The sequence below is a fragment of the Schistocerca piceifrons genome, chromosome 3, assembly GCF_021461385.2.
Source record: "Schistocerca piceifrons isolate TAMUIC-IGC-003096 chromosome 3, iqSchPice1.1, whole genome shotgun sequence".
Lineage (NCBI taxonomy): Eukaryota > Metazoa > Arthropoda > Insecta > Orthoptera > Acrididae > Schistocerca > Schistocerca piceifrons.
The window spans coordinates 262,997,113-263,069,201 of NC_060140.1; the positions used below are offsets into that span (position 1 = coordinate 262,997,113).

Sequence of the window (72,089 nt, forward strand, 5' to 3'; positions counted from 1 at the left end):
CACTTACTTTATTATTTCCAAGTTTTGTACTGGTTTCCACAGTAGTTCTTCCTTTGATTACATCACTCGTAGCTGATATTTCTTCCAGGTTCAGACCATGCTCTGTTTGTTGAGTTTTACAGCCAAGATGTTGCAGCTGTTTCTCCAATAAGGCTACAGTCCTTTTAAGTTCACTGATTTCACTGTTTTTTGCAGTTAAAACGAGACGAAAATCATCGCAATGTTTACATGTCGATGTCACTGAATTTCCATTTGCTACGGATTTTTCACTAGATTTTGATCTTGTAATGATTTCGTTTGCGTTTTTTGCTTTAACTTCGCAGCAGTAACATTTTCCAGGTCGAACAACGATACTTTTTTTGCACAGAATACATAAAGACTCATTCTTTTTTACGTTTTTCGCGGAACTCGATTTTCGTGAACCTTTTTTCACCGCCATCTTTGGTAATCCTGTGATATAGACAACCACATTGCTAGTATATTGAGTTATGTTCTCGGGCAATATAGCATAATAATGATCAGCCAGAGACTCCACATTTACTTCTGTCTGGTCCTTTATTCCGTTATTACAAACCTCTACTGGGTCATGTGAAACAGATTTGTTTTTCTCAGACCAAGGCAGCAAACAAGTGTTATCTTGAATATGACAGTTAGCACTTGCTTTATGTTTAACTTCATTTTAAAGAAGGAGATTTCTGTACACTGCTCTAAACTGGAGGTAAGATGGATTGCTATTCAAACCTAATCTAGGTCTAACTAAAGAAAAATACATATCTGGGCGATCATGCCAAAACTTGTACATGATCAAATATTTCATCTTTTTTGTTTTTATTGTATTAATGTATAATACTTTAACAGTTTCACAATGTGTTAAAATCCCTAGTATTGTTGTCTTTCTCTTACCTGTGCACAAAAGCTTTCCATTTGAATCCCTGAGGGATATTAAATGACATGCTACCCTCTCAAGAAAAGGTCCCCGTGTACATTTATTGGCATCACATACAGGTTATTAGTATCCCTTAGCCAATGTGTTTTTGGAGTTACAGAGATCAAACATTTGTTCAAAAATAAGACAAAAGCCTGCAGTTCCTTCAGCCCCTGAAATTCTTGTAATTTCAAGTCACATCATAAGTACTGTTGGGTAAGACTAACTGAAGCAATTAAAACTTGAACAGCTAACTTTACTTTCATCTTCTGCTGACCAAAATTAAGATGTAATAATTTGAGTTTGCTTGCAAGATGAAGTCCCTCTTTTTCTTGTATAGAATGAAGCTTTCCAATGTATTCCCAAGATACTTTTTTTCCACCGCCACCAACTAAATTCTTAAAGGTACCAAACATATTTCTAATTAACTTTATCATATGGCATAGATCAAATATAATATATACATTATTATGAAACAGGATGAGGGAAATAGGACTTAATGCTGCCAATTGCAATAGTTGCACCTAAATCCTTGGCCATTGCCATATTTATTGAAAGGCCATCACAAGTGACAGCTAATACAGCCACATTTACATGTTGTAATACTGTAATGGCCATTTGAACAAAGGTCTCCTTCTCATAGGCAGAAACATCATCAGTAAAGAAGTACCCTGTAGGGGTCTCCCAATGGTCATTGACTCCTACTGCCACAAGAACCAAAGCCTCTTTACATTCAACTCCCTCTATTCCTGATATGGTAGGATCACTCCCACAACTGACACAGCCCCCACGTTCATTCCCATCCCACCCAAAAGACTTCTTCATTGGCATTTTATCAAACATAAATGCACAAAATATATCATAGGATGATGTCACAACCCTTGGTTTTATAATTTCGAAACTTTCTGCTGTAAATCCTGGCAGACCTCCAATAGAATTGTACCATCTATGTAATGTTCTTTCATGAGGCAATGATAAATTAAATCTACTGCGAACATACCTGTAGACAGCTGGAGAATGAAAGTTTAAAGTTATAGCAAAATATTTTAACTTTTCAGAACACTGTTGTTTTCTGTTTTTGCTACAATCTAATATTTCCAAGAACATGTCACAATGAGTGGCGTTAATTAGAGAAATTAATTTATCATTAACTGAGTTTTTTGCTTTCAATTCTTGTAAAATATTTGCCAACTGACTTATCTTTTGTGTCTGTCTTTTGCACTTGTCATTCATTGTCTTCAACTTATTCTTGTAATGTACAAGATTGCCCATCTTGCTTTCCACAATTCGATCGCACTTTTCCTTCAATATCGTTGGAGTTGGTGGAAATGAATAATTGTGTCCTTCAGTGTAAACAGGAACAGGAATTTCATTTTCACACACTTTCTTGGCTTTCATGTTTCCTTTCCTTAGTAACATGGGAAAGATACAAGCACACAATTGTATATAATTGTTACATTATTTTCACAATGGAATATGTATTTCCACATATTTTATGCGACTTCTAGGATACTGTACCTTATTCAAATGAGGTGGAAAGCCAGATACTGTGGGTACAGCATCGTCCTTTAGTTGCCTTCTATTCAGGTAATTTTCAAGGTAGCAACTCTCTTCAGAACGCTCACACCACTGTAAATGATTTACTGTGGGTCTAAACTTCTCTCTGCAGGTTGCAACCATCCATTTGTGGTTGAGTGAATAATCGGAAAGAGGGAGCCTAAACAAACACAAGCATTTAGATCAGATCAGCTGTGTAATGCAGAATTATTAGTTTTCAGTAAAGTTTTCACAAAAGCAATATTGGAAAGGAAGAAATAACCAGGAATGTAGCATTCTTTCCATCCTTGTTTTTCTTCCATTCTCGATACTGCAATTGAAAGCAGCTCAAGAAGGAAACATATTTTCATACTGTTGCCCCACGAATGCCGGCTCCCTTCCTGTTCAAAGTGGGAACGCTACACTAGAACTCCTGAGCGGTCTAGTTATTTTTAGTAAGTCTATGGGCACACCAGTGCCTGCACACAGCACTAGTCTGCCCTTGCACTGATGTCACGGGGTCACACAGTGCGGAGCAGTTTGGCTGTGTCACATGGGCTGTGCCTCTAATCGTGACTCTGCTGAGACTGTTGCATAGCTATGCTTTTGTACAACACTGCTCGGCCCATGCAGTAACGTCGCGGGTTCACTTGGCCCGAGATGATTATAGTCCTTTGTGGCCACAGTTTGCAGGGTGAGCCTCTGTGCATGGCTCTGGCAGATAACCGACCAAAGAGAGCCCCCAATCCCTTAGACAGCCACTCTCATACACTAGAACGCTCTTAAGAAGATCCTTTATGGGATGTGAAATGTCGATGTGAATATGAAGTTTAACAAGAGAAAGGGTGCTAGCTGTTGGTGCCTTTAAGCACTTGTGCATGATCTATTGCTGAGAGATGTGTAGTATAGAAATTGGAAGCTGAAACAAGATATCTATCCATAAATGGTGACATGCAGTTTGTGCAGTGAATGAATTCCACCTGTAATGAAATCTACTTGTGGACGTCTAGGCATTGGAATTGTGAGTGGCACAGAACATTAAACTTGATTGGCTAGGGAAGAATATAAGCCAGCCAATTGTGTACATGGCCATGCACAGGGACATAGTTTTGGATGACACAGACAGATCACCTCGTTGGCAAGATGGGACAGAGGACACTTGCTGGTGAAATGCGATAGAAAACACGTGTTACCGAGAGGGCACTTCCTGCTGCACGCATGCTGCTGGGAGATATCACTCACCTGCCTGCTGCCTGCGCACTGCTTCGAGATGCTGCCAGCTGTCTGCAGTTTGTTTTTTGCCATGCCAGTAGCAGTTTCATCACCACTCGGTAGAATGTACTAAAGCGCTCATCCAAGTCCACCAGCCAGTTCCGTTTGTCTCACAGCAACGTCGATTTAAACAGCCTCGCAACGACCCTTATAATTTTGTAATTGATAGTGGGCAAATTATTATTCCTTTTTCTTATGAATAAAAGTAAATTGTGAAACATATTTGAATAATCATGATCCAAAGGCATTTTGCTTCAATGAGTAATTGTTTATGACTGATCTCCTTAAGTTCTTCCTGTTGGTGCTTTTAATGTTTTTACTGAACATGCAAAGGCCTCACTCAAATGCAATTTACAGTCGTGAGATTACTTTGACTTAATATGTTACTGATGCACACAGGGATAGTTTAATAATATATAATGTAAAACTTTCGGCTACTGTAATATACTTTAAATACCCACTATTAGTCCTGTTTCGTATGGGATCCACATGCTTAGGCAATATACTACGTTGGGTCACATGGGTGTTTTTAAGCAATCTCCTTTGTAGGATGATTACATTTTCCTACTACATTGCAAATGAATCAAAGTGTGTTTCCTACTTTGGTTAGGCCAATGTGATCATTCCAGTTCATATCGCCACAAACTGTTAGATCCAGGAGTTCGTATGAGTTGACTGATTCTTTGTGTGAAGTGCACAGTTTTACATATATTTGTGTGTTTGAAGCTAATTGCCAAACTTAGCGCAAATTTGGAATGTTATCAAGATTTGTCTGGATATTTGTGCATCTCATTTCAGACAGTGCTTCAGTATAGATAACTGTCTCAGCTGCAGAAAGTCTCAAGTTGCTAAACACATTGTCACTGGCTCATAATATACAACTTGGCCGCAGAAGGCAAAGGTCCTGAGCTCGAATCTCGGGCCGGCGCACAGTTTTAATCTCTAAGGAAGTTTCATATCAGCGCACACTCGGCTGTAGAGTGAAAATTTCATTCTAGAAACATCCCCCAGGCTGTGGCTAACCCATGTCTCCGCAATATCCTTTCTTCCAAGAGTGCTACTTCTGCAAGGTTCGCAGGAGAGCTTCTGTGAAGTTTGGAAGGTAGGAGACGAGGTTCTGGCGGAATTAAAGCTGTGAGGACGGGGCGTGAGTCGTGCTTGGGTAGCTCAGTTGGTAGAGCACTTGCCCGTGAAAGGCAAAGGTCCTGAGTTCAAGTCTCGACCCGGCACACAGTTTTAATCTGCCAGGAAGTTTCATATCAGTGCACACTGAAAATTTCATTCTGTATAGATCCATGCTCCTCCTGTATGCTTTCCAGTATCATCTACCTATCTTCCATTTGGCTGAAACCTTGCTATTTTTTTTATCTCTTAGAATCCAGCAGACAATATCATTTAGTTGATCTACTATACATTCTCCTGGTTACTAGTTCTGGCCATCTCAGTTTGATTTTCATGTCTTTTATTCTAGGCTATACCCAAATCCATTTCCATCACGATCTCTCCATCACTCCCATTAAGTGCAGTGATGTTATAGTTGGATGTTGGACTCATATTAAAGAGGATGGCAATTCAGAACCTCATCCAGCCATCGAAATGTAGATTTTTCGTAGCTTTCCTGATCCGCTTAAGATCAATGCCAAGATGGTTCCTTTGAAAAAGACAGTTTTATTACAATGAACAAGGTGGTGCAGTGGTTAGCACACTGTACTCATATCTGGGACAACAACAGTTCAAATCTGCATCTGAGCTTCCCCATTTAGATTTTCCTTGTTTTTCTCTAAGTTGCTCAACGCAAATACTAGGATGGTTCCTTTGGAAGAGCACAGGAGATTCCTTTCACATCCTTCAAACAATCCAAGCAAGTGCTTATTCCCTAATAACCACAATGTCAATGGCACATTAAACCCTAATCTCCTTCTACATCTACATCAATATCTATACTCTGCAAACCATCGTCAGGTGCGTGGCAGAGAGTACATCCCATTGTACCAGTATTAGGATTTCTCTCCATTCCATTAACATATGGAGCATGGGAAGAATGATAGTTTGAATGTCACTGTGCGAGCAATAATTATTCTAACCTTGTCCTCACGATTCCTATGTGAGCAACATGTAGGGGACTGTAGTACATTCAGTTGAATCCTGCCTAGTGGTCGAATGTGGGGTGTCTAGGAAGCCTGCCTTCTCAGATCGCTAGACAACAATTCAAGCAAATCGTATTAAGGAGTTTTATTACGAAAAGTAAATGATAATACCTAACTTTGAGAAATACATAGGTGTGTCACAAGCAAACGGCGACATGCAAATAAGACATTTCTTCATTATATACAGTTCCAAGTTTGAGTTACATAGAATGTACAAGCAGTGTAATGAGCTTTGATACTTCTATTCAGGTCGCTGGTCTTGAAACTTCTCGTAGAACCGTGCCGCGGGCAGTCGGGCGCGCCACTTATGTTCTCTTCGCATAGAGGCCACTGCTGTCACAATGTCGTCCTGAAGAGAGGTCAGTCAGCGTGCAATTGGCTGATGCCTTCTACACAGCCCTCTCTGCTCTCTCGTTACCGACTGACGTGCCGACGCTTGACTATACGCCATAACATATTACTATAGATATCATTTAAAGCCAGTTCTTGAAACTTCTTTAACAGGCTTTCTTAGAACAGTTTACACCTATCTTCAAGAGTCTTTGAGTTCAGTTCCTCCAGTATCAGTGTCTTCCTTCATTTTACAATTTCATTTCCCATTCTACATGACTTCAGGTCAGTCAGTGCTTTGTCTCTAAGAATATCATCATCGACGAAAAGTTAAACCTTAACTGCGAAATTGTACCTTCTGAGCACTTTTCTGACATTTTTTCGGTAAGGAAGTGAAAATGAACTGAAAATGAAGGGATCTAAGTAACAATTATGTCACAGGAACTGAGACAGAATGCTGATGTTTCGAAATACGACCACCAGGGAGTAGTTGAACATACTTATAAGAGTAACACCATTACATGAGAAAGATACTGTATGGTACAGCGAACCAAAGAAGGGTCAGCTTGCAAATATCATCTGCAGACACACCATTCTTACGAGATTTTAGAATTATATACTATGCCGATTTTGGCATACAAGTTGGAGTGTGTGTAATTAATAAGGTAGCTAGAAACATGCAAGTTATGAAGTTCTTGCGATCAGCCTTGTACAAGACTGAAAGAGATAAAATTAGGGATGAAGGCATTAGAGGAGAGATACAAGTGGATGTGTCAATGACTGAGAAACTAGGTAAGGTCTACTGCATGATTCAAGTGGTTTAAACATTTGGAGAGGATGAAGGATAACTGCCTGCCAAAACAACAATTCGATAGAAATGTACAGGGGAAAATATCAATAGAACGAGCCAGGAAAAGGTGAATGGATCAAACTGAGGAAGATCTGAAGACTACGGGAGAAAACTTGAAAAAATATTAAGACAAGAAGTATATAAAGACAGAGCAAAATGGAGCCAAATTGTCCATAAACACCCTGCCTGGCTCACAGGACAGATATGAAGATGATGATAGTATTCGTTAATGTTGGCATTTAAAATACCCCTAATTTTTACTTTTAGGACTGTCACATCATTATCAGGGACTATTTACCAAATGTAATTCACAAATCCTGCATACTTTGTCTTTCAAACTATAATCCTTGTATGAATCTTTTTTGTTTCCACATTTATTTTATTTTTTCATTCATTGTTTCCCATATTGTGAGCTATATCATTCATTTATACAAAAATTACACAACAGTATAAGCCCATTATTTGTATAATTGCAGAAATTGCGTCTGCTGAGCCCTTTTTGACAGTTTGTCAGTCACGCAATTAAAAAAACTTAAATCGAATGGACAGCGGCAGCAGCTATTCAACGAAAACTGAGATAGAATGTCGGTGTTTCGAAATGATGACCGAGCGAGGTGGCGCAGTGGTTAGCACACTGGACTCGCATTCGGGAGGACGACAGTTCAATACCGTCTCCGGCCATCCTGATTTAGGTTTTCCGTGATTTCCCTAAATCGTTTCAGACAAATGCCAGGATGGTTCCTTTGAAAGGGCACGGCCGATTTCCTTCCCACTCCTTCCCTAACCCGAGCTTGCGCTCCGTCTCTAAGGACCTCGTTGTCGACGAGACGTTAAACACTACCCACCACCACCACCATCGAAATGATGGAACTAATCGAATGGGACAATTTACTGGAGGAGGAAAATTAGTACAGTGCGAATTGAGCGACGGTGGCATGGGAACTAGTGGTATCACTGCAGTGACGCCACTGAGAACTTGGTGTTCACAAGTGCAACAGCGGTGCCACTGCAGTACGTGGAGTCAAGTGGCGCCACTGACAGCTTCGTATCTGATCGCTGCTCGCAAAGTATTCCTTAAACTGATCTTTCCGTGCAGCGAGATGTGTAACATATCTTTCAAACACCTGTTTGTTTGTTGACATTTTGCTGTTTTGGTGCGATGGAAAGAGGCCGCAGCGACAGTGATAGTAAACGAATACAATTTGGGAACAGATATTTGACAGATGAAGACCAAGTTTTTCAGCACAACGCCTGGTAAAGATTGTAACTTATTTAAGTTCTTCGGAACTATGTGTTTACATTTGGCTAATGTTGTGTTGGGCAGAAATTTTGTGAAGGAGCTTATAAACCCAAAATTTCGGCGTTTGTGCCACACGAGGCACAGGAAAAAGCCACAGCATGGTTCGAGATACTTGAAAGACCATTCAAAAGTGTTTCAGTTCAACGCCTGGTACGTAAGCATTAACGGCGATTCTATCGTAGCGTTGATGCTGAAGGCCGAAGTTTTCAGGAAAGTTGCCGTGAGGATATTGTTTTGTCATTATGCAGCCAATTTTCGATCAGAATTCCTTGTGAAGTGTATGAAAGTTATGATAAAAGAACTTGTAGAAGGGATTTGAAAAATCCAAGCTTAGTATGATGTCGGTAGATAAGAATTGTGTTTCCATTCCTGACCAAAGCTATCGATTTCGTGAAACGAGAATCATTAAATATATTATCATAACAACTACCTGTTTTGCGGATTACACTAGTTAAATGTATGTTGCAGCTTTCCAGTTGCGCAAACAGATTGAATTGAGCTGTGAATTTTATCTTATTCCTGTAAATAAGGTTTCCACTGAAAAACAGACGATTTTAATGTTACTTTAGCTATGGTATTAAGTGAATTTCCTCCCTGTGTAAATCACTTTTAGACAATAAGTTAAATCCAGAGTATGGGCTGTTAGGGGCTTGCTGCATAAATATAATGTGTATGGGTAACGTGACTTGAATTATGAAAACACTACTTCCAAATATGTTTATCATCAATGATACGGTTTAGTAATTAATACTTGTCTACCATTGTCTGTGCCACTAACGAATTTGTATGTACCAGAGGTAATTACTTAACAATATTTAGGTTTCTACCAAGTAAGAATCATCATATTGTGACTATCTGTGTTGGGTTTGGGTCTGATAAGTACATATGATCCCTCCCTCTAGTTTTTATTTCTGCACAAGTTCATTAGTGTTCATTTTTTTAACATTCTTGGTTATGGTGACACTGGTCTGTGGCACTGTCAAAGATCTAGGTTAGGTTGAAAGGTGACTGTTTGGTTGAGAATTGACAAAGCCAATGAATGTGAAAGCCAAGTAAAGTTTGTGATAAGAGGTTGACTGGTAGTGCAGTGTAATGTTTATCATGCACCACATTGAAAAATGCAGGTGGGCGATATGCGATGTTTGGGTCTAGTGTAGCAGGGGATACAACCCGTCGGCTTTGGACAATGACGTCACAAGTCGCCAGATAGCGGTTTACCATTTTCGCTTTTGCTGTTATGTTTCAGTTTCGTTTTTTTACTGATTGCTTAATAAAGTGGATCTGTTTATTCTATCTCGTGAGATTTTTTTTTAAAAAGCCAAAAAACACTTATCAGCCACTGAAGGGAGCTACAACACTAAGAAGAATCGCTTCTCGATTGGCGACTTGTGACGTCAATGTCCAAAGCCGACGGGTTGTATCCCCTGCTACACTAGTCCCCGATGTTTACCTAATTGCCGGCCACTGTGGCCGAGCGGTTCTAGGCGCTTCAGTCCAGAACCATGCTGCTGCTACGGTCGCAGGTTTGAATTCTGCCTCAGGCATGAATGTGTGTGATGTCCTTAGGTTAGTTAGGTTTAAGTAGTTCCAAGTCTAGGGGACTGATGACCACAGATGTTAAGTCCCATAACGCTTAGAGCCATTTACCTAATTGCCAGTGTGAGTGTGAGTTTTATGACTGGTGAGGTGAGAAAATACGCATTTCTGTAAAACGTCTTGAATACATTTTGTAGGTCTACATTTGATGTATATTAGAACTACCCAGTCACGTTAGGCACAGTCTTAATAACTTCTTGTTTATATGACTGCTCAAGCAACCAAAAGCATTCTCAGCATTTATACTTAACACAAAATCCCATTAAGGTAAAACTATGAGCACTACTGACATTTCAGCCAGATGAGCTTGTTAGGTTATGATTCTCTATCAGCTTTTTAGGTGTAGTAAATGTATACGTCCCATTCAGCATAGAAAGCAGAGAATATGTGTAGTGTAATTAAAGAGTAAGAGAGACCATACTAAAATCTGTCACCATTTTTCGTAGTACTAGTACCATTTGTTACCAATGATATATCATTGAAATTGACAACTGGTCGCACTGTGTCAGGATTACATTAATCTCCAATAATATTACAACAATATAATGGACGCCCTCCCAGGGGACACCACCTTATAGTAGGCACCTTCAGTGCCGGACGGGAGGGTTTGCATACTTCGTTGAAGTCGAGGGTCACCCAAACGGGATTGGTCTCGACTGAGGAGCCAGATTAAGTGTGTCCCACAATATAGGGCACGGAGGGCTGTAGAAGCATAGTGAAGCCAGCTTCCCTGGAGGAGCAAACCTACCGGTAATACAAATCCTGGTCCTCCAAGTTGGGTGTTGGGCATGGGGCTAATAACCCCATACTGTAAAAAAATAAATAAAAAGAAGAAGAATATTACAGAAATTTGACAGAAGCCTTGGAAACTGAATGGAAAACATGTATCACGACCCTGACAAAGGAAACGTATAAATGATATGACAGTAGCATCATGGAATGTGAGGACAATGCTTCAACCTGGAAAAAATGAAAGAAATAGCCAATGAAATTTTAAAATTTAAATATGATGTCATAGGGCTACAGGAAATAAGATGGCATGGGAATGGGCAGGTAGATGAACCTGAGTACTTGTTGGTATATAGTGGACCAGAAGAAAGAACAGGCCAACTTGGAAGAGGGTTTATGATAACAAGGGAAGTCAGGAAAAACCTTCTAGAATTTGAACCCATAAATGAAAGGATGTGCAAACTAAGAGGGAAATTTAGGAATATATCAATAGTGAATGCACATGCACCAACAGAGGATATAATTAAAGAACAGTTCTACGAAGAATTGGAAAAAGGAGGCATATGACTTGATGCTAGTAATAGGAGATTTTAATGCAAAAATAGGGGGGGTGGGGGGATGAACATCCATATGGAGTTTCTGAGAAATATTGACTACATGAAGAAAACAACGAGATGAGAGACTTACTATGTCAATTTGCAGCAAGGAATAATATGATTATTAAAAGTAACTTCTTCCTACACACAACGATCCATCTGGGTACTTGGAAGCATGCAGTCAATGGAGTAGTCAGTCAGATTGACCGTATTTTAGTGATTGCACGCCACTCCACGTCAGTTATGGATGTATGGAGCTGCAGAGGGCCAAACTGTGACTCAGACCACTTTGTGATAAAATCACTCTTGAGAGAGAAACTGTCACTAAAAAATGGCAACAGTATAGAAAAGATGATGAAATGGAATACAGACAAACTGAAAATCCCTGAGAAGTAAAAAAAATACCAAGCAACACTAAGCAGAAAGTCGAGTAATGAAAAGAATGCAGTAGGAGTAGACAAAAGGAGTAACAGGATTGAAAAAGCCCTTGAAGATGCTGCAGAGGAAATAATAGGCATAAGAGGGAATAGAAGAACCTAGGAATGGCTTGATAAAGATTGCAAGTCAGCAATAGATGAAAAGAATAGGGCAAGAACAAAAGTACTACAGATAGAAACCAGAAATAATGTGGACCAATATGGAGAATTTAGGAGAAGAGCTAACAGACTGTGCAAGAGAGAGAAAAGAGAGTGGACTAAGAAGAAATTTCAAGAACAAGAAGACTTAAAGGAACAGAGTGAAATAAGAAAGTTCTGTCATGCTGTAGGCAAAATGAAGAATAGATTCCAGCCAAAAACAATGGCCTGGTCCAGTAAAGATGGGAAAATGATAAGGGAGGAAGAACAGGTAGTCGAAAGATGGGCAGAGCAAAGATACACTAAGCACCAGCCTAGAAGATGAAGATATAGCCACACAGGAGGAAAGAATGGAGCTGGAAGCAGACAGTGGTACCAATGAGGCAAGAAAGCCAACACTACAAGAGGTCTCCTAGGCTGTGCACAAGTCAAAAAACAATCGAGCCCCTGGGGAAGACAGCATAATCGCTGAATTAATAAAAACTGGTGGTAAGGAACTGAAAACATTAATATCAGATGTATGGGAAACAGAAACTATGCCAGATAAGTGGAAAACTGGAATAATAATCCCCGCGTATAGGAAAGGGGACAGAACAGCATGTGAAAACTATAGAGGTATAACACTCATAAGCACAGCTTGTAAGATCTTCACAAGTATATTAAATGAAAGGATACAGAAGTGTGCAGAAGGCATATGAGGGGAATATCAGAGTGGCTTTCGACCAGACAGAGGAACACCTGATCAAATATTTGAGATAAGACAAATGATGGAAAAGTTCTATGAATATGATTAGCCCTGCATTTCCTATTCATTGACCTCAAACAGACAGCATAGATCGACAAGAACTATACAGAGTACTGGAAGAAGTTGGTATATGTGCTAAACTAATAAGACTAATCAGAATGACAATGACAGAGACAAGAGCAGAAGTAAAGGTCCTTAGCAGAACGAGTGAAAGCTTTGACTTTAATAAAGGCATGAGGCAAAGTGATAGTCTCTCCACTGTCCTATTCAATATAGCCCTGCATAGTGTAGTAAATAAAATCAACAAAAGAGGCACCATATTTATGAAAACTAGCCAGATATGTACGTACACTGATGACATTGCTATAGTAGGGAGAAATATCAATACACTCCAAGGAACCATATTAGGCAATGGAAACCGAAGTCTTAAAAATTGGCCTCATAGTAAATGAAAACAAAGCAAAATATATGGTAATGTCACAATCTGAGGCCAGAAGAACCCCTAAAAACCTAAACATCAATGGGAAATGCTTCAAAGGAGTGTCCTCTTTTAACTACTTGGGAGCCCTAATAATAAATGATAACAGTGTTGGAAAGGCTATAAGGGAAAGAATACAAGCAGGAAACAGAGCTTACTTTGCAAATATGCAACTTTTCAGAAATAGCCTTGTTACAAGAAAAACAAAACTGCTTATAGATAATTCCCCAGTCTGCTCAGTTATCACATACGAGTCAGAGGTACGGAGTTGACAGAACATGATAAAAATGCACTAAGAACCATTGAGCAGAAAACACTATGCAAAATCTATGGGCAATGAGGGAGGATGAAGGCTGGATAATATGCTACAATGCTGAATTATAAGGGTTAATACAAGGTAGGGACATAGCAAAATTTGTAAAATCACAGTGAATACGATGGCTAGGACACTTGGAGAGAATGGCAGAGGATAGAATTCCAAAGAAATTGATGAAAGATGTGGTCCATTCAGCTAGGCAAAAAGGGAGACCTAGAAGATGATGGATTGATGACGTAATAATGGATCTCACGAGCATGGAAGTCCGGTGGTGGAAAAGAGCAGCAAATAACCGTGAAGTACGGAGGAAGATCGTTGAAGAAGCTAAGGCTCACCAAGGGCTGTAGCGCTACTGAAGAAGAAGAATAATAATAAAATGGACGCTGTAATAACATTAGAAGCAAAATATTAGTGTTGATAGTAGAACCATAGCACTGACTTTCAAATTACGTAGTCACTCTTCTATTCACTCACAGAGTATAATGATGTTTCTTTAGGTCACTCAACATGTTTGCTTTGAACAGCTCCGCTATTAGGGGCTGAACACTGTTTGGTTGTGCACTTTTTGATGGCCATTATTGGGATGTGACTGTATCTTGTATTGCATTTGAATGATACACTATGATTCAGTTTCATTTGAATGAGGCAAGTGAATGCATATTGGCTGTGGACTGTTTCCTAGTTTAGCAACTGAATCATTCTATGTCAAGTGGTCTGCAGGTTCCATGATCATAAATATATTTGGATGAAATTTTGTGTGAACATCAGATTGTGTTCCCACTAAGCATGTCTAAAGTTTCACAATCACCAGTTTGATGGTGATTTAGTCATTTGTTTGACCCCATACTGCAGCTGTCAACAGTGCACCCCAGATTCTTCAGCAACTTTGTTCATTTTCATTTATTTGTTTATTTTGTGTTCTGTAGATCCAGGTAGTGAGTAAATCACAAAGCTATGGAATGTGTCAAATTCTACATAGCTTAGATGTAACTTACATAAATAAAATAAAAGATACAATGTAAATAAAATATGCAATTTAGAACATATACCCATTTAACAGAAAATTGTGTTACACTAAGTATTACAATTACACTACTGGCCATTAAAATTGCTACACCAAGAAGAAATGCAGATAATAAACGGGTATTCATTGGACAAATATATTATACTAGAACTAACATGTGATTACATTTTCACGCAATTTGGATACATAGATCCTGAGAAATCAGTACCCTGAACAACCACCTCTGGCCGTAATAACGGCCTTGATACGCCTGGGTATTGAGTCAAACAGAGCTTGGATGGCGTGTACAGGTACAGCTGCCAATGCAGCTTCAACACGATACCACAGTTCATCAAGAGTAGTGACTGGCGTATTGTGACGAGCCAGTTGCTCGGCCACCATTGACCAGACGTTTTCAATTGGTGAGAGATCTGGAGAATGTGCTGGCCAGGGCAGCAGTCGAACATTTTCTGTATCCAGAAAGGCCCGTACAGGACCTGCAACATGCGGTCGTGCATTATCCTGCTGAAATGGAGGGTTTCTCAGGGATCGAATCAAGGGTAGAGCCACGGGTTGTAACACATCTGAAATGTAACGTCCACTGTTCAAAGTGCCGTTAGTGTGAACAAGAGGTGACCGGGACGTGTAACCAATGGCACCCCATACCATCACGCCGGGTGATACGCCAGTATGGCGATGACGAATACACGCTTCCAATGTGCGTTCACCGCGATGTCACCAAACACGGATGCGACCATCATGGTGCTGTAAACAGAACCCGGATTCATCCGAAAAAATGACGTTTTGCCATTCGTGCACCCAGGGTCGTCGTTGAGTACACCATCGCAGATGCTCCTGTCTGTGATGCAGCGTCAAGGGTAACCGCAACCATGGTCTCCGAGCTGATAGTCCATGCTGCTGCAAACGTCATCGAACTGTTCGTGCAGATGATTGTTGTCTTGCAAACGTCCCCATCTGTTGACTCAGTGATGGAGACGTGGCTGCACGATCCGTTACAGCCATGCGGATAAGATGCCTGTCATCTTGACTGCTAATGATATGAGGCCGTTGGGATCCAGCACAATGTTCCGTATTACACTCCGGAACCTACCAATTCCATATTCTGCTAAAAGTCATAGGATCTCGACCAATGCGAGCAGCAGTGTCGCGATACAATAAACCGCAATTGTGATAGGCTACAATCCGACCTTTATCATAGTCGGAAACATGATGGTATGCATTTCTCCTCCTTACACGAGGCATCACAACAACATTTCACCAAGCAACGTTGGTCAACTGCTGTTTGTGTATGAGAAATCGGTTGGAAACTTTCCTCATGTTAGCACGTTGTAGGTGTCGCCACCGGCACCATCCTTGTGTGAATGCTCTGAAAAGCTATCATTTGCATATCATAGCATCTTCTTCCTATGGGTTAAGTTTCGAGTCTGTAGCACGTCATCTTCGTGGTGTAGCAATTTTAATGGCAGTAGTGTAGTAAATAAATACACAAAAACAAAAAAACAAATTTTTGAATGCCTATTGTAGTATTCAAAATAAGTATTTGTAAAACAATTGTAAGTTTAGTGGTGTTATTCATTTTCTCTAAAAAAATTATTGACCATATAAAAAGATTTTTCCGTCACATACTCTTTCAGAATTTGTTTGAATTTAGGCAGTTTTTTTCTGAAGGGTTCTGATATGTGGTGGGAATGCATTAAATGGCTTAATTCTGGAGTAATAAAATCCTTTTTGAAGCAGATTTAGACTTTTCAATTCAGTGTGCAAACTTTTTGGTACTTGTAGTCATGGTGTTTACTGTTGTCTTTATACAGAGAAAAGGTATTACAGACATAGGTCAACAAGTACCTCTCATTATGCTGATAGCTCTTCTTTTGCAGAAAATTTTTTTTTGCAACAGGTTGGTCCTCCGCCCCCCCCCCCCCCCCCCCTCCAGAATGTAATGGGATATGACATTAATTAATGAAAGTAGCCAAAGTAGGAAGCTTTAATGGTATCTACTTCAGCTACAGAAGTAATCATAGTGCAAATATTGCTGAGATAAGTCTTTTAAAAATATGAAGGATGTGGGTTGACCAATTACATTTGCTATCTACATATGCACCCAGGAATTTTGTGTCCTCAACTTTTTAAATTGGTTGGTTGATACATTTTATGTTAATTTCTTTAAGATTTCTTTGTGGTTTATGAAACTTCATAGAATGGGTTGCATCTGCATTGACTGAGAGACCATTTCAAGAAAACCAATTTAAAATTTTTGTGAAAGCTTTGTTTGTGGTTTGTTCAGGAATGTTGCTGGATAGTAGTATCATCTGCAAAAATGATAAATTTACTTGTTGTATTGCAACAAAGAGGAAGGTCATTAATGAAAATAAGAAATATCAGTGGACCTAAGACATGGCCTTGTGGCCCACTGCAATTTGAGGTCTCCCACTCAGATGAGACAGGTCCCTGGATGAGCCATTCAGCATTGCAGTCTGCTTTTGGTCCTTTAGGTATGACTGAAGCCACGAACCAAGAGTACCACCTGAACCATAGATACATATGTCTCTGGCAATATTTTCTTGAAAGAAAACTAGGTCATCTTGCAGGATCTTACATGTAATAATAATAAATGATTTCATGATATGTTTTCATATAGATAATTTGAAGCAAAGTTGGCCAAAAAAATAGACGATTGAAAAAATGTGGTTTAGCTTTTTATATCCTAGAAAATAATTTTGTGACAAAGCGAGGTTGTGCAGTGGTTTAGCTTTTTATATCCTAGAAAATAATTTTGTGACAAAGCGAGGTTGTGCAGTGGTTAGCACACTGGACCCGCATTTGGGAGGATGATGGTTCAAACCTGCATCCGGTGATCCTGATTTAGGTTTCCCATGATCTCCCCAAATCGCTTCAGGTGAATGCTACGATGGTTCCTTTGAAAGGGCACGGCTGACTTCCTTCCCGAACCTTCCTTAATCCGATAGGACCGATGACCTTGCTGGTTGGTTCCCTCCCCCAAATCAACCAATAATTTTCTTATAAACCTGAAAGGTCTTTGAATGTTTATATTTCATTCTCCTACAGCTTTACAATGGTTAATAAATTGAGGGCAGACAATTGGGTTCTTTCAGCCCACTTCTGTAAAGAAGAAGATTATCTTTGTTGCAGCTCATCATGACATACTTCGGCCTGTTTTCATCCTGTAATAACTACAGAATAAAAGTTGTTATAAACTTCAAAATTTAACACTGCATTAACAAGGCAATGGAGATCATGGTAGTAAAATTATTGCAGAATGGCAGCAACACATTCTATGAACTGCCTTCAAGTTTTACACTGTTACTGATTGTGTAAATTTTGGTGAAGTTCATATCAGTGTACAATACTTTTTTGTTTTGGAGGAGGGATTCATGTTAATGAACATTTTGCATGTGCGTTTGTATTCTGCGGTGCTGTTGACATACTAAAGTATAGCATATTTAGTATTGTATAGTTTGTGGTTTATGTATTCTAGTGAAAAATTTTACAAATCTGTTGCTATTCTCCATAGTCCCTTAACCATTGCTGGTTCCTTTTAAAGTGAGAGAACCAGCATGCACATCACCATGGGGGCATGCCCACAGCTGTACAACAGCAGCCATTGGTGGTCTTCTTTACCACTCAAGCCCAATAAGTGTTTGTATCCACAGTGTCTGAAGCCTGATGATACATTTCCGAAGTGTCCCAGGCCAAAGCTAGAAGAGGTTTCTTTTGGGATTTTAAATTTATGGTTATTCCAAGCTACATGAATTTTTTAAAGGTTTCATTTATTAGCTGTTGAAAATCACAAGGAAAACTGTACTGCCAGCCAGGCACTGCCACTGTGGAGCAGGTATAATTGCAACACTGTGCTGTTGTGGAACGCAGCACTTGTTTCTCCTTCTGGCCAGTAAAATGGGACCATGTGAATACACAAAGCTTGTGAAAGCATCCTTCTCTTCAGTGGAAGCCTTAAAGGAATTTCTAGCCCACCATCCTTTTTCATAAATAAATGCAGCGTAGTGTTCTCATTAGAGGTCACTAATTTTGGCTAGAAAAGATGATGCATCATTTTAAACTCTGACGACCTAAATTGCTGTTTTGTCATTTGGAAAAGTGATAATTTTTCTCTAGTTTCTGTTAGAGTAAGCCCATGTTTAAACATCTCTTCTTGTGTTTCCTCTTAGCTGAGGAAATCAAATTTAATGCCATTCATGCTTTCAGTATTGAACAAAAAAGATCTATAGGTGTAAGAATCTGCCTATTCACTGTACCTTGCAAGCTTACTCTTAACACTAATCACTTTGTTGTTCCTCCAGTCCCATTAGAACATGTCTTTGTATGACATGTAGGAAAAAAAAAATCTATTCTAACATCATTCCAAAGCCTCTTTTGTAATCGCACAAATTGAGAAAATTTTTGAAAGTTTTGTATCGGGTGCTGGAGGCATAAATAAAATATGGATGTGGGAATTATGCGCAAACTGTGTTTTTACATGTTTCATCAGCTCCTTGATAAGAACATAAACAGTAACTGTGTCGTGGCAGACAGACACTGACAATGAAAAAGACTCATAGATTCCAACATCTGATTATGTAAAAATGGGGGGATTGTGCTTTACTATTTCCCCTATGTGGAAACCTTGCACTGCATCCTGATAGGCTTGGCTTACACACTGAAGAGCCAAGGAAATTGGTACACCTGCCTAATATTGTGTGGGGCACCCGCGAGCACACAGACGTGCTGCAACACAATGTGGCATGGACTCAACTTACATCTGAAGTAGTGCTGGATGGAATTGACACCATGAATCCTGCAGGCTGTTCATAAATACAGAAGAGTACGAGGAGGTGGAGATCTCTTCTGAACAGCACATTGCAAGGCATCCCAGATATGCTCAATGATGTTCATTTCTGGGGAGTTTGGTGGCTGGCGGAAGTGTTTAAACTCAGGAGAGTGTTCCTGCAGCCACCCTGTAGCAATTCTGGACGTTTGGGGTGTCACATTGTCCTGCTGGAATTGCACAAGTCTGTTAGAATGCACAATAGACATGAATGGATGCAGGTGATCAGACAGGATGCTAAAGTACATGTCACCTGTCAGAGTCCTATCTAGATGTATCAGGTATCCCATATCACTCCAGGTGCACATGCCCCAAACTATAGCAGAGCCTCCAGAAACTCGAACAGTCTGCTGCTGATATGCAGCGATGTTGGAGATTTGATGTTTTACTGGATTCCTGATATTCATGGTACACTCTTGAAATGGTTGTACAGGAAAATCCCCACTTCATCGCTACCTCAGAGACCTGTGTCCCATCACTCATGAGCCGACTATAACACCAAGTTCAAGCTCACTTAAATCTTGATATCCTGCCTTTGTAGCTGCAGTAACCGATCTAACAACTGCCCCACACACTTGTCTTATGTAGGCGTTGCTGACTGGAGCACAATATTCTGCCTGTTTACATATCTCTGTATATGAATATGCATGCCTGTAACAGTTTCTTTGGTGCTTCAGTGTATAATCATACACTCAAGTAATCAAATCTAATTAGATTGCCAGAATGGTCCATTGACCATTGATACTGTTAGATGCCAGGATGGTGAGCAGGGCTTTGGATGTAAAGAATTGGATCCTTGTCTGTCATGGAATCAGAAATGCTTCAGTACCAACATCATAACTTGTACATTCACAGAAGTCAGCAACTGAGTGGTATGCAATGTACCCAGGTGGCAGAGTCCACCTCAACAAAACATGAGATGATGTATTCATCAGCAGTCATTGTGGGCAAAACGCAGTCTCAGCAGAGTCCTAGGGTCAGCAGCTCTGTAACATGTAACGTTGTCAAGCATTCCTCCGTCAGTGAGGCACGTATGTACAGGACCGCAGGTAGCTCTAGGTTCCCAGGAGCTGGTTGATGAAAGACTGATGGAGAGCCTACCCATGTAGCATCCGTTCAGACACTAGTAGCATCAGATCCAGGAGTGGCCCATAGACCAGCAGCTAGTGGAGGTGGCAAATGGTTGTAGAAAAGGCTGGGTTACTCACATTGGGCCAACGGGTAATACGGAGTAGTTTTTGGCACAGGCAGTAGTTGTAGATAGGTACTGCTAAGTCAGGGCAGTGAGTGTATATGGTAAATTTGCCAAGCTTTGCTATGGCCGGGTGATACCTCTGGTCACACCCTGCATGAGTGTTGAGATAGCACAGCATTGGGGCACGGCACGAGGTAACACTGATCACCATTGTGACGGACTGGTGTCTTGCACCATGCCAACTCATCATTACTCTGCCCTGACAGAGAAATTCCGGCAGCAGCATGCTGGCCAGCCTAATCACCGGTTTGAAGTCTGCTGAGAATACATTAGCTCAACACTACATGGACTCTAAACTGTATTCAGTAGAAGTTATCAAAAAAAGGAAGATTAGATGCCCTCAGCACTGCATTGTTTGCTGTTGAATGGCAGTAAATATTTGAAGACATGGCACCAAGAGATGCATTTAGTTGCATATTCCAGCAATTAATAAATACCTAGTTACTGGCGAGTTACCAGACATTCTAAAACCAACAAACACAGTACCAGTTTACAAGAAAAGGGGTCCCCAATGATGTCTCAAGCTACAGACCCATCTGCAGTCTGCAGGTAAACTTTTTCAGTAATTCAGTTTTTGGTAGATAATTTCAGCAAAATGGTGTATTTTTGTTTGTTCTGGGGTGAAAAAAGAAGTCATAGTGAATACATAAAATTACATTTGCAAAAAGCAACCTTTTTTTTTTTGAGAGAATCTGCAGTTAATTTTGTACAACAGATTTTATTGTTGGTATAGATTGCATTCACTTTAAAATTGTGACTTGTTTTGGTTCTGCATTCCTATCTTCAATCTAAATATTGGATACAGTAGTAATCCATCCAATTTATTAGAAAATATAAATTTTGGTCATGAAATATTGTGCTGTGACATATCATGTAAATTTACTGATGAGTTGGACGGGTTACTTTTGTAACCGATATATACAGGTCTGAAGACAGTTGATGTGGAACTGAAACTGACCACAGTTTTAAAAATTGATGCAGTCTAAATGGACAGTACAATTTTATACATCAAACATACTATTTTAGAAAATAGCTCACCTACATATGTTCACCTTAAATGCTTCAAGAATTTCAAAATCTTGTTTAAAGATAATTTTTTAATATTTATTTCTTCAAGCAGTGTAGTGAAGGTAATCTGAGGTTGATACAGCACCATTAGTTATACAATGTTCTCCTGTGTGTTTATCTATGGAAATCATTTATGTTTCTAATTGCACAGTTGCCAGTTAATACGAGAATCTCAAAGTATGGCATTATATTTATGTTAAGTTTGTGTGTTTGTGGGGTACAGCAAAATATGAAGAATGATTAGTGTTATCAGCAGTGACTGAATGGTTGTGCACTATGTTAAATTGATAGTCCCATTACATGGAAGTAAGCAATCATACTCAGTTGCTTCAAGTAACACTGATTATACTTCATGGATCTCTCTCACTGTAAGTAATACATTAGAACTGAATATGGTGTTACATGAATTTCCATTTGCTTTGTCCATCAGGCCCATAAAATTGTTACAGTGTCAATAACTTCGAATTCATTATGAGAACCAAAAGGATAGGTTCTTCGGGCACCAGATCTGCATCTACATATGTATATCACAAGCCACCATATGGTGCGTGGCACAGGGTCCCACATGCCACTACTAGTCATTTCCTTTCCTGTTCCTCTTTACAGTTGAGTGAGGAAAAAAGACCATGTATAAGCCTTTGTATGAGCCCTAATTTCGCTCATCTTATGTTTTTGGTCCCTATGCAAAATGTACATTGGCAGCAGTAGAATTGTTCTGCAGTCAGCTTCAGGTGCTGATTCTCTAAATTTATGCAATAGTGCCTCATGAAAAGAGCGTTACCTTTCGTCCAGGGATTCCCATCTGAGTTCATAAAGCATCTCTGTAATACTTGTGTGCTGATGGAACCTGCTGCTAACAAATGTAGAAGCATGGCTCTGAATTTCTTTGATGTCCTCCTCTAGTCTGACCTGGTGGGGATCCCAAATACTTGAGCAGTAGTCAAGAATGGGTCACACTAGTTCTGTATACCATCTCCTTTATGAATGAGCTGGCCTTTCCCAAAATTTTCCCAATAAAGCGAAGTCAAGCACTTGGCTTCTCTACTGCCAACCTGACATGCTCATTCCATTTCATATTGCTTTGTGACATTATAACTAGCTGTCTAATCCATGTGACTGTATCAAGATGCATATGACTAATGCTATATTCAAATGTTAAAGATTATTTTTCCTGCTGGTTTGCTTAACTTACATTTTCCTGTGTTTAGAGCAAGCTGTCATCCATCACACCAACTAGAAATTCTAAATCATCTTGTATTCTTCTACAGTCATTCAATGGCAACATCTTATGAAACATCACAGTGTCACCAGCAAACATCTGAAAATTGCTGCTCTCTCTGTCTGTCAGATCATTTACGTATATAGAGAGTAAGAGGGATCCTACTGCTGTTCCGTGGGGCACTCTTGATGATACCCTGCTCTTTTGAACATATGCGATGAGGACAACATACTGGGTTCTATTACTTACAAAGTTTTCGAACTACTCGCATAGCTGCGAACTTAATCCGTATGCTTGGACCTTCAACAATCTGCATTAGGGCATTGTGTAAGATGCTTTCTGGAAATCTAGTAATTCATATAGAATCTGTCTGTTGCCCTCTATTTATGGTTTATAGAATATAATGTGACAGAAGGGCAAGCTGGGTTGCACACAGGCGATGCTATCTAAACCTGTGCTGCTTTGTGGACAGAAGCTTTTCTGTCTTGAGGAAATTTATTATATTCAATTTCAGAATACGTACAAGAATTCTGCAGGAAAGTAATGTTAAGGGCATTGGTCTGTAATTATGTTTATTTTTTCTTTTGCCTTTCTTGTACATGGGAATCAGCACCTCTTTTCACCAGTCACTTGGGACTTTGCGTTGGGCAAGAGATTTCCCATAAATGCATACTAAGTAAAATGTCAGTGCCACAGAGTACTCTTGAATTGGAATTCCATCCAGACCTGGGAACTTATTTGTTTTCGACTCTTTCAGTTGCTTCTCTACACCAGGAATGCCTGTTTCTATATCTCCATGTGCGAGTCTGTACGGCAGTCAAACAACGGTGTGATTGTATGATCCTCTTGCATGAAAGATTTCTAAAATGTGAAATTTATGCCTTCAGCTTTCCTTTTGCTGTTTCCTGTTGCTATCTCAGATTTGTCAACAAGTGATTGGATAGAAGGCTTTGACGTGATGAAATTGTCATATGCCACACCTCATGAGCAGCCTGTTTGTGGTGACTTCCCTACACATCACAAAAATAAAACTAAAGTTAAATTTAGAAACAATACAGAAATAGCATCCTGTATAACTACTTTTTAATAGCCAATTTAGTATCCTTATTGCTCTTTTGTTTCAAACACACACAGACACACAGACACACACACACACACACACACACACACACACACACACACACACACACACACATTGCTTTCTAGTGGTGCATGTGGAATAAAGTGTTACAGTAATGTTGTGCATTTGAATATACAACAGATAACATGATTGGAATAATACTTACTAAACTGAGGATTAGCACTTTCTAATGCCAACCCCTTCAATTTGTAAAACATATAAATTTGCCCATGGAAAGAAAGTACCCGACAGGCAGCAGCAGAAGTGTTTTCAAATGCTGATTAATGCAGTCTAACACTTACCCAGTGCTCTATCAAACCATTAATTTGGATAGTTGTTAAAAGTATATAAACCTTCACAAAATCCAACATAAGGTACACAGTGAGGTGCTCAGTACTGGTGTGTTCCATACTGGCAGCCAATCAGAATTGAACCCCATTGTTTTTCATTTATGACCTTGGGTAACCGTAGGAATATGTAAATCCTCCACGAAAAAGAAAAAGTCTTTGTCCACAGAGCTGCATAAATCATTCCGACAGCTACTGATATGGGTCAGTGAATCTTCTGTTTGTTTCTGTGTATCAATTAATGTGTAATCTTTTTGATGTTTTGTTGCAGGGATAATGTGGAATGGGATGCCACACAGGAGGAAATGGCTAGAAATAAGGTGCTTGAAAATTCGTCAACAGTTTTGGATGAAACTGAGAAAGAAAAATTTGAAAACAATGCGAGTCAGTTTTGGGATGCATTTTATGAAATTCATCAAAATCGGTATGCTGATGAATATAATACTTTGTATAATCTCTCTGACTTGTTTGGACATTGTTATATTACATTTATTGTTTCAGTTTCTTCAAGGACAGGCACTGGCTGTTCACAGAATTTCCTGAGCTTGCTCCTGAATCAGAAGTGGACCAAAATGTGCCTCTTAGTGTAAATTCTACTAAAGGTGTTGCTGTGAAACATGAGCACGATGGTGCAGGTTCCTGCAGTGACACTACAAAGTTGGAAAATGCAGAATCATGCAAAACAACTTGCAATCTTAATTCTGAAGGTTTAGGAACTATAAACCATGCAGAAGAAAAGAGAACAATAAATAACAAACCATTCAGAATACTTGAAATAGGATGCGGTGTTGGAAACACTGTTTTTCCAATTCTTCAGTATACTAAAAATCCAGATTTGTTTGTATACGCCTGTGATTTTTCGCCAACAGCCATAAATATACTCAAAGAAAATCCAGAATATGAACCTGAAAGGTATAGTGATAGTTGTGTATTATTCAGCGTCATTCTTAATTCTATTAATCTCAATAACGTTGACCGATGGCGGTCACAGAGGTCATGTTTTGACTGCATGAAATAGCATTATAAAATAATAGAGTTTCAAATTCAGTCACTAGAAATTATCTAGAAAAGTACTTGTAATTATAATATTCTAACATTGTAAACTGCACTCTAAACAAAAATTTAACTTATTTTCCACATAGACTTTTTTTTACTTCCAAAGAACTCATTTAAATTATGTATTCTTTTAGATCACCAGAGCACTTATCATTTAATAATACAATATGTGACTGTTCACCTAGACACTGAAGACTGTATTATCTTGGATAAGGCCAGTATCTTGGTAGTCGAATCTGTCTTTGTAGGAAACTGTATTGAGAGTAATGAGCACTTCTATAGATTTTTGTTATCTCAGTTCCAAATTCAGGCAGTGATGCATTGAGTGTAAGAAGAAAAAATTGGCTGTGGTCTTTTTATTGTACTCATGGCTTTTGTTTTTTGCTATGAAACTACAATTAATTTATTTTGCTGGCAAGTATTTGGGAACATAATTTGCTTTGACAGTTTGTATGAAGATCATAAAAGATGAAGCATTTGACACTGGTTGCATTTTGCAGGAGTGAATGTATTAAACTAATGGTTTATGATGGTTCACTCCAAAAAGCACTAACAGTGCCATTGAAAGTTTCTGTGAGTCACAAAATAAGTTTTGAAGCTGGATTTTATGGGATTATGAAATACCCAACTTTGTTCACATAAACTTTTCTTGAATACCTTTTATTAATATTGAAGCCTTCGCCATTACTGTACAGGGTTATTACAAATGATTGAAGCGATTTCACAGCTCTACAATAACTTTATTATTTGAGATATTTTCACAATGCTTTGCACACACATACAAAAACTCAAAAAGGTTTTTTAGGCATTCACAAATGTTCGATATGTGCCCCTTTAGTGATTCGGCAGACATCAAGCCGATAATCAAGTTCCTCCCACACTCAGCGCAGCATGTCCCCATCAATGAGTTCGAAAGCATCGTTGATGCGAGCTCGCAGTTCTGGCATGTTTCTTGGTAGAGGAGGTTTAAACACTGAATCTTTCACATAACCCCACAGAAAGAAATGGCATGGGGTTAAGTCGGGAGAGCATGGAGGCCATGACATGAATTGCTGATCATGATCTCCACCATGACCGATCCATCGGTTTTCCAATCTCCTGTTTAAGAAATGCCGAACATCATGATGGAAGTGCGGTGGAGCACCATCCTGTTGAAAGATTAAGTCGGCGCTGTCGGTCTCCAGTTGTCGCATGAGCCAAATTTTCCAGCATGTCCAGATACACGTGTCCTGTGACGTTTTTTTCGCAGAAGAAAAAGGGCCCGTAAACATTAAACCATGAGATTGCACAAAACACTTTAACTTTTGGTGAATTGCGAATTTGCTGCACGAATGAGTGAGGATTCTCTACCGCCCAGATTCGCACATTGTGTCTGTTCACTTCACCATTGAGAAAAAATGTTGCTTCATCACTGAAAACAAGTTTCGCACTGAACGCATCCTCTTCCATGAGCTGTTGCAACCGCACCGAAAATTCAAAGCGTTTGACTTTGTCATCGGGTGTCAGGGCTTGTAGCAATTGTAAACGGTAAGGCTTCTGCTTTAGCCTTTTCCGTAAGATTTTCCAAACCGTCGGCTGTGGTACATTTAGCTCCCTGCTTGCTTTAATCGTCTACTTCCGCGGGCTACGCGTTAAACTTGCCCGCACGCGTTCAACCGTTTCTTCGCTCACTGCAGGCCGACCCGTTGATTTCCCCTTACAGAGGCATCCAGAAGCTTTAAACTGTGCATACCATCGCCGAATGGAGTTAGCAGTTGGTGGATCTTTGTTGAACTTCGTCCTGAAGTGTCGTTGCACTGTTATGACTGACTGATGTGAGTGCATTTCAAGCACGACATACGCTTTCTCGGCTCCTGTCGCTATTTTGTCTCACTGTGCTCTCGAGCGCTCTGGCAGCAGAAACCTGAAGTGCGGCTTCATCCGAACAAAACTTTATGAGTTTTTCTACGTATCTGTAGTGTGTCGTGACCATATGTCAATGAATGGAGCTACAGTGAATTTATGAAATCGCTTCAATCATTTGTAATAGCCCTGTAATGTCCCATTCGGGGGTTGCACACTGTATTAACAATGATTCCCAAATGCAAGAACACTTTGTTCATGCACAAGTTCACAATAAAGTAAATTTGTAATAACAACTGAAAGATCATTCTTGATCACCTGAGAACGACAGAAACAAGTTCATTGGCGTGATGCCAACTCTGAGGGAAGGTTCACCCCGAGTGACTGTAGATGCAGTGTCCGTCAGGGCCCCACCGTGTGGAGTCCCTTGAAGTGCATTTTACAGCTGAATGTCCAATCTGGTCGTAGTAACTACCGACTGATGAACTACGAGAGTGTAGCTGGCTCCTGGCCCAGAACTGAGTAGGCAGTTGAATGCTGCTGCTGGATGCTGTGCCTTGCCTTAAGTATCCAGCAGGGGGAAGTGCATTCTTGACAGTGTAACATGTGGATGGTACTTCTTTCATTAATAGCAGCACAGAAGCGCACACTGCTTGGAAGCATGGCTTGTGCTCTCTGGTGGTGCCTGTAGCAGATGGTGTATCAACAAATTGTTTGTGTATAGTATAATGTCCATAACGTGCAGTGCCTGTGTAAATAGTTTGGAGGAGAGATGCCTTCAGGCCGTGGGTAGACAAACTCACAGTGCGAATACATTGTACTAGTTACAACAGTGCATATTACAATTATGATATAAAATGCAACTGAAGTTTGAACTAATCAGAGATCTGAAATATAACACTAACATCATTTTTGCTTAGGCTAGGACACAAATGATTTTCTACACTTACATCTACAGCTAAATAGATACTCCGCAAGCCACTGTACAGTGCGTGGCGGAGGGTACCCTGTGCCACTGCTAGTCATTTCCTTTTTTGTACCACTCACAGATAGAGTGAGAGAAAAATGACTGTCTATAGGTCTCCGTATGAGCCCTAATTTCTTATATATTGTCTTCGTGGTCCATACATGCAATGTATGTTGGCGGAAGTAGAATCGTTTTGTAGTCAGCTTCAAATTCCGGCTAAATTTTCTCAGGGGTGTTTCTTGAAAAGAATGTTGCCTTCCCTACAGGGATTCCCATTTGAGTTTCTGAAGCATCCCCATAACATTTACATGGTGTTCAAACCCACTGGTAACAAACCTAGCAGCCCGGCTGGTAACGCTTCGATGTCTTTCATCAATATGAGCTGGTATGGACCCTAAACACTCAAGCAGTACTCAAGAATAGGTCACACCAGCATCCTCTATGCAGCCTCCTTTACAGATGAACCACTTTTACTAAAATTGTCTCAATGAACTGAAGTCGACCAATCACATTCCCTACCACAGTTCTCACATGCCCATTCCATTTCATATTGCTTTGCAGCATTATGCCCAGATATTTAAACAACTTGACTGTGTCAAACAGGACACTAATAATACTGTATCCAAACATTACAGGTTAGTTCTTCCAACTCATCCGCATTAACTTATATTTTTCGACACTTAAGCAAGCTGCCATTCATCACATTAACTAGAAATTCTGTCTACATCATCTTCAACATATTACTGTACACCACTGCATCATCAGCAGCAACTGCAGATTGCTGCCTACCCTGTACATCAAATCATTTGTGTGTAAAGAGAACAACAACGGTCCTATCACACTTCCCTGGTGCACTCCTGGCCATATCCTTGTCTCTGATGAGCACTTGCTGTTGAGGACAGTATACTGTGATTTATTACTTAAGAAGTCTTAAGCCACTTGCATATCTGTGAACTTATTCCATATGCTCGTACCTTTGTTAACAGCCTGCATTGGGGCACCATGTCACATGCTTTTGGAAAATCTAGAAATATGGTCTCTGCTGGTTGCCCTTCATCCATTGTTCACAGTACATCACATGAGAAAAGGGCAAGCTGAGTTTCACACTAGCAATGCTTTCTAAAACCATGCTGATTCATGGACATAAGCTTCTCAGTCTCAAGAAAGTTAATTGTACGTGAAATGAGAATATGTTCAAGGATTCTGCAGCAAACCGAGATTGGGGATATTGGTCTGTAATTTTACGGGTCTATTCTTTTAGTCTTCTTGTATACTGGAGTCACCTGTGCTTTTTTCCAGTCACTTGGGACTTTGTGCTGTTTGAGAGATTCACAATAAATGCAGGCCACTGGTGCTGTGCTCACAATATGGTTTCAATTGCCTGAGACTGCAGTCATATGTGTGAGATGCATTTGTGTGTGTGTGTGTGTGTGTGTGTGTGTGTGTGTGCGTGTGTGTGTGTCGTCTATTGTTGTCTATTGTTGACTAAGGCCTTAATGTCCGAAAGCTTTATTTTTGACAGTCTTTTGTTGCATCTATCTGTGACTCAGCATCTCTGCTATATGGTGAGTAGCAACTTTCCTTTTCATAATGGTTTTACATTCCATCCTGGATTTTCTTTCCGTTGTGTGATCTATGGAAAATAGTCCCTCCAGGGGACACCATCATATCATAGCAGTGACCACGTGGGTGAGGAGATTTGCATGTTCACTTACATCAGAAGCAACATTGTCACTGGTAGGGCCTCTCAAAGCCAAACAAGTTGCAGTAGATGAATGAAACTGTGTGTACCACAATGTCCCATCACATACATCTTAACCATTCACATTATAGCCCTATGTGACAGTGACCCAAGCTGATTTAAGTTTGGCTAACAGAAGTAGACGGGTGGCTCTCTGACGGATTCTATAGTGCAGAAATAGAAATTTTAATGCAGAATTGGGGAAAAAAATTAAAACAGGGCTCTTCAGTTGTGAAGTTTGGATTTGATATGAGAAATGATAGTGTAGGCACGTTTGTGGAAATCGCTAGGACGAACTGAATGTGCATCCTAAAGTAGGGGGACGGGGGAGAAACAGGCAGAAAATTAACATGGAAAGGATCAAAGATAATAAAAAGTGAGGTTGAATATGTGCTGTCAGACAACAGAAAACTATGCAAGATTCCTCAGTCTTAAACCAGTTAAGGATATCTGGTGATGACTGGCTAGTCAGAAGCAAAATAAAACTGGACACTAGCTTAGAAAGAACTAAACTCTTTAAGGACAAATCCAGTTATATTGATTCAAAAGATTTAGGTATAAAGCAGGAAGAATAGCAGTTAACATGTAAACAGTTTTAAAGCTTTGGATCGAAAACACTGTGTGTTTAGCCGGCCGAAGTGGTTGTGTGGTTCTAGGCGCTGCAGTCTGGAACCGCCAGACCGCTACGGTCGCAGGTTTGAATCCTGCCTCGGGCATGGATGTGTGTGATGTCCTTAGGTTAGTTAGGTTTAACTAGTTCTAAGTTCTAGGGGACTAATGACCTCAGAAGTTGAGTCCCATAGTGCTCAGAGCCATTTGAACCACTGTGTGTTTAAATATGAGAAATGATAATTTACAAATTTTATACTGGAAACAGTTAGGGATTTTGTGGGAGTGAAGAAAAACAAGCTAAACAAAAGTTTTGAGGACACAAGACAATTGATAAAGAGGAGAAAAGAAAGAAAAGTAAATGATAACAGAGGTCAGAGAGAAGTAACTGGACTAAATAGTCAAAAAACTGTTCAGAAATATTTATGAGAAGATGTTGGAAAGCACTGTGCAAAGAACAGTTGAGAACAATTGAAGTATGAAGAAAATGAAATGGGCATTTATGCTGGGCATACATCATATCATGTTAGTCAGTGCATTGATCAGTTCCAAATATTTGGCATTGCCCTGTAACACAACATTTTGTGAACAACTACAAGTTTTGCTTTCACTGCCTTTCTCACTGTTTTACTCATTTCTACACTTTTCCTATCATTCAATGTATCAAACTGCTTTCTTTACTACTTCTGGTAGTAATTCTGGAATGCATTCATTCTCCCAACCTACTATCTGAGGATAACTTCCTATATAAAAAACAATGTGGACTCTGTAAACAAGAGGTCTTGCAAAGCACAGATCATTCTGTCCATACATGAGATCCAGAGAGCCATAAACAACAGCTCCCAGCTTGATATCACTCCATTGTACAGAGCTAAATCAAATGCCTTCCTGATGTTAAAGAACTCCAAAAAGTCATAACACACGAGCATAAAACTCACTACACAATTCTACAACTGATGGTGTCATTCACTCAGGCCTGTAATAATGTACATCTGTCCTGTGACTGTTCTTGAAAAAGAGAATGGCTCGCCTTTCTTCCAGTCATTAGATACCCCTCACGCCATCAGCAACCTATGATAAACTACTACCAGAAAGGGGGCAAGAGTTTCATATAATCTCTGCAGAATCTCGCAAGCATCTCATCTGTCCAGATGCCTTTCTGTTACTTAACAGTTGTTGGTCTGTTTTCTACGCCATGTCCACTTATCTCAATACAAGACTTTTTGACACTTGTAAAATGAGTGAAAGGAGGAACTTTGTTGTGATGTTTTTCAGTGAAACAGTTTCAAAACACTGAATTAAGTATTTTGACCGTCTCTCTGTCATTTTCAGTTTCAGTACTCAATATGTTTACTGAGTGCTTGAATAGATGTTTTCAATCTGCTTATTGAATTAATGTAAGACGAAAACTTATCAGGATTTTTAGTTGGAATTGGTTGCAAAATTTTATTTTGAAATTCATTGAATGTTTCTTGCAAACGTGAACTATGCTATGACTCTCTTTGCTTTTGCAACTTTATAACGTGCCTGTTAAACCATGGTGAGCCTATCCCGTCACTCAAAACTTTCTCGGAAGGTAATGGTCCAAGGAATATTTATCAGAGCTTTTGAATTTTATCCATTTCTGCTCCACATATTTGTCCTTGGCACTACTGATGCTATCAGCCATATGATCACTTAGGTCCTCCACATTAGACCTATGTGATTCAGAAAGTTTAGGTGTGTTTGCTACTTGAAAGTTTATGGTGTTGCACTCATGAATGTGTGTTCTATTCTCTAATTGTCTGCTTGAAGTAATTCTGAGACTCATGATATTCTGCACATTCTCCCTGAAGTGCTTTATCATACAGCTCCATAAGTTGTATATAAAAGCATGCAGTTACCATGTTTTGATGTTTAACTTCATCCAGATTATTTCACATTTTGAATCCATAATAACCACACCAGATATAATTGAATAAATGTGCTGCCACCATTAGCAACTAACCTTTCCTTGCGGGGGGGGGGGGGGGGGGGGTCTGTTGTACAAAAAGTTACTAAAATATACTTTACATTTCAAATGTTTAGATATTGTTTTACACCAACGTATGACAATTTGCTCATCAATTTCAAATGATTTATTTTTGTTTGCAACATCTGGCAGTATTCTGTCACCTGTATAGGGAATAAAGTCTTATAAAATCCCTGACACTCCATCACATACAAATATTTTGACGAATTTGTTTTGGTGCTACAATCATTATTAGAAAACTGCAGCCATTGTACCCAGAAGGCACCATCTCATCAACAGACTGTTCAATTTCTTGTTGTTATTGACAGTAGTTTTGCAGCAAACTATCAAGAAATAATCTGACCTCAAACAGGATGTCATTACTGTTTGTTTGCAAATTCATTGTTCATAAAAATGCACTTAGCTAGGAAAGTTTTTTAAGTAGTTGTAGCTCAGAAAGCTTTAATTTTTATGTCATCTATCAACAGCAGCCCCACATTAACTTTAGTTCCCTATCAAAAACTAACAGAATTCTGAACACTTGTTTAGCTGTTTATCACTTGCAGTTGGCACTTTACTGCATACACTGACAGGAAAAAAGTCACAACACCAAAAAATAATTAATGTAGAATAATGAAGTTTTGAGAATATGTTTGTCTAGGTAACATATTTAAGTGATTAACATTGCAATACCACAGGTTAATGTATGCACAAGATAAGCCAATGCGAATGTGAAATCCTGGTACATTAATAACAGGTGTAACTGCCATAATGTTGAATGCAAGCACGCAAATGCGCATTAATTGTGTTATGCAGATGCCAGATGTCATTTTGAGGGCTGGAATTCCACACCTGTTGCACCTAGTCGGTCATTAGTGGGACGGTTATTGCTGGTTGTGGATGGCACTGGTGTTGTCGTCCGATGATGTCCTGTATGTTCTCAATTGGAGACAGATCTGGTGATCAAGCATGTCAAGGCAATGTGTTAACACTCTTTAGAACATGTTGGGCTACAACAGCAGAAAGTGGATGAGCATTATCCTTTTGGAAAACACTCCTGGAATGCTGTTCATGAATGGCAGCACAACAGATTGAATCAGCAGATTGATGTACAGGTTTGCAGTCATGGCATGTGGTATAGCCACGAGAATGCTCCTGCTGCTGTACAAAATCACATCCCAAACCATAACTGCAGTTGTAGGTCCAGCATGTCTTGCACCCAAACAGGTTGGTTGCAGGCCCTCAGCTGGCCTCCCACCAAGCAACACACATCTGTCACTGGCACTGAGGTAGAACTGTCTTCCAACAGAAAACAGAGCAGACCTCCACGCCACTTTCCATTGAGCTCTCGATAAACACCAATGAACTCGCAAACAGCAGGGGCTCGAGGTCGGTAGACTGCATGCTACAGGGCGTCTGGCTCAGAGCTGTCTTTGAAGTAACCGATGTGAAACAGTTCATTGTGCTACAGTGGTGCCAATGCTGCTCAAATTGCTGCTGCAGATGCAGTGTGATGCCACAGCCAAATGCTGAACATGATATCTTCTCTATCAGCAGTGTCGTGGCCATCCAGATCCCAGTCTTCTTGCAATTTTACATTCTTGTGACAACCGTTGACAGCATTCATGTAAAGTGGCTACATTCCTGCCAATTTTTCCTGCAGTATCACAGAAGGAACACCCATTTCATCATAGCCCTATTACAAGACCTCGTTACAAGACCTCGTTCAATAATGGCATAAAGGCATTCCTGACTAACATCAACTCACCACATCCAATCTCAAAGGTAACTAATGTTCATGACTGTTACTGCATCTATTTAAATCAAACCCGATTTGCATGCTCATAGTGATGCTATGTGCAACTGTCACAAAATTTGAAGAGACATCATCTTTGACATGTACAAACATGCCTACCAACTTTTGTTTATGTTGGACAACTCCTTCTTGGTGTTGCAATTTTTTCCTTTCAGTGTATTAGTAAAGGAATTACATTCCTGGTATTCAGTGTGTCACATCATTATTTGATCCTTTATCACCTTTATGATGTCATTTAGCACATCTGCAGTGTTAACTTTGATTTTACATCTTTTGAAAAAGATTCTTCAAAACTGCATGTAAATACATTTTCCTCTTACAATTTGTTCTAACAGTTTTCATGATGTGTGTGTTAAGTCTTAGGTCTTGTGTCATGAGACAGATTATTGCAAGAAGTTTTGCATTTAATCCATATTATGTGATGTATTGCACAGCTAAAGGAGCAATGTATTTCAACTCTTATTGCAGTATGGACTGAGATATTGATTTTAGTTCACAACATAGTTTGTTGGAACAAGCTAAATTTAAAATATGCATCTTATTATTTTCAGTCTCATCTATCTGTTTACTCAAGCTGATGATTTGATTTTTTTGTATAACGTTCTGATTTTTCAGCTAATTGTCCTTACCATATGCTGTGAATGGTGGTCTTAAGTGTGTTTTCTCCAGCCAAGCTGGTTGAAGTTGAGGCAATGACACTGTTTTGCCACTCTTGGTGAAGATGATTAGAACAATTGTTGAAATATTGTGCACAAGAATGGAATTGTTGACTCAGCTGACTATCTAAAAACATACTATCTGCTGAATACACTGAAGAAACATCAGAAAGGCAGTTTCATGGGAGCTTTTGGTTTACTGAGGTCTTTTAAAGAAGGCACACATGATGTATAAACATTTTTTCGTGTTCCAGATGCCATGCCTTTGTATGTGATGTGACAGCAGATGATTGGGAGCCCCCTTTTGAAGCTAATAGTCTTGATATTGTTGCTGCAATATTTGTAATTTCAGCAATTCACCCAGACAGGTAGGTGTTTTTGCACATTTGTGTTATTTTTCCTTTTTTTTCTCTTCAACTGAATGGGTAGAAGTAATTGCACTTTTTATAAAATGATTTCATTTGCTCTACATATCATCTCAAGTGACAATTTCAACTATATCGCATGTGCATGTAAAGGGCAGGCAGCTTGTGGAAAATACAGGTATCTGTGAACTTTTCAGTCAGGAAAGTCACAATATTGTAGCCAGTCGCATAATAAATTTTAATAATTGCAAGTAGTAAGATTCAGGGGATGAAAATAGAGCACTTTTTATACGTGGTGAAGGATTTCTTTTTAAGGACCTGCTGTTGTCATTTGACTCAACTGGGTGTGCTCATATCCATAATTTTTCATTTTAAATTAATTATTTTAAAAGGGTGCATGAAAAAGCAAATTTTTGGTCTCCAGAAACAGTAACCCATGCATTCCATCAACAAATTGAGTATCTTTGTTACTACTTAATTTTGATGGCAGTGAATTTATTGAGAGACTGTTATAGAGTATTTTGCTTTTGTTTTTTTCTTTCAACCATTCATGAGTTATTTGGCATCTCTTGTGGAAAAGAGATGTTCTGTGTATGAGTAAAAAGTTGGAAAACATGGAAGTTATATTTAGTGGTGTGGGCTGACCAGAGCTGGGGTCTAGAGGCTAGAGGTGGGCAGCAGCGATTGTTAATTTTGTGTTGAATGATGAAATAGTTTACAGATTTCACTACAAATGACTTTAGGTATAATTACCACTGCAGTTGGAGTCACAAACAATGACAGTGTAGTTTTTGCATGTACTGCTCAGCTACATCATGCATTCTCTAAAACCACTGAGCACTCTGCTACGAAAGGTGTAGCCAATGCATACATTAAATGTGATCATAGCAAATTATTCAGTGAATTTTTATTCCATTTGTTGTGAGTGCCACAGCTGATGGTGGTAAGCAACAAATTCTGTTTAAGCTAGCGAGACACATAATTTACAATATACACACTTTCTTTAGGTGCAGAGCATGAGTATGCACTTAACACATCTGTCGCTTGGAACTGGAAACAATTCAGTACTTGCCCGTGTCTCGATCTGTGCGAACTGCCAGCATTTGTGGTTCGGCCTATAGTCAGTATCCAGTGTGTGTTTTGGCCTTTTTCAAGCTGATATTGAATTAATACATCCATCTGTTTGGCAGGAAAGAATGTGAGTTCAGAATGAGATTTTCACTCTGCAGCAGAGTGTGCGCTGATATGAAACTTCCTGGCAGATTAAAACTGTGTGCCAGACCGAGACCTGAACTCGGGACCTTTGCCATTTGTGGGCAAGTGGACCTTTGCCATTTTTGGGCAAGTGCTCTACCATCTGAGCTACCCAAGCACGACTCACACCCTGTCCTCACAGCTTTACTTCCACCAGTACCTCATCTCCTACTTTCCAAACCTCACAGAAGCTCTCCTGCGAACCTTGCAGAACTAGCACTCCTGGAAGAAAGGCTAATGTGGAGACATAGCTTAACCACAGCCTGGGGGATGTTTGCATTCCACTTGGGTAGCTCAGATGGTAGAGCCCTTGCCCACGAAAGGCAAGGGTTCCGAGTTCGAGTCTCGGTCCGCCACACAGTTTTAATCTGCCAGGAAGTTGCAATGTGAGTTCAGTTTGCAAAGATATAATATTTTTGTGGAGGCAGCCGCCTCTCTCTGATTACAGCTTTCTACTGTAGTTTGCCCAGTCTAGTAATTGTTCACAAGTGTTCTCAGTGGCTTACAGATTAAGTCTGTGAATGATTTGTTCCCTGATGTATATGACAGTGAGCAACTGCGGTTTTACATTAAATAATGATTGATGTTTGCACATGTATTAAACATAACCTTAATCATCATTTTCTTTTACAGGTTCCGCCATGTTGTAGAGAAAATATTTTACTATCTCCGACCTGGTGGCCTCGTGGTTTTCAGAGATTATGGCCGCTACGACATGGCTCAGCTTAGATTTAAGAAGGGGCAGTGCTTAGGATCCAACTTTTATGCTCGTGGTGATGGAACAAGGGTTTACTTTTTTACTCAAGGTAAAATTTTTCTATTAGTTTACCAGAACACAAGTGTATACTCCTAAAATTAGGTGTGTCTAGGAACTAATGGAAATGAAATTTGTAAGTACTTGACAATACTGTAATAATCCAGGCAATTCTTGTATACTTAGATTGACTGTATCAATTTTAGTGACAATATCTAACATTTGCATGTAAATTAGGGCCAAAACAGAATGAGTGATGTATTTAACAAACTCACTTCATAAAATTTCACATACCTTATGTTGTGACTTGGCAAGACAGCCGAGTCACAATGAGAGGAAGCCGAAAGGCACGCGTTAAGCTCACGCAGATTGGCGTGAGGTCTGGAACAGGACAATATCTTGAGAATTGCAAATAAAGTACGTAGATGATGTAATACTTAACTTTAATCCACAATTGTAGAACATTGATCTGACGGTACAGGCATCACAATATATATAGCAAAGGATTATGGCGCCTTGCTAGGTCGTAGCAAATGACATAGCTGAAGGCTATGCTAACTATCGTCTCGGCAAATGAGAGCGTAGTTGTCAGTGATCCATCTCTGGCTAAGTCGGCTGTACAACTGGGGCGAGTGCCAGGGCGTCTCTCTAGACCTGCCGTGTGGTGGCGCTCGGTCTGCTATCACTGACAGTGGTGACACACGGGTCCGCCGTATACTAACGGACCGCGGCCGATTTAAAGGCTACCACCTAGCAAGTGTGGTGTCTGGCGGTGACACCACACCTTAAGAAAACAATCTGCTTAATTATTATACAAACCACTAACATTTTAGATGAAAAAAAATTTGAATAGTTTTAAGATTGCAAAACTATCTGTTGATAACGAAGGCAGTTGATGACTGCAGGAGTTATAAGGTAAGGAAGATATTTTTATATGTTACTTTAGTTACAGAATAATGAGATAGTGCAAAATAAATAAATAAATAAATAAATAAAATTTTTTAAAAAATTGGTTGGCTTTTCAGCATGACATATGCAGCTGGTGTACTCTTTTTGTGCCTGTCAGATTTAAACCACGTTTTTGGCAGTCAACATTAAAACATGAAGAATATTTGCATGCGTTAGTGAAGGCAAGAAATGTTGACCTCTGAAAAATCTTTTTTGAAGTATCAAAGACAGGAATCTTACAAAAGTATTTAATATATCCTGACACTGGGTTCATGTACATTTCAATGTAAATGGATTTATCCTTGAACCTTATATCTCAAAGTAATGATGCAGCATTATAAGAGAAAGAACAAACAGTAGAGATATGATCCCTGTGTCACAATGCTGGAGCAGTTGTTGTCTGGTTGTTGATTAATTATTTTTCAGAGAAGGGCGATGGAGGGAGGGGCAGAGGCAAGAACAGAGAGTAAGCTACATTCCCTCAGTATTGTATCTGTTTTTTGAGTGTGATACTGTTTATTCTGTTACTGTGTGCAGCTGGTGGTTTGTCATGCTTCATGATGGAACTGATTTTATCATATTAATTCGTACGTACAGGGTTATTACAAATGATTGAAGCGATTTCACAGCTCTACAATAATTTTATTATTTGAGATATTTTCACAAAGCTTTGTACACACATACAAAAACTCAAAAAGTTATTTTAGGCATTCACAAATGTTCGATATGTGCCCCTTTAGTGATTCGGCAGACATCAAGCCGATAATCAAGTTCCTCCCACACTTGGTGCAGCATGTCCCCATCAACGAGTTCGAAAGCATCGTTGATGCGAGCTCGCAGTTCTGGCACGTTTCTTGGTAGAGGAGGTTTAAACACTGAATCTTTCACATAACCTCACAAAAAGAAATCACATGGGGTTAAGTCGGAAGAGCGTGGAGGCCATGACATGAATTGCTGATCATGATCTCCACCACAACCGATCCATTGGTTTTCCAATCTCCTGTTTAAGAAATGCCGAACATCATGATGGAAGTGCGGTGGAGCACCATCCTGTTGAAAGATGAAGTCGGCGCTGTTGGTCTCCAGTTGTGGCATGCGCCAATTTTCCAGCATGTCCAGATACACGTGTCCTGTAATGTTTTTTTCGCAGAAGAAAAAGGGGCCGTAAACTTTAAACCGTGAGGCATCCAGAAACTTTAAACTGCGCATACCATCGCCGAATGGAGTTAGCAGTTTGTGGATCTTTGTTGAACTTCATCCTGAAGTGTCGTTGCACTGTTATGACTGACTGTTGTGAGTGCATTTCAAGCACGACATACGCTTCTCGGCTCCTGTCGCCATTTTGTCTCACTGCGCTCTCGAGCGCTCTGGCGGCAGAAACCTGAAGTGCGGCTTCATCCGTACAAAACTTTATGAGTTTTTCTACGTATCTGTAGTGTGTCGTGACCATATGTCAATGAATGGAGCTACAGTGAATTTATGAAATCGCTTCAATCATTTGTAATAGCCCTGTATTATTAGAAAAGGGAACACTGTTCTTTTTCAGACCACTTCATTATGCGCCAGTGTCTTCTATGAAATATGTACTGTATTACATGAAAGGTGCGCATAATATGTATGTGTTAGAGCAGGAGAATCATATTTGTTAGTAAGCATCTTGTTCCTCACCACTGGAGGAGCTATATTCCAGCAGGAGACTTTTTGTTCCATTGTCTTATTTTAATCCTTGTTGGTAATGATAGGAACATTCTATTACACTCAAAAGCGCACACACATCATTCATCTAAATTGTGCAGTTAAAAAAGACTCGTACATGTACTTTGTAAATGGTGCATCCATTAAAATGTAATGGCACATATATTATGTTTTTATGTGGTACAGATGTTCCTTTGTTCATTTAGTTGCTTAACTGGAAGAGAGATTATGTCATAAACAGTTGCTGTAAAACATTTCGTTACATGTTGAAAGATGATGAACAAGGAATATAACATTAAGTGTCAAGTAATGTTGTGATTTAATGAAGTCATTATTGATACTGATACTGTGGAGACCAATATTTTGCTGTGTAATTCCATGAGTAGAAAACTGCGTTGGCCATCTACCACTTTTTATGTCAGTGGAGAATGATGAGCAGCACATTCTGATCGGTAGAAACTTTTAATTTGTGTTACTAGTTGGTGATTACATCAGAAGGAAAATGTACTTGAGAAAACAACAAAGTTGTGAGACAGGATTGCTGGCCACGGAGCAACATTGTTGGTACTGCCAATTGGCACATGTAAAATAACAAGAAAGTATCCAGCTTCTGGAACTATTAGTGCCTTCCTTGAGGATGAAAGATGTAAAAGTTGGGGAAGGTTAGAAAGAAAAAACAGTTCACTTGTGGGGGGACAAAGATCTTGACACTCACTACAGATGGGCCCTTCTCATCCTGGGGCCAGCTTACTTTCCCGAAGGAGGAACCACTTTCCTGAGAGAGGAACCACTTTCCTGAGGGAGGAACTAATTGTTCCAAAAGTTAGGACACTCTTGTTCTTTTGTATGTATCTGTCCTCAGTACTAACAATTTTGCTTCCTCTCATAATTTACTAGCTGGCAATACCTGACTGAATGGTGTCATGAGAACATTAGAAATACTTTAAAGGTGAATAGGGTGGAATAACAGCTAAGATAAGCAAAAATTTCATTAACATTTTTTAAGTACTGCTTATCAAATTTTTGAAAGTAATTGTTGCAATAATCTGTGACAGCTCACTTATAAGAGGTGTCTAGAGAAAGGGTGTTAAACTGAATGATAGTAGGCTGGAGGAGAAGATGTTCTAGGTAAGAGAAAATGGAGAGAGGGGAGGGTGAGTATGAAACAAAGTAACACATGCCACCATTTTTTTTAAATTTTTTTTTAAAAGTAAGACAGTTTCTAGAGTTTAACGTTCCATCAAGAAGATCTGATACAGAGCACAAGCTCAGTCAGACAAAAACAATAGAGAAAATCAGTCATGGTCTTTTATTTATTTTTCTTTATTTGGTCAAGGATTATCTCACATTGATATAGGCTTTGTCAAGATAATACAGTGCAAATCAGTAGGTCAAAATATACAACACACAGCATACATGACATGCTTTATGAGTATAGGACAGGTAGTCTGTGAAGCTAAGACAGTCAGTTGGCCATGGTCTTGATTAAGGAACTGTCTTGGTATTTGTGTTAGTGATCTAGGGAAACCATGGAAAACCCAACTCAGGACGGCTGGATAGAGTAATTCCATCCTCTTGAATATGGGGTCAGTGTCTTCATAGCTGCACTGCCTCATTTGGTATGACCCTATCATATAATGTTCCTCGATTTTCCCATAACTTGTTTCATGTAATTTGTAATAAAAATTGTAGTTTTGTTCTTCATTGCCGCATCTACTAAGGACGCCCGCTGATGACTCCTGGGCTGTATCTGGTAATTTTTAATATAAAGCATAGTTCTGCTCTTCATTGCCACACACAGTGACAACCACTCATGACTCTTGGACAGTGAAAATGCTGCTGAGCCCCTTGCACCAAATCCAGACTTCTTTCCAGCCCTGTTTAATTATGCTCCACAGTCCATGCAAATAACGGAGTCATCAGATATTACTGTCATGCATTTCAAATCTTGACACATTATTCCCTTGTGAAAGCAGTAAACCATGATCATGTATTGAAATGTGACAAGGTGATGTTGTTTCCCCCTTTCACTATTACCCACTACTGTAAGTAATCTTCAACTGTGTAGTATGCAGTACTTATGAAGAATTTTTCAGCTACCTTTGTAAACAGATGCATTTTAGTAATCTTTTACTGTTAGTGAAGTATTTAGTAATGTTTTCCCTGATATCCACCAAAGATTGGTACATGTACTTCCTTGGTGCATTAAGGATGCCCTATTTTTTTAAAAATTGCTCTTCACAATGAGCGTGTGCATGCGCACACACGCACATGGTACTGGCTCTACACTTCGTGCTAGTGCTGCATTTAGGCAGTTGGACTAGGGTAGGGTGAGGGTAGTATCTGATGGGGTGGGTGGAGCAAGGAGAGTAGTTAGGGGTGGGTGGCAAGTGGCTTGGAAGGAGGCAGCTGGTTTGCTGGTTAATAATGAGGGAGGGAGGGCGTGGCAAGTGCATGGGCTCAGCACATGATGCACAGTTGTCGGAGCCGGAGGGGAGCAGCCAATGCTGAAGGTAATGTGAATTTGGAGGGGATAGCACTGGAGGGCAGCGTGGAGGGCAAAAATCATAGAGGGAGACCAAGAGATGGATACACTAAGCAGATTCAGAAGAATGTAGGCTGCAGTAGGTACTGGGAGATGAAGAAGCTTGCACAGGATAGAGTAGCATTGGAAAAGGCAGCTACAACCAACAATCAAAAAGTGTGTAGAAAGGTCCAGCAAAGTCAAAATGGGTTCTTTCCCTTAGGTAGTGTGGGTGCTGGTCAAGGTGGGGGGGGGGGGGGGGGATGGGAGAAAAGTTTGTGGCAGCCATGAGCAGGCACTCCACCTCATGATCAATAGAAGGCTAGAATACATGCCAATGTGCCAGGAGTCGAGTGGGGCAGTGTCTCTTCAGTTTTGAAGACGCATCACCGTTTCGTTAATCCGCTGGCTTTCGGCATTGTGTTCAGGTTTACTTTCCTTAATATTGCTCTATTGCTTGGGTTGTCATTTTATTTATTACGGTGGATACTATCCTGTTTTTGATTGTGGTTATTACTAAGGCTATTTTTCTATGTTGGAAAGAAAGAATACTGAGAACTGTGTTTCTTGTGATGTTTGGTTGAGATTAAGTACTTTTATGTACACAATTCTGATGAAAAACCTCAATGTTTAATAGGTAAAAATTGCTCATTTCAAAACAAAGGTATTAATCTTGTTTGACATTCCTCCTCATTCATAAAACAACAAAGTGTCTTTACTCTTATCAAGAACTATACCCTTTTGTTATTAACTTAAAGAAATAGGTGCAAGAGTTGCCTGAACCATCAAATCTTAAAGAAAAAAAATTTTAATTGCATGTTTGTCGTATGCGTAAAATTAGCAGCAACTCAGAAATGCTTCAGTGGCGGCCTGTGACTGAAAGACTCTGCAATAGAAATAGCAAAAACATGCAGTTATGATGATGCCATTGTTAACTTTAAAAAAACTGTTTTGTCAAGTAACGCTGTGAATTCTTGATAGGGAACATAGTATAAAAAAAGAAACTAAACAATTTAATTGCAAACTGTTGGTATTACTTTTTGTGTGTGGACGGGAGTAGTGATAAAACAGATCTTCATCAGGTTACCTTCCATTCAGAAGGCTGTTGCACACAGCGACTGTTATATTGACTTGTAAATAATGGATTTCAGCTATTGGTTGTCCTTTTTAAATTTTGTGGGCAGATCTAGATTTAACCTAGAAACTAGCCATTCTCAGTGCACTATCATTTTTGATCAGTGCATGTAATGCCTGTTAGCAAAGCGCGATCAACAGGCATTACATGCATTGACCAAAAAATGAGAGGCATTGAGAATGGCTAGTTTCTAGCTGAAATCTAGATCAGCCAATAAAATTTAAAAAGTACGACTGATAGCTGAAATCTATTATTTACAAAACAGATCTTGGTCAACTACTATTTTTTTCATATAATAATAGATGGTTTTTCTGTACATGAAGAGATACTTGCTTTAGTTCTGATGATCAGAACAATAGATTTGGAAATTTTGAATGCAGCTAAAAAGTGTGTTGACAGAATTGTTGGTTTTAAAATTTGCAATTTGTACTGATTGTGCACCACCTATGTTCAATAGTGAAAATGGTTTCGTTGGTCAGTTAAAAAAAGTGGGACAATTTGTTTAAATTTTCATTGCATTATTCATCAGGAAGCACTATGTGGGAAAAGTGTCAGACTGCTGTCCACAGTGAAAAATGTAATGAAAATTACAAATATAACACTGCTAAGGAAATCGAACAATATTTTATTGTAAATTTAGACACTTTTTGGAAGACATTGACGCAGATTATGGAGACATCCTTCTTTATTCTGAAGTTCATTGGTTGAGTGTAGGAAAATGCACTTAACTTTTACAAGTTTTTGAGCAGATTATGGACTTGGAAAAATAATATGAAGGATTCACTATTTTTTATAAGAATTAGAATTTCTAGTAGAATTTAAAAATAATGTAAGTAATTTGATTTTATGTCTGTAAGGAAAGTATATGGATATTATTAGATTCTGGTGTAAACTTATGTTGTTTAAATTGCAAATAAACAAGGAAAAATCAAACAATGAAAAATACAGGATAGAAAGTAACAATATAATGAAAAGGACAGTTGCTACTCACCATATAGCTGAGTTGCAGAAAGGCACAACAAAAAGGCTATCATACATTTATCTTTTGGCCAACAAGGGCTTTCTCAAAATCAGATAACATACATGCACACACTCACACGAACACAACTTACACACACATGACCACGATCTCTGGCAGCTGGAGGCAGACTGTGAGTAGCAGGGCAGACTGGAAAATGGAGCAGCTAGGTGCTGTCAGGAGGTTAGATGGAGGGCGGGGGTTAGCGGGTAAAAGGAAAGAAGTAAATGGACTGGGTGTGTTGATGAAATAGAGAGCTGTGTAGTGCTGAAATGGGAACAAGGATGGGGCTAGATGGGTAAGGACAATGACTAACAAAGGTTGAGATCAGGAGGGTTACAGGAACGTAGGATATATTGCAGGATTGTTCCCACCTGCACAGTTCAGAAAAGCTGGTGTTGGGAAGAATCCAGATGACACAGGCTGTCATTGAAATAAAGGACATCGTGTTGGGTGGCATGCTCAGCAACAGAGTGGTCCAGTTGCTTCTTGGCCACAGTTTGTAGGTGGCCATTCATTTGGACAGACAGCTTGTTGGTTGTCATGCCCACGTAGAATGCAGCACAATGGTTGCAACTTAGCTTGTAGATTACATGACTGGTTTCACAGGTAGGCCTGCCTGTGATGGGACAGGTGATGTTTGTGGCAGGACTGAGTAGGTGGTGGTGGGAGTATCCGTCTCTACATAACCCCTGCCCCCAACCCTTTGCCTCATGGCTTATATCCCTGTAATAGTTCCTTTATGCAAGACCTATCTCATACATTGTCCCACCATCACCTACTCCAGTCCTGTCACAAACACTACCTTTCCCATGAAACACAGTGCCACCTGTGAAATCAGTCGTGAAGTACAAGCTAAGCTGCAATCACTGTGCTGCTTTCTATGTGGGCATGACAACCAGCAAGCTGTCTGTCCACATGAATGGCCACCAACAAACTGTGGCCTAGAAACAAATGGACCACCCTGTTGCTGGGCACACCAGCCAAAATGGCATCTTTTATTTCAATGACTGCTTCACAGCCTGTGCCATCTGGACTCTTTCCCACCAACATCACCTTTTCTGAATTGTGCAGGTGGAAACTCCCCTGCAATATGTCCTATGTTTCTGTAACCCTTCTGGTCTCAGTCTTTGTTAGACATTGTCCTTACCCATCTAGTAGCATCCTTGTTCCCATTCCATCATGACACAGCCCCTTGTTCCAACAACGCACACAGCCTTTTTACTTCTCTCCTTTCCTGCTAACCCGCTCTCCCCTGTTCTCCGTCTAACCTCCTGACTACACCTAGCTGCCCCATTTTCCATCTCGTCCCTACACGCTCCCAGCAGCACTTTACCATCCCCCACTCCTACCCTGCTATCCCTCCTCCTCTCTGCTCCAGTTTCCTCCATACCCCCACCCGGCTGCCTCTCCCAGAATGCCCTGCTGCTCCCAGTCTGGCTCCAGCTGCCAGAGACCATGGTCGTGTGTGTGTGTGTGTGTGTGTGTGTGTGTGTGTGTGTGTGTTTGCGTGTGTGTGTGTGTTTGCGTGTTTGCGTGCGTGTGTGCGTGCGCGTGTGTGAATGCATGTATGTTGTTTAATTTTGACAAAGGCCTTGTTGGGATTGTGTGATTGTCATTCTGTTGTGCCTTTCTATCACTTAGCGTCTCCACTATATCGTGAGTAGTAAATTTCCTTTTCATTATATTATAAACAAGGAAAATTTGTGTTATTTCCTGAGATGCTGTAAATTGAAACAAGAATACATGGAAGTAAAATTTTCAAGGCCTCCTTCCATTATTGATGAAGTCTCTCAAGAGTTTTGTAGTTGCCTTAATAATTTTAGTCTTGGAGTAGTTAGAAGTTATTTTCAAGAAAAAGTTTGCGGGTTTCAAAATGATCTATTCATGCTCTCCAGAACAGAATCAGATGCCAAAATTTTTTAATTATGGAATAAGATTGGTACATAAAATTCATGGTCTTCACTTTTAAAATGAAATCTTTTTTGGATCAAAATACATTTGTGAAGTACATTAGATCTGGTAGCATAGTGCAGTGTCCAGTGAGTCATTGGAAAATGAACTTCATTTTGTTGCAACACAAATTGAAATGGAATTGGGGATCTTGTCAAGACCAAGTTAAATAATTCCAACCGGAGTATTTAAATATTTCACTAACATAAGTATAAGAGTTTGTAACACTACTTCCTACTCATGGCTAGAGTCTACTGCACATGTCCTACTTCTACATTTTGAGGCTCCTCTCCTCTCAACTCTAGCAGCTGGAACCTGTTGCTTGTAGACCCAGCAAAACTGTCAGACCATATCATCTTCCTGCTAGTCCTCCTGTGAACTTGTACTTCAGTCCAGCTTTTCCTGAAGAGTACACGTCCCCTCCTGTTCCTCTGTCTATGTATTCCTGCCGTGTATTTTCCAGTTCCAGGAGAGGGCCACAGTGACCTCCCCAGAATCCTCCTTGTCACATTCCCCTTGCCCCTCACCAGTCAAACAACTCCGACAATGCAACCCGCTATTTACTTTTGCACAACAGCTTCCAGAGAAATATACCTATAACAGACTTAAATTTGAAACACCAAAGGACTATATAAAATTTATTAATGAGTTGGAATCAAAAAGTAACAATAATTTTTTTTTTCTTAAAGTATCTTTGTTTATTCATCAACAATAGTGGAAGCACTTGTAACACTCACTTTTTGTTATGGTGTTCTGCTCCTTCAGCAATTGTATTTTCATCTTGTCAATGGTAGTAGAACGATGTCCTTTAATGGTTCATTTCAGCCTCAATAATACACTCCTGGAAATTGAAATAAGAACACCGTGAATTCATTGTCCCAGGAAGGGGAAACTTTATTGACACATTCCTGGGGTCAGATACATCACATGATCACACTGACAGAACCACAGGCACATAGACACAGGCAACAGAGCATGCACAATGTCGGCACTAGTACAGTGTATATCCACCTTTCGCAGCAATGCAGGCTGCTATTCTCCCATGGAGACGATCGTAGAGATGCTGGATGTAGTCCTGTGGAACGGCTTGCCATGCCATTTCCACCTGGCGCCTCAGTTGGACCAGCGTTCGTGCTGGACGTGCAGACCGCGTGAGACGACGCTTCATCCAGTCCCAAACATGCTCAATGGGGGACAGATCCGGAGATCTTGCTGGCCAGGGTAGTTGACTTACACCTTCTAGAGCACATTGGGTGGCACGGGATACATGCGGACGTGCATTGTCCTGTTGGAACAGCAAGTTCCCTTGCCGGTCTAGGAATGGTAGAACGATGGGTTCGATGACGGTTTGGATGTACCGTGCACTATTCAGTGTCCCCTCGACGATCACCAGTGGTGTACGGCCAGTGTAGGAGATCGCTCCCCACACCATGATGCCGGGTGTTGGCCCTGTGTGCCTCGGTCGTATGCAGTCCTGATTGTGGCGCTCACCTGCACGGCGCCAAACACGCATACGACCATCACTGGCACCAAGGCAGAAGCGACTCTCATCGCTGAAGACGACACGTCTCCATTCGTCCCTCCATTCACGCCTGTTGCGACATCACTGGAGGCGGGCTGCATGATGTTGGGGCGTGAGCGGAAGACGGCCTAACGGTGTGCGGGACCGTAGCCCAGCTTCATGGAGACGGTTGCGAATGGTCCTCGCCGATACCCCAGGAGCAACAGTGTCCCTAATTTGCTGGGAAGTGGCGGTGCGGTCCCCTACGGCACTGCGTAGGATCCTACGGTCTTGGCGTGCATCCGTGTGTCGCTGCGGTCCGGTCCCAGGTCGACGGGCACGTGCACCTTCCGCCGACCACTGGCGACAACATCGATGTACTGTGGAGACCTCACGCCCCACGTGTTGAGCAATTCGGCAGTACGTCCACCCGGCCTCCCGCATGCCCACTATACGCCCTCGCTCAAAGTCCGTCAGCTGCACATACGGTTCACGTCCACGCTGTCGCGGCATGCTACCAGTGTTAAAGACTGCGATGGAGCTCCGTATGCCACGGCAAACTGGCTGACACTGACGGCGGCGGTGCACAAATGCTGCGCAGCTAGCGCCATTCGACGGCCAACACCGCGGTTCCTGGTGTGTCCGCTGTGCCGTGCGTGTGATCATTGCTTGTACAGCCCTCTCGCAGTGTCCGGAGCAAGTATGGTGGGTCTGACACACCGGTGTGAATGTGTTCTTTTTTCCATTTCCAGGAGTGTAGAAAGAAGTCACAGGGGTCCAGTGAATACAGTGGCTGAGGCAACATAATGTTTGTGTTTCTTGCTAAAAAAAAAAAAAAAAAAGCATTGTGGTGTGAGCAGGAGCATTATCATGAAGGAATTTCCACAAGTGGTTTTGCCTCTATTTTCTTTGGATTGCTTCATGCAAATGGCATATAACTTCCAGGTCGTATTTCTTATTGATTGTGTGACCATAAGGCAGGAACTCATGATGCACTATCCCATTGAAATTGAAGAAAGCAGTGAGAAGAACCTTCACATTTGATTAGACTTGTTGAAATTTTTTCAGTCTTGGCCCTTCAGACAGTTTCCATTGGGACAGCTGCGCCTGGGTTTTGATGTCATACCCAATATCTGTTTTGTCACCTCTTATAACTTACTTTAGAAGTTCTGGATCAATTTAGACTTCATTCAGTAATTCCTGAGCGATGTCTAAGCAGCATTGTTTTTGATCAGAATTCAACAGTTTCAAAACAAACTTTGCTGTTACACATTTCATGCCTAAAACATGCAAAAATATTGCTTGGTATGAGCCGAAGGATGTGCAGAAATCACCAGCAACCTTTCTGATGGTGATTCAGTGATTTTCCAGAACAATTTTATTTACTACTTCCACATTGTTGTCAATAATTGGTGGGCTAGGCCATCCAGGTTGTCTTCAATGTCTTCTTGACCCACTTTGAAAAATTTATACCACACATAAATTCTTGTGTTACTCATAGTAGATTTGCCAAAAGCCACAGTCAACATTTCGAATATGGTGCTGCTCTTTATTCCATTTTTCAACCAAAATTTAATGAAAATTCCTCAATCCATCTTTTTCATAAGTAAAAATTCGCCAAGCACTCGAAAACAGGTATAACCTTTTTGATGGTCAGCAATAAACTACTTATTGAGAACATCTGAAAATGCAAATATACATCAGGAACATGTGTATCAACAAGATAAAAAAAGTTTTGAAAATTGGATGCATGTGGTTGTTGTTGTGGTCCTCAGTCCCGAGACTGGTTTGATGCAGCTCTCCATGCTACTCTATCCTGTGCAAGCTTCTTCATCTCCCAGTACCTACTGCAATCTACATCCTTCTGAATCTGCTTAGTGTATTCATCTCTTGGTCTCCCTCTACGATTTTTACCCTCCACGCTGCCCTCCAATACTAAATTGGTGATCCCTTGATGCCTCAGAACATGTCCTACCAACCGATCCCGTCTTCTGGTCAAGTTGTGCCACAAACTTCTCTTCTCCCCAATCCTGTTCAATACTTCCTCGTTAGTTATGTGATCTACCCATCTAATCTTCAGCATTCTTCTGTAGCACCACATTTCGAATGCTTCTATTCTCTTCTTGTCCAAACTATTTATCATCCATGTTTCACTTCCATACATGGCTGCACTCCATACAAATACTTTCAGAAATGACTTCCTGACACTTAAATCTATACTCGATGTTAACAAATTTCTCTTCTTCAGAAAAGCATTCCTTGCCATTGCCAGTCTACATTTTATATCCTCTCTACTTCGACCATCATCAGTTATTTTGCTCCCCATATAGCAAAACTCCTTTACTACTTTAAGTGTCTCATTTCCTAATCTAATTCCCTCAGCATCACCCGACTTAATTCGGCTACATTCCATTATCCTCGTTTTGCTTTTGTTGATGTTCATCTTATATCCTCCTTTCAAGACACTGTCCATTCCATTCAACTGCTCTTCCAAGTCCTTTGCTGTCTCTGACAGAATTACAATGTCATCGGCGAACGTCAAAGTTTTTATTTCTTCTCCATGGATTTTAATACCTACTCCGAATTTTTCTTTTGTTTCCTTTACTGCTTGCTCAATATACAGATTGAACAACATCGGGGAGAGGCTACAACCCTGTCTTACTCCCTTCCCAACCACTGCTTCCCTTTCATGTCCCTCGACTCTTATAACTGCCATCTGGTTTCTGTACAAATTGTAAATAGCCTTTCGCTTCCTGTATTTTACCCCTGCCACCTTTAGAATTTGAAAGAGAGTATTCCAGTCAACATTGTCAAAAGCTTTCTCTAAGTCTACAAATGCTAGAAATGTAGGTTTGCCTTTCCTTAATCTTTCTTCTAAGATAAGTCATAAGGTCAGTATTGCCTCACGTGTTCCAGTGTTTCTACGGAATCCAAACTGATCTTCCCCGAGGTTGGCTTCTACTAGTTTTACCATTCGTCTGTAAAGAATTCGTGTTAGTATTTTGCAGCTGTGACTTATTAAACTGATAGTTCGGTAATTTTCACATCTGTCAACACCTGCTTTCTTTGGGATTGGAATTATTATATTCTTCTTGAAGTCTGAGGGTATTTCGCCTGTTTCATACATCTTGCTCACCAGATGGTAGAGTTTTGTCAGGACTGGCTCTCCCAAGGCCGTCAGTAGTTCCAATGGAATGTTGTCTACTCCGGGGGCCTTGTTTCGACTCAGGTCTTTCAGTGCTCTGTCAAACTCTTCACGCAGTATCGTATCTCCCATTTCATCTTCATCTACATTCTCTTCCATTTGCATAATATTGTCCTCAAGCACATCGCCCTTGTATAGACCCTCTATATACTCCTTCCACCTTTCTGCTTTCCCTTCTTTGCTTAGAACTGGGTTTCCATCTGAGCTCTTGATATTCATACAAGTCGTTCTCTTATCTCCAAAGGTCTCTTTAATTTTCCTGTAGGCAGTATCTATCTTACCCCTAGTGAGATAGGCCTCTACATCCTTACATTTGTCCTCTAGCCATCCCTGGTTAGCCATTTTGCACTTCCTGTCGATCTCATTTTTGAGACGTTTGTATTCCTTTTTGCCCGCTTCATTTACTGCATTTTTATATTTTCTCCTTTCATCAATTAAATTCAATATTTCTTCTGTTACCCAAGGATTTCTACCAGCCCTCGTCTTTTTACCTACTTGATCCTCTGCTGCCTTCACTACTTCATCCCTCAAAGCTACCCATTCTTCTTCTACTGTATTTCTTTCCCCCATTCCTGTCAGTTGCTCCCTTATGCTCTCCCTGAAACTCTGTACAACCTCTGGTTCTTTCAGTTTATCCAGGTCCCATCTCCTTAAATTCCCACCTTTTTGCAGTTTCTTCAGTTTTAATCTACAGGTCATAACCAATAGATTGTGGTCAGAGTCCACATCTGCCCTTGGAAATGTCTTACAATTTAAAACCTGGTTCCTAAATCTCTGTCTTACCATTATATAATCTATCTGATACCTTTTAGTATCTCCAGGGTTCTTCCATGTATACAACCTTCTTTCATGATTCTTAAACCAAGTGTTAGTTATGATTATGTTGTGCTCTGTGCAAAATTCTACCAGGCGGCTTCCTCTTTCATTTCTTAGCCCCAATCCATATTCACCGACTATGTTTCCTTCTCTCCCTTTTCCTACACTTGAATTCCAGTCACCCATGACTATTAAATTTTCGTCTCCCTTCACTATCTGAATAATTTCTTTTATTTAATCATACATTTCTTCAATTTCTTCGTCATCTGCAGAGCTAGTTGGCATATAAACTTGTACTACTGTAGTAGGTGTGGGCTTCGTATCTATCTTGGCCACAATAATGCGTTCACTATGCTGTTTGTAGTAGCTTACCCGCATTCCTATTTTCCTATTTATTATTAAACCTACTCCTGCATTACCCCTATTTGATTTTGTGTTTATAACCCTGTAGTCACCTGACCAGAAGTCTTGTTCCTCCTGCCACCGAACTTCACTAATTCCCACTATATCTAACTTCAACCTATCCATTTCCCTTTTTAAATTTTCTAACCTACCTGCCCGATTAAGGGATCTGACATTCCACGCTCCGATTCGTAGAACGCCAGTTTTCTTTCTCCTGATAACGACATCCTCCTGAGTAGTCCCTGCCCGGAGATACGAATGGGGGACTATTTTACCTCCAGAATATTTTACCCAAGAGGACGCCATCATCATTTAATCATACAGTAAAGCTGCATGCCCTCGGGAAAAATTACGGCTGTAGTTTCCCCTTGCTTTCAGCCGTTTGCAGTACCAGCACAGCAAGGCCGTTTTGGTTATTGTTACAAGGCCAGATCAGTCAATCATCCAGACTGTTGCCCTTGCAACTACTGAAAAGGCTGCTGCCCCTCTTCAGGAACCACACGTTTGTCTGGCCTCTCAACAGATACCCCTCCGTTGTGGTTGCACCTACGGTACGGCTATCTGTATCACTGAGGCACGCAAGCCTCCCCACCAACGCAAGGTCCATGGTTCATGGGGGGGATTGGATGCATAAAGCTTGCAAAATTAAAAAATTTCCATTACTTTTTCATCACGCCTTGTACGTATATTTCACCGTAAAAAGAATGTAATCTCTGATAATGTCTCATGTTTTCTACTATTGCAAGCTCAGTAAAGCCAAACACAAAGTTATTCGATAATGTCAGGTGTATATAAACAAATGTGTGACAGAAGTCTCACCTGACAGAAATTTAAAACAAGATTAGTTATTTGCTAAACCTAAAACAGAGAAACTACAACTTTCCTTGTATGACAATAAAGAAGTGACTTGTGCAGCTATTTACAGCTAAAGGTATTTATAAAAATATGGAATATATACAGTTTTTTTTATAAGAATTGAGTTCAGTATATACACAAAAGTCAGCCCTGGAAAATGACTATCAGAAATTCAATGTACAGGCTAACCTACAAACACACCCACAAAATATATTGCAGAAGATATTAAAAAGACAGGAAAGAAAAAAAATATGAGTACAGTCAAAACTTATGTTTTGACAAGCATTGTAATCACACTTGTTCCCAACTACTATCTCGTCAAAGATGTTGAAGAAATTGTCTTGACAATCACGTAAAGTAATTTAAGGAAACTGGGGGGGGGGGGGGGCATATAAAAATAAAAAATAAAATCAGCATTAGTACTTAGGGATCTGTACACAGCACCTGCCAAGTTTGAGTCCAATACTTAAGAACTGCACCACTTCAGACTTTGTTCCGATCTGTTGTAATGGGCAGATAGTACTACTTTCATGTCTCTATTTTTGTCTTGACTCTGTTATATTTGTTGCCTTTCAGATAAATTAACCATGATGTATATTCTTTTCATTACAGATGAAGTGAGAAATATCTTCACAGCTGCTGGTTTCTTGGAAGAGCAAAATCTCATAGATAGACGGCTCCAAGTGAATCGCAGCAAAATGCTTAAAATGTATCGTGTCTGGATTCAAGCAAAGTATAGAAAACCAGTTTGCAGCTGACTGATACGATATGACATATTTTATGGACATGTTTGTATATAATACAATAAATTTAATTATTTATTTATAATACAATGTTGGTGGTTTCATTTACTTATATTATACTACAGTCATCCACTTCAGCCATCTGAGTTCAACAGTTCAGTAAATCACAACTTGCAAATGCAAATAATCTTGCACAACATGTGATGAACTGATAAAATGGGCAAGTCTGGTTTCCTTAAAAATATTCAAATATTTTCCCTGAAGCTACACATGAACCGGTAGTTATTTTTAGCTTGGGTCTGTAGCCATTAATAATTTATTGAAAGAAGTCATTTTCCTACGTGAGGCTTTTTTTGTTTGTTTGAAATTAACTCTTTGTTAAATTAATGATTAATCAAATTTTACCCCCTTGGGGTTTGTTGTTTACTAGGTTTACCATGAATTTGCTGGACTATTCTACAGGACTTTTAAAAATAAAATGTTTATTACCTTTGAATTGTAACTTACACTTTATTGTTCATACACTTGACTGTTGCAGTTTAACAGTGCCCCTGTCCAAAGCAAAAATATAGAAGAACATTGTTTTACTGACAGTCTTGATTTATAAACACATACTCTTTTCTCAATGCAAACTTATGTGAATAAAAAACTTAATAGTATGACCCACGGTCATCCTGCAGACATCTATTTAAGGATCTAGGGATCCTCACAGTAACCTCACAGTATATATATTCACTTATGAAATTTTAGTGTTAATAATCCAACCCAGTTCAAAAGTAATAGCAGTGTGCATAGCTATAACACCAGGAGAAAGGATGATCTTCACTATGCAGGGTTAAATCTGACTTTGGCACAGAAAGGGGTAAATTATGCTGCCACAAAAGTCTTTGGTCACCTACGAAACAGCATCAAAAGCCTGACAGATAGCCAACTAACATTTAAAAATAAATTAAAAGAATTTCTAGGTGACAACTCCTTCTACTCATTGGCTGAATTTTTAGATATAAATTAAGGGGTAAAAAAAAAAAAACCAACTTAAACATTAGTGTCATGCAATATTTTGTGTAATGTAATATCTTGTACAGACACCTTTTATTAACCTGACACGTTCCACATAATTACGAAGTGTCGTATTCATGATCTATGGAACAAGTATTAATCTAATGGCATCTTGTAAACTGCATACTTTAGAACAGGGGTGGGCAATCGAGCTAATGTGGGCACCCATGTGTGCCAGCATTGCTTGCCTGTGAGCGCCGTCAGCCAGCAGCTCACCCTCCACCTCTCTGCTAACACCACTCATTTGTTATGATGTCTGTGGCAAGATGGCAAAGTGGACCTGTTTATCTTGTGTCATTAGTGTTGTTGGTTTCAAAGCCCCTTGGGCTTGTGATAGGACTAAAGCAGTGAGAGGGAAAAGGGCTGAGGAGGAGTTAAGGTCCTCAAAATGAAAATCGGTCAAACCCCTACACGTAAACCCATAGTGGAAGGAAAATTACTTTTTTATTGGAATGCATATCAGCCCAAAGTTTCTGTTTTGTAACATGTGGCTCTGATTAAACAAAAGGATGGAAGAAGTTGATATCTAGAAGGAAGTACCAGCAATATACTGTGTCCCACATCATACCAATCTGCTGGCAAAATGTGTCAAAGTAAGTGGTGTCATGGATGTTGTAAAAAAAAAGTTAATAAACTGAGATCACACCATTTGGGACATCAGCAATTTAAATTCTGCTGGCAGAGCTGGAGTGTGATTGTAGCAGTGTGCCTTACTGTTAAGTACTTTATTTGAGTCGAGGTGTTGTTTTAGATCTTTTTTTCACGCTGCATAAAGACATACCATTATTTGTGAACATGAAAGGAATGCTAGTAAAAGAGTTCATTGAACCCCAGTGGATATTATTAGTCCTCGCATTTCTAACTGACCTGACAAAGCACCTGAATGCCTTGAGTACAACTTTGCAGGGTAAACATTAATTAATTACTGATTTTTTTGAAACTATTCTTGGTTTTAAAAGAAAATTGCTGTTGTGGATAAAGCCACTTTCAGAAATGTCATTTGCTCATTTTTTGATATTTGAACTGTTATAAATGAATCTTGAAAATCAGACATTGGGTAGACATTTTGATGAATTTGCTATGGTGCTACAGGCAATGTTAGAAAACTTTGATAGTAGATTTAGTGATGTAAATCAATTTGAACTAGATTTAGTATTTTTGCGTTTCTTTTTCCAGCGAACTTTGAAAGTGCACCTCTGAAATTCAGTTGCAGCTCATTTACTTTCAGTGTAGCAGTGTGCTAAGAGAGATGTTCCATACTGCAGAAAATATTGAAATGTCTTACAAGAACATCCCTTGAGAACAGTTCCTGCACTTGTTATGAATAGCTTCTTGAGTAAGCAGTGTAGTCAGAACCACATATTTGTGTGAAAGTGTTTTCAACAATGAAATTAACAAAATTGGAGGTAAGGAATGGTCTTAATGACATTCAGCTGACTGGAGCAGTGCATATGATAACCTGCAATCTCATTCCAAACATTGAGATGCTACTAAAGAAACACTTAGAGACAATTGTGGAGTGATGAAAATAGATGTTCCTTTTTTTCCATAAGTAGTAGGCCAGCTCTGAACTCAATTCTTATCAGTAACATTAAATGTGTTTAGTTAATAGATGTTTAATAAAAAAAGTGTTCTTTGCTTAATGTTGTATGTCAGGGTTGTCTTTGTGCTAGAAAATAAAGTCAATGAGAATGATATTGTATTAACTTTTCCTTGAGATCCCCGTATTGCCCCGTGGACATCTTCCTTTGCCCCCTCCCTCCCCTTCCCACAAGTTCTCCACAGTATTGAACAACAGACTTTGGAAAATTTCCTACTGCTTGTAACTGCTGCCAACTAGTGCAATGTATTACTTTGCAGGGCTGTGGCAGTCATTACTGTTCTAACTTCAAATGCAATAACAGACATGGTCATGAGAAACCAACAATAATTTATTATGTTGTGCATAAACAACATAAACATGAGTAAGACAATACAGTTTAATGACATGAACAAAACTGCTGCCCCGAGCCGAAGCACAGCAGTATAGAAAGCACTTGCCTGCCTGGGGTCACCAGGTGTGGGCTGCAGGCAATTGAAATATCGTCCATAGCAAGCGGCCTCTGTTGGGGGCCTGGAGGAGCCAAATGGTGTGATACTCAAATGTGAGGTGTGCACCACACTATTTGTGGTGGAAGTGTAGTAATGTGCAGCTTACACAACATCCATCCCTCCTTGGGGGAAGAGTGACTAGATGCTGGCTCCCCCATGACGCACTGATGCTTGACACGTCCATAGTGTCTGGAATGGTTGTACTGGGCATGAATAATTCCTGGACCAAATGAACCAGCACCTTGGGGCAGAAGTGGCATGAATGCGAACACACACACACCTTTCTCTCCCTCCAGAAGAGTAGACAAATGATCCTGGCACCCAGTAATAAGGCTCATCATGATGTCGGACTTGTCCCTGAGTGCTGGGAGCTGGGGAGCCATGGTGACTGAAGGTAATGTAAGCAGCACCAGCAGGAGGGCAGCATACACCCATGTTGGTGTAGGTGGTGCCTTTGTTATCGTAGGGGGCACCTGTGGGTAGGTTGAGGAACCCCCCCCCCTTCCCCCCCCCCCCCCCCCCCCACACCATGAGAGAAGGCTCCACAAGGGCATCAAGAGGCCAAACCATGCTGTCCATCATGTAAGGCAGGGCCATTAGTGAAACAGGCAGAGACCAATTTGGGAGGGTTGGTGGGCATGGCCCAGGCAGCATACTGCCCACAGCAAGCATCGATGCTGGTGGAAGGGGTGCCAGTGCAGTGGTCCTCAGGGAGTTGTCAGTGCCCACCCGAGCTCACAGCTCATTGTATTGGTGTGCCACAAGGCATTCATTGGTACACACCATGAACACACAGTGCTTGGCTGCCTGTGGATGGTTCCTGGAATTCTATGTGTGTGTTGTCTGAACGCTTATGCTCAGACCTTATTTCCAGGTGCAAACTGCGATGACATCAGTGCCATTGCAGGACACGTGTCTGGCAGCAGGAGATGAAGCAGCATCCATGGCTGCTGGCCATACAGGAGTTCGGCTGGGCTCTTGTCTGGAAGGAAGCCATTCTGTAAGAACTGAGAAAGAACGATAGGACCTCCTCCACCAGAAGTTCCATGTCATTTGCACAAGACGTTCTGCCTCATCATTGGATTGTGCTTGAAAGAGAGGTGCCATGACATGACAAATGCCATTGCATGATCAAAAATCCTCCAACAATTGAGCTAAAAATTGAGGATCATTGTCCAAAACTGCCGTGCGAGGTAGCCCTTCAATAGAGAAAAATGGCTGACGGTGCTTTTACTGTTGCATATGCTGTGGTAAACAGACAACACACATCATAAGGAAACTTGTAAAAGGCAGCTACAACCAACAATCAAAAAGTGTGTAGAAAGGTCCAGCAAAGTCGAAATGGATTCTTTCCCCAAGGTAGTGTGGGTGCTGGTCAAGGGGGAGGGGGGGGGGGGGGGGGGGGCGAGAAAAGTTTGTGGCAGCCGTGAGCAGGCACTCCACCTCGTGATCAATAGGAGGCTAGGATACTTGCCAATGTGCCAGTTGTTTAGTGGCATAGGCTCTGCAATAACCTCGTTGTAACAGTTTGAGAATCTCCCTAGGCACACAATAGTTTGCTAAGAGACATCTGCATGACGATGGTCCAGACTGGCCCACCCCATACTGGGATGCATCTGTGCCAAGACTAAATATTTAACACACTGGGAGGTGACAAGGCAAGGTGTGAAGCAAAATTGTTTTTAAGCTGTATAAATGCATAATGCACACCAATGGCCACTTGAAAGGGATGTTTTATGAAGCTATTGGAGCAGAGTGTGAGCCAGAGTGGCTGCACCTGGAAGAAACCCATTTTACGAAGGAATGCCTGCAATTCCAGCAAATTGGCTAGACAAGGTAAAGCCGTAATAGTGACGACATCCTGTTCCAGGAGTCAAACACCCTCCCGGGAAAGTTCATAACGGAGATACACAATAGAGGGTCAAAAAATTGTGACACTAAGATTACATTTAAGGCCGGCAGATTGCAAGACAATAGAGAGAGAATAGGAGTTAATAAGTGTTCTTTTTTCGTAGCATCCACAACTACAATATTGCCAAGATAGGTGACGCAGCAAGGAACTTCTGCCGTCAGTGGCTCCAAAGAGTGTTTGAAAATAGCTGAAGCAATAGCCACCGTCAATATTGAACATTGATGTTGATAGAGACCAAAAGGCACATTCATGATAAGCAATTGTTTTGACTTATGTAATGAAACCTGCCGGTTGGTCTCAGCTAAGTTGATTTTGGAAATGAACTTGCCCCTGACCAATTTTGCAAGTAATTCATCAGTTCAAGGCAGAGGGTGTGTGTCAATAACAGACTGTGCATGGATGATAATTTTAAAGTCTCCACAAAGACTAATAAAATAAAATTAGTACTAGACAAGGCTACATCAGGAGGTATGAAACATGGAGAGTGGTACACAGACCAATTAAAAGAAGAGACAATTATCAATGTAACTACAGAATACATAAGTAATTTAAGCAATATCAATAAGATAAACAGAAGTAAAATGCAGGAAAATGGCAGCTACAGTCCAGTTCTTATTGACCACATCTTTCACAGGAAACAGAAACGGAAAATTATACCCCTCCTCTATGCCCCACCTGCTTCCCCATCCACTGTCTGCAAGAAATGGTGTACACTACTATTTCTAGGTCAGGTATCACAGGTAGCCAAAGCACTGAAATTCTGCAAGTATAGGCTTTCCTGCTATGTCAGGAACACAACAGCCCAGTGTGTTTTTTAATAGCAAAGACAAGATCCAGTTATTAGCCAACAGTGGGGTATACAAAACCACCTGTTCTGATTGTGACAAATTTTGCATTGTTCAGTCAGGCAGAGAGATATCAACTTGCCTGGCTGAACATGAACGCAGCTGAAGGTTGCAGAATTCAGACTCTGCATTTGCTGAGCATGTACTGAGTGAGGGTCACAACTACCAGCCAGTGTCCCATGTACTTCACTTAGCAAAAAAAGGCCATGCACTCAACCTGGTGGAAGCCCTGGAAATTAACAAACATCTTGCTCAAGTCCATATCTTATCCTAAATGACCAGACACATCTCAACACTTCCCCTCTCCTCAACTTCATATAATCATCTCTGTTGTTCATTACTTCCCACACACTCTCTTCCTACATATTCCCATTTTCCTGTATTTATTAAGTTGTTTGTTTTGTTGAAGTTGTCTTTGTATTCCATATAGACTGTAGTGTAAATAGTTAAGGTTTTCTTTTAACTGGTACTTGTATTACTGTCCATGTTTAACACCCCTTGTAGTTGTCTCATCAAATACTGTTCATATTTTACTTTGCTCTTTTATTTAATGAAAACTGTTACACAGCCACTGCTTTGATTATAATGTTAATGTTAAAATGCAATATCACCACACTCTCAAACTGTAGGTTCCCTCAAACACCTCCATTTTCCTGAAATTTATTTCTGTTTATCTTATTGATATTGCTTAAATTCCTTATCTATTCTGTAGTTACATTGATAATTGTCTCTTCTTTTAATTGGTCTGTGTACCACTCTCCATGTTTCATACCTCCTGATGTAGCCTTGTCTAGTACTAATTTTATTTTATTAGTTTTGTCTATTAATACAAAATGTTATGTAGACATGCTATTCCTATTTTGTGCTAAAGGTTTTCCTGTCTAGTCCATTGTTATTTATGTACTGTTCAATTTTTACTTTTTCATTGCAAAGATGTTACTTACTGTATGTTTCTACTTCAGTCTAGACGTGTTACTTCTCTTCCAATGTTGTTTGCAAACATTTTAACTTCTTTGGTGATAATACTCAGTAAATGTCTGAAGATGGGCTTGTAAGCCGAAAACTGGTTAACAATAAAAGTAATATTGTAGGACAAAAGCAAACTGGTGCTTTTCATGTTGTTCTACCAAGAACTGACAGAAGATTCTGTTAACATCAGAATTATCTAGTTCACATAAGAGCACAGGTAGTGCTGCACCCAGATAAAAAGTGACCAAGCTGAAGGTTTAAGCGTGATGCAAGCCGTGAAGCTGTTTCTATATCCTAAACCCTCAGAAAACAAATCCCTAAATTCAGAGTACAATGAATCTAGATCTTTATAAGGAATCTGATACAAGATGTACAGTGTCAGTAATAGAAAATTAAAACATAATGAAAGTGCCAAACCTAAACAAATTGTTAACAAGCAAATTTGTGATAGGGCTGACTACAGTCCTATAGTGGCAGTGGCAGTAAACCAACAAAGAACGGGAATCTGTTTATTGTAGCTTACCAGATGGTGTCTAATGGGAGCCAGTGGTGGGTAGCCCAACCATTCATACATTTGAGAGCTGAGGAGTGAAACAGCCACTCTGATGCCCACTTGCTGTGGCAATGGCTTATTCAGCACAAACACTTCAATAAAGAGCTTATACTGACCTGCAGATAATGATGAAATAAAATGAATGTCAATATCCATTTGTTCTGAGGAAGGCTGAGAATGACAAACCGAAGCAGTGTGGCTTTTCTTGTGGCATTTGGGGCATGACACAGACTGCCTGGGACAAGCAGCTCTCATGTTGCACCCTTCTTGTTGTTATTGCTAGTGGGGTTGTCCATTGTGGCTAGGTTTCCTGGTTTGGATGGCATCCACTTCCTCTTCACTTGACGAGCCTGTAGCTATGAAATGGAGTGGTTGACTATCATTGATAGTGACATCCCCCATGCTTCAATCTGATGACCTGCAGTATAGGAGACTTCAGAGAACTGAGAAATGTTTAAAACTTCTTCTAAGAAAAGATCTCCACACTGAAAGGCTCTCTGGTCAACCTCCTTATCCGGTGCAAAGCAGATGATCACATCCCTAACCATGGAGCCTGCATAGGATTCCTTGGAGATTTTAGTAATAAAATGACACTTACAGCTCAAACATTGCAGCCCCAATGCCTGATCCTTATAAGACTAATGTGACTGTTTGTGACAGTGGTAAAATTCTACGTGAGTGGCAATGACAAGAGTGCACTTGTATGGGATTGTTTCCCTACTGAATTTACTGAAACTAAATACATTGTAGCAGAGAGTTGTATGCTAGGTGCTACATAAAGAACAGTTCTATACATGGCAAGAAAATGACACATATAGTAAAAATTGAATTGTTACACCAAAGGAATATGTATTAATCTCACAGATAAATTTTCTTGGAAGAGATCACTTGGTAAATTCTATGGTGCTAAATAATTAAAGGAATGCGTAGCAATCTTCTCTAACTGGGAGTATCGGCGGCAACCTCAAGAATGGAGTGCATCTTCATATTTTTGTGGTGCAATGATTCTTCTGTAAAGTTTTGGGCATGCAGCTGCATAAATTTCACTTCTTCTTCTGATATTTTGGCTGTATACCATCCAGCCATCTTCAGAGTGAGCCAGCTCATGCCTGAAATTTTATAGAACGGTCAAGAATGAAGTTCGCATGCAGTACCCACATGGGCACAAAACATAAGCTGGTTGGAATGACTGTGCCACGAACTTTGTCACTCACCGGTCCCTGTAGTGGATGTGAAGACAGCACAGTGTGGGTGAACCTTAAAATTTGATGACAAGTTTTCTCAACCTGAAGTGTCTCACTACATGGCATGTCCGTTGAGGTGCGGGTGAGGGACCAAAGCAACGCTGACACCGTGAGAAGAAGAGCCAGATTGAGAGAGGCTAGGATGGAGGGTGGTTGCCTTAGTAAATCGAGTAGGGAAGCAGTTCTAACACTGGTGACCTGATGATAAAATCTGGCATGTAGTTGGGCACCTCAGCCCATTACGTAAACATTCCAACTCCAGTGCATGCGCACAACCTACCACCAACTTCGTTAAAGTGCTACAGGCACTAGTGCACTTTGCATCACTTCCCTACACTTATGTTCCATGTGTTCATTCCCTGCATAATCTGGCAACCATGGCTGCCACCAGTGCCTTGCCACACATGGGTGGTGCTCCATGGCCTCACAACATCATCACTGATCTGGCTGCACACCCCACTGAGCTGGAAAACTGTATCACCAAGCTGTGCGTGCAACTCGCTGCAACTTGACCACCAATGGACCAAATTCCAGTGCTAGACTCCACAGCAGTGGCCACACTGATCTCTGCATCTGCTGCTGCTGCTGTACCTACCAGCCCCAACGAGTCAGTGTTCTACATCTGACTGCTGCTGTCACTCTGTCCACTCTGGCCACAGCCCACTTACCAAGACCCGTAGTTGTGGTTTTCCTCTGCCAATGCATCAGCTAGGATGCCACCAATTTTGCTATGGTGATCAATGAGCTTGAGCCAACATATGTGATGGAGGTCCATAACGTCATCTCATCACACCCAGCCACAGACCGCTATGAGACACTCCAGCACTACCTCAAGATACAAATTCATCTTATCAGAGATACAGCATGTCCAGGTTCTTCTTTCCCTCGAGCAGTATGAGGACCGGCAACCCTCGCAATTCCTGTGCCACCTCTGAAGCCTGATGAAGTCACACATGGTGTCCAGTGGTTTCCTATACATCATCTGGTCTGCCTGCCTCCCAGTCCTGATACAGGAAGCTGTGTTGTTGCATGCTGACCTCTCCCTCACCAACGCTACTAGCCTTACTGACAGGGTGCTTGAGACATTGGCCTCCCTGCCTGCCACTGTTGCTACTGTGCACCAACCACAACCCTACCCGGCACAATCAGCTCAAGATCATGCTACTCTCTCCACAATGGGTTCACTCCCACCATTCAGTGCACCACTAATGTTGTCACCAGCTGACATGCTCGCCCAAATCAGTGCCAACATGGCAACGCTGCAGGCAACCGTGACCTGCCTCGATTCCGAATGCCATCCTCTGCGCAGCACCAGCCACCGGCGTAATGACAGCAAACACCGCCATAGCTCTAGCCAGCCTGCTGACACCTCTTGAAACACAGTCAACCTCTCCTGGTACCAAGAGCATTTTGGCCTGGATGCTGAGAGCTGCAATGAATCCTGCCCTTGGCACCTAAATGCAAATAGCCACTAGGACTAGGTATGCTCCTCAGTCTCCTAGTGCCTGTTCATCCATGACACTCAATCCGCCACATTTTTCTGGTATGACACCAGCCCCAAGTTGTACATCTTTCCACAGCAGCAAATAAGTCTACCTTCACCACCTATGGCATACATCATTGTATCCTCAATGTCGGCCTGTAGCAGTATGTCCCCTGAACCATAACCACTGCCAGTGTCACTGACCCCATTGTTGGAGTGGACTTCATGTGGCACTACCACCCGCTTCCTGAGCCAGTGCCTGATTGACAGCAATGTGGGGACATCAGTGACGGGCATCACTCATTTCACTGTTTTCGTTGATGTGAAGCAGGTATTTCGGCTCATACACTGACCTCCTGGCACAATTTTCTGCAACTAAACATCTGTCAAAAGCACCTTGGCAGGTCCACCATACAACTGACCACTACATCGACTCCCCCCCTCCTGCCCCCTCCCCCCGCCCGCCTGTCATCTGTTGGCCAGCTTGCCACTGGCATGCTGCATTCTTCAAAGAGCCCATGGGCATCCGCCATTCACCTTGCCAAGAAGAAGCATGGGTCCTGGTGCCCATGCAGCAATTATCCTCACTATCTCTGACTAGTTCCCAGTACCACTCCTACACAGCTACAACACCCTGGCTGGGGTTACAATTTTCAGCAAATCCGATTGCGCCAAGACTTTCACCCAGATTCTGGTTACACCCAAGAACACCGAGAAGACCATCATCATCATGCCATTTGTCTCTACAAGAGTGCCTTCATGATCTAAGGCACCTGTAATGCTGCCCAAACAGCAGTATCTGGTGTGATGTATCTACTGGCTCACCATGCCCATTCCTGTCCCCTGCCTTCTGCATTTGATCGGTTGCAAAATCTGGCACACCCTGGATGTGCACATCTGCCACTATGGTAATGTACCATGTCATATGAGTTTAATGATCTGCTTGCAGTCTTTGAAGAGCCCATGGGCATCCATCACCCACCTTGCCAATAAGAAACATGGGTCCTGCTGTCCAACAGCAATTACCAGAAGCTAAACACCCTCACCATCCCTGACTGGTATCTGATACAACTCCTATGCAGCTACAACAAAAAATGCAGGACCAGACCCCATACATGCATCACATGTCAGCATCCTATAGTCAGCCACCATGTACACACCCCTGTTGCTGCCATCCCAAATGTCAGGCATCACTTTGGCCACATTCACATGGACATTGGGAGCCCTCTGCCTCCCTCTGATGGCTGCCGCTATGTCCTCACCATGATGGAGAGATTCACCCACTGGCCCGAGGCACGCCAACATCTGACATCACCACTGCCATCGAAGTCACCTCTTTCATCTGCATGAGGATTGCCCATTTCAGCTGATTGCACCACATCATGCTGGTTTATGGGTGTCAATTTACATCAACCCTTGTCCAGTTATTGTTGGATTTCTGCAGCAACTATCTGCATCTGATGTCGAGTTACCACTCTGTTGCCAGCAGCATGGTGGAATGGCTCCATTGTACACTGAAGGCCATTGTCACCTGCCGCAACAGCAGTTGGGCCTCTGCCCTGCCACTAGTGCTTCTTGGTCTCCGTGTCGCTCACAAGATCGACCTTCAGATGTCAGCCACTGATGTTTATGGCCAGCCACTTGCTGTGGTGGGTGACTTCCTAGAACCTGTAAGACAGCACAGACAACATCCTGCCTGAATTCATCACCGGCTTGCAGGGCTGCATGACCCATCTGTGGCCCACTACTCCTGCAGTGCCTTGGCAAATGCAGGACAGTCATTCACGGTAACCTTGCCTCATGCATCCATGTTACACTGCACATCAGTGCCCACCAGCCCTTCCTTCACCTGCACTACTCTGGCTCTCACTAGGTCCTGAATCAGGACTCCGACACATTTACTCCGGATCTCCACAGCACCCCTACCAGTGTTTTATCAGATCACCTGAAGCCCACCTGAACCAACATCACCCTGCCCACCTACCATGTTTGTAATCACCATGCTGGTGCATGTCTCACAGTTTAACTGTCCTTGGAGGATATCACTTGGAAAATTCTATGGTGCTAAGTAAAGGAGCATATGGAAATCATTCCTCACACAAATTATCAACAGCAGTATCAAAAACAGAGTTTGCATGGTGTCACCCACATGGACACAAAATGCATGCCGGTTGGAGTGTTTATGGCATGAAATTTGTTATTCACCAGGCTCCATAGATGGTGCGGATGGGGGAATTCAAACTCGACAGCTAGTGTTCTCAACCTCGAGTGTCTTGCTATGTGGCATGTCCATCAAGACGTGAGTTTGGGTCTGGAACAATGCTGACACCATGAGAAGAAGAGGCAGACTGAGTGAGACTAGGCTGGTGGAAACCTCGCCAGAACCTGAGCTACCTTCTTTGAACCAGTAGTCAATGACTATTGTGTCCAGGTATCGGGGTGCATGGCAAAATCGACAGCATGTGACAGAAGTCAGTTTGTGTAGAAAAACTCAGTGCCTGACTGCTGGTCAGAGCATGTACATAGCAATACAAAGAGCATTTTTCTGCCAGGTGCCAGTGGCTATCAGCTGAAGGCGATTGAGGCACCGTCCATGATCACAGGCCTCTGGTGGGAGCCTGGAGGAGCCGAACAGCCTGATACATAAATGTGTGGTGTGCACCAAAGTAATGGTGGTGAAGTTTTAGTAATCTCTGGGTTACTACAATTGCAGTATTACACAGTATTTTATTTGTTTCTTTGCCACTATATTGTGCCTGTATCAAACTGCAGACAGTCAGCCACCTTTTTGTTGTTTGTTGGTGCAATCTAAACTTGTGCAGCAGCCTTAATTCTTTCATTGATTGAATCAGGAATGGTACATTCACACTCACGGGGAAGTAGAACATGATGTATGAGCTGGTAACACAGGGAAAACTATCAGAAATAAAATTTCACTCACTGATGAGCATAGGAAAACAACAGGACTGTTTTATCATTTAATGACTTACATATAAAGTTTTATGTCATGAAATGCAGCATAGCAGCATCCACACTAGCCTAAGTTAATTTGCTTTCCTTCACAACAGGATTGTTATAAGGTAATTGTTATTACTTTTTCATTTGATGACAGTTTGTGTATAACACAAGATTGGTCTTTAAGGCTATACTTCCCCCAAACACTAATGCTGGCTCGTGATGTGTACTCCACCATTGTAAAGGAATTTGATTCCTTAGACCACTCCATGTTAACAGAAGTGTTAAGAAATTTTATAAAAGGGGGTGGGGACAAGGCTGTACAAAAGTTATAAGAATCTAATACCTTAAGACAAACAAAAAACAATCTCAGAAAACTATTACAAGCTGAACATAACTAACTGGGACAAATTATTTCAAATATGTGATTCCAATGCCCAAAACCGAGCGAGGTGGCGCAGTGGTTAGACACTGGACTCGCATTCGGGAGGACGACTGTTCAATCCCGCGTCCGGCCATCCTGATTTAGGTTTTCTGTGATTTCCCTAAATCGCTCCAGGCAAATGCCAGGATGGTTCCTTTCAAAGGGCACGGCCGACGTCCTTCCTCGTCCTTCCCTAATCCGATGAGACCGATGACCTCGCTGTCTGGTCTCCTTCCCCGAAACAACCAACCAACCAATGCCCAAACAATTTATAAAACATTCCACAACTGCTTAATACACACACTATGTGGTTAAAAGTATCCAGACACCTGGCTGAAAATGACTTACAAGTTGGTGGTGCCCTCCATCAGTAATGCTGGAATCCAGTATGGTGTTGGCCCACCCTTAGCCTTGATGACAGCTCCCACTCTTGAAGGCATAGGTTCAATCAGGTGCTGGAAGGTTTCCAGGGGAATGGCAGCCCATTCTTCATGGAGTGCTGCACTGAGGAGAGGTATTGATATTGGTCGGTGAGGCCTGGCACGAAGTCAGTGTTCCAAAACACCCCAAAGGTTTTCTGTAGGATTCAGGTCAGGACTGTGCAGGCCAGTCCATTACAGGGATGATATTGTCGTGTAACCACTCCGCCACAGGCCGTGCATTATAAAGAGGTGCTCGATTGTATTGAAAGATGTAATCGCCATCCCCGAATTGATCTTCAACAGTAGGAAGCAAGAGGGTGCTTAAAACATAAATGTAGGCCTGTGCTGTGATAGTTCCATGCAAAACAACAAGGGGTGCAAGCCCCTCCTTGAAAAAGATGAGCACACCATAACACCCATGCCTCCGAATTTTGCTGTTGGCACTACACGTCCTGGCAGATGACGTTCACCGGGCATTCGCCACACCCACACCCTGCCATCAGATTGCCACATTTTGTACCATGATTTGTCACTCCACACAACGTTTTTCCACTGTTCAATTGTCCAATGTTTACCCTCCTTACACCAAACGAGCCATCGTTTGGCATTTACCGGCACTTTGTTTGGCTTATGAGCTGCTACTCAACCATTCAGGCCAAGTTTTTTTACCTCCCACCTAACTGTCACAGTACTTGCAGTGTATCCTGAGGCAGTTTGGAATTCCTGTGTGATGGTCTGGATAGGTGTCTGCCTATTACACATTACAACCCTCTTCAACTGTCGGCGGTCTCTGTCAGTCAACAGACGAGGTCAGCCTGTACGCTTTTGTGCTGTACAAGTCCCTTCACATTTCCACTTCACTATCACATCAGAAACAGGGGATCTAGGGATACTTAGGATTGTGGAAATCTCACATAAAGACGTATGACACAAGTGACAACCAATCACCTGACCACATTCGAAGTCTGTGAGTTCCACAGAATGCCCCATTCTGCTCTCTCATGATGTCTAAGGACTACTGAGGTCACTGATATGGAGTACCTGGCAGTACGTGGCTACAAAATGCACCTAATATAAAAATGTATGTTTTTGGGGGTGTCCAGATACTTTTGATCACATAGTGTATGTTAAACATTCATCTTGTTCCAAAGAAATATTATAAAACAAGCAATGGTAAATTGTGGTACACCAAAGAGTTGGAGAATTTAAAAATATGTTACTGCTCTTAAAGTACTTTGGCAAAGTAAATAATTCTATCAAAATTAAGAAACCCAAAATAAGCATTAAGGAACTGTATAAGAAAGAGCTACAATTGGCTAAACAAAGATACAACACTAATCTCATAAAAAATAATAAAAACCGGTGTAAAACAGCCTGGTCAGTAATTAACATTGTTAACAGTGAAATCAGAAATTTTGGTAAGGCTGTCCCAATACCAGCTGATATATTCAACAAATATTCTGTAAGCTATGCTGTTGAAATCAGAAAGTTGATCAATAAACCCAATATAACATATGTAGATTATCTTAAGAGCACAAACCTAAATCATAATCAGGCCAGACTTTCATTGAAACACTTCAAAGAGGCATGCCACAATGAAGTTCTTAAAATTGTCAAAGAAATGAAAAATTCATATGTTACATATATTTTTAATATGTCAAAACAATCTTCTGAAAGAAATTATACATTACATTCGAGCACCATTAACATAGTCTATAAACTTGTGTCTTGTTGAAGGGGTTTTTCCTGATCCTCTCTATCCAAGTTGACTCCAGTCTTTAAGAAGGATAGCAAACCTGATCCAGCAAACTACGTTTCAGTATCACTAATTCGACAAAGTCTTTGAGGGCATAATGTGTCAGTAGGTGTATGAGTACCTAGAACTAAATGATATGTTAAGTACATCACAGTTTGGTTACAGAAAAGTCAACTATACATGCGATAGAACTCTTAGTGAGAGACAGTTTAGCAGCATTCAAGGACCACACTCACATACAGGTAACCTTATGTGATCTGGGCAAGGGCTTTGACTGTGTTGACCACTCTGCTTTGCTCTCTAAACTGCAGTACTATGGATTATGTGACAAAAATTTAAAACTCATCAAATAAAATATTAATAAAAGGAAGCAAGTAGTAAGTTCAGGAATCATCTGTCAAACAGACTTGGGGTTCGACATGGAGTGCCACAGGGTTCTAAATTAGCACCACCTCTACTCCTGGTACATATAAATGACTTGCCGGGAAACATAGACATAAAGATGTATATGTATGCAGCTGATACAACTTTTCTGTCCATAAACTACATATTTGATAACATAGTTAGCAGTATGAATTTGCCAAAAGAAAATGTAATATCATGGTTTAATGCAAATGGTCTATAATTAAATGAGAAAAAGTGGTTCAGTCTACCAAAGATTGTAAAAATGGAAAAACAAAATGCAAAGTTTTCAGTTATCATACTCGAAAATAAATTAACATTGAACATGGAATTCTCATGTTGAACACATTGTGGTTAAGCTGTCAAAGCTATATATCTGCAAAGAGACTGATGTGCTGTGCAACATTTGAATATGTAAGGACAGTGTACTTTGCCTTTTTTCAGTCTGTTTTAAGATATGGGTTAATACTCTGGCAAAACGGAAAAAAGTGAAATCTGTTGATCTAGAAGAAAGCAGTCAGAGTAATGGCAAAAGTAGATAACAGAACACATTGTAAACCATTGTATATTAAATACAGAATATTAACAGTTATAAATCTATATATTCTTGGTAGTGTTAACTATATACTTGCTGAACTAGCAAATTTAGGTGTGACAAATCAATTCCCTGCTCTTTCCACAAAATAGATTAACAAAAATTAACAATAGTCATAAGTACATGGCAATTAAAATATACAACAAATTGTTTATACATGCCTCAAGCATCCAATTAAAGTATTTAATGAAAAGTTACAAAACTTCTTGTTAACTAACCCATTCTATTCATTAGAAGAATTTTTAGAAAAGCCCAGCATCAACTTAAATCTGTGAAAATGTATTTTATAAAACTAATAGGTTAAGTGAACTGATGAAGTTTACTATATGTAACAATGCAGCTGTTAGTTCAGTTAATAACACAATTGTGAGTAGTGAGGTAAAGCTCTGCCCCTTTGAAGAGCCACCTTTTGAATTCAAACAAGTAAGTGAAAAAGAAATAGGCAGGATAATAAATAACCTAAAGAATAAGTTCTCATCTAGATGGGATGGTTTGAGTAGTATCATGATTAAAATATGTAATAAGGAATTAGTTAAAATAATCACCCACCTGGTAAACTGCAGTATCAGAGAACATACATTTCCAAATATATTGAAATGGAGCACAGTTAAACCAGTGCATAAAAGAGGATCCAAGGAAGAGGTTTCAAATTTCAGGCCCATATCATTAATACCTGTCTTCAGCAAAGTATTTGAAGTTGTGCTGTTGACACAACTTAGTGACTATTTCTTGAAAAATAAGTTCGTAACAGAGGCACAACATGGATTCCGAAAAGATCATAGTACTACCACAGCAATTACGGAATTTCTTCACAAAACGTATGGTGCCCTTGATCAAGGAATGCAAACAGCTGGCATATTTCTAGACCTTACTAAAGCCTTTGACTCGGTAAACCATGAGTTACTTTTAAGTAAACTTGAGTCATACAATGTAAATGCTGCATCCATGCAATTTCTGGCTACATATTTATTTAAATGCAAGCAGTATACAAAGCTGACTTACAAAATCAATAATCAGATCATTAATTTCCAGTCCAAATATGAGACAGTCACACAAGGTGTACCCCAGGGCTCAATTTTGGGCCCTTTCCTTTTCCTAGTGTACACAAATGATATAGAGCAACCTTTCAACTCCCAATTGGTAATCTATGCAGACGATACCTCACTGTTATTCCTTGGTAAACAAAATGATGAGTTAACATTGGTAGCAACTGAGGGACTATGTCAAATAACTACTTATTTCCAAGATCAAGGTTTGAAAGTT

General features: G+C 40.6%; 1 protein-coding gene across 1 annotated transcript; it reads left to right on the forward strand.

Annotated features, from left to right (window-relative positions):
* Positions 1-8,159: 8,159 nt before the first annotated feature.
* LOC124789282 (tRNA N(3)-methylcytidine methyltransferase METTL2) lies at positions 8,160-54,206 on the forward strand. Its single transcript, XM_047256588.1, has 6 exons — positions 8,160-8,314; positions 24,543-24,695; positions 24,773-25,183; positions 35,203-35,316; positions 37,201-37,373; positions 53,986-54,206. The coding sequence occupies exons 1-6, from the start codon at positions 8,220-8,222 to the stop codon at positions 54,129-54,131; spliced, it is 1,092 nt and encodes a 363-aa protein (XP_047112544.1). The 5' UTR covers positions 8,160-8,219; the 3' UTR covers positions 54,132-54,206.
* The last annotated feature ends 17,883 nt before the right edge of the window (positions 54,207-72,089 follow it).

What these genes read in the sequence shown, in the direction of transcription:
- LOC124789282 (XM_047256588.1), top strand. Translation starts at nt 8,220, where the DNA reads ATGGAAAGAGGCCGCAGCGACAGTGATAGTAAACGAATACAATTTGGG. An exon ending in GTTTTTCAGCACAACGCCTG is followed by an intron (nt 8,315 to 24,542) that starts GTAAAGATTGTA and finishes GTTTTGTTGCAG; the next exon opens with GGATAATGTGGAATGGGATG. An exon ending in TATGAAATTCATCAAAATCG is followed by an intron (nt 24,696 to 24,772) that starts GTATGCTGATGA and finishes TTATTGTTTCAG; the next exon opens with TTTCTTCAAGGACAGGCACT.